The sequence below is a fragment of the Chenopodium album genome, chromosome 20, assembly GCF_948465745.1.
Source record: "Chenopodium album chromosome 20, dcCheAlbu1.1, whole genome shotgun sequence".
Classification (NCBI taxonomy): domain Eukaryota; kingdom Viridiplantae; phylum Streptophyta; class Magnoliopsida; order Caryophyllales; family Amaranthaceae; genus Chenopodium; species Chenopodium album.
In genome coordinates, this window is record NC_137853.1 from 19991298 (window position 1) to 20063386 (window position 72089).

Genomic DNA, 72089 nt, shown 5'->3' on the forward strand with positions numbered 1-72089 from the left:
TCAAAAAGCTTTGTTTAAATGTTTTTGACTTTCATTTGACTCAATTAGCTTTGTTAAATGTGTTTGACTTTCATTTGACTCAATTAGCATTATGGAATGCAATTGACTTTCATTTGATTCAAAAAGCTTTGTTTGAACGTATTTGACTTTCATTTGATTCTAAAAGCTTTGTTGAAAGTGTTTGACTTTCATTTGACTCAATTAGCTTTGTTGAATGCATTTGACTTTCATTTGATTCAAAAAGCGTTGTTTGAATGTGTTTGACTTTCATTTGACTCAATTAGCTTTGTTGAATGTGTTTGACTTTCATTTGACTCAATTATCATTGTGGAATGCAATTGACTTTCATTTGATTCAAAAAGCTTTGTTTGAATGTATTTGACTTTCATTTAATTCTAAAAGCTTTTTTGTAAGTGTTGACTTTCTTTTGACTTAATTAGCTTTGTTGAATGCATTTAACTTTCATTTGATTCAAAAAGCTTTGTTTGAATGTGATTGAATTTCATTTGACTGAATTAGCTTTGGTGAATGTGTTTGACTTTCATTTGACTCAGTTAGCATTATGGAATGCAATTGACTGTCTTTTGATTCAAAAAGCTTTGTTTGAATGTATTTGACTTTCATTTGATTCTAAAAGCTTTGTTGAAAGTGTTTGACTTTCCTTTGACTCAATTAGTTTTGTTGAATGCATTTAACTTTCATTTGATTCAAAAAGTTGTGTTTGAATGTGCTTGACTTTCACTTGACTCAATTAGCTTTGTTGAATGTGTTTGACTTTCATTTAACTCAATTATCATTGTGGAATGCAATTGACTTTCATTTGATTCAAAAAGCTTTGTTTGAATGTATTTGACTTTCATTTGATTCTAAAAGGTTTGTTGAAAGTGTTTGACTTTCATTTGACTCAATTAGCTTTGTTGAATGCATTTGACTTTCATTTGATTCAAAAAGCGTTGTTTGAATGTGTTTGACTTTCATTTGACTTGATGCAAGTCTAAGCATGGAGAACTTCGAAGATTTGCTTATCATGCATCAAGATAGTTTGTCCTTAAACATTGATTCAAGCCAAGCATTGCATGGACATTTTCTTGGATATCAAAGCAAAGCTACAGTTTGCTTAGTAGCGTTTCTTGGAGTCTAGTATACTTTCTTTACTTAGATTTTGCTTACAAGTTTTTACCTTTCACTTGAAAGGGTTTTTCTTGTTTTAAGCACATTAGGATTTATTTTTCTGTTATTTTAAGATTGGTTAGACGTCCTTAGTTATTAGGAAAGATATTAGTTTGTTAGAGTTTGTTTAGAACTAGGTTTTCTAGTAGTTTCGTAGCAGTTTTGAAGAGGTCCAAAGAACTGCAGAAACGGACTTGAAGCTCAAGGAAAACATATGTCGTATAATATGTTTTTGGAAACGCCAGGAAGTCAGCTAACCAATGAAGGTGGTGTCATGAGAATCGGAGTTCATTTGGTCAGTCAACGAAGACAAAAACTAAAACCGCGCAAAGCTGGAGGTAGGTCGGTTTGGTTAGTTTCCTTATCTAAGTCGGTTTAGTATTCCTATTCCACTTAGGTTACTTGGAGCTAAAGGCTAGGGATTTTTCCTAGTCCTATTAGGTTTCTAATACTTAGTTTAAGTCTATAAATAATCATGTAATTCGTGAGTTTTGGGTCATAAAAATTAATATTCAGATTTACTTCTTAAGTTGCATACTTGAGTTTTTGTTGATTGCGATCAATTGCTGTTTTGCTTGTTTTAGTTAAAACATTCGTTTAGGGTTAATTAATTAGGTGGATTCTTACTTAATTACTCTTAGTTTTTGTTTAATTCTTGGTGGATTTCCTGTATAGAATTAAGCTTAAACATATCTCATGTGTTTGTTGGTTTTCGGATCAATAATTCACATCATCTTGGTATCAGAGCGAGGTTCGGGAAAAATTAAACTGGGAACAATTGGCTGGGAATTTTTACGTGATTCTTTTTGCATTGAACTCTAAAAACGTCCTGCTATCACCATATAAAATTTCATAATTTTTAGTTGAGTAACGCGTTCTACACAGCCTCAAACGTTTGGTGTTTGTGCACTGATTTGCGGTTGGGAGTCCGGTTTTTGTGTTGCCTAATTTTCCTTCAAGATTCGATCTTTTAATCAAGATTTTTGCATGAACTGACTTGTTTTGTGTAGGAATCATGAGTGACGAGGAGGTTCCACAGGTTCCAAGGGGATTAACCTTAGAACAGGCTCAAAATCTTAGAAGAGATAGGCGAATTGACGAGTTGGCAGCAAGGATGGATGAGATGTTAAAAAGGCTTGATACTCTTGCTGGAGATTCTTCAAGGAAAGGGAATTCTAACCCTAATTCTGGTTCAAGTGAGGAAGAACAACCAAGGAGGAACCCAAGGAGGCCACGAAATAATTATTCTTCAAGTGATGAATCACCAAGGCCTAGGAGAAGAGACCGACCAAAGGAAGATGATAGGAACCTTAGATTAGATCTTCCCGAATTCAATGGGAGTATGAATGAACCTGAAAAATACTTTGAGTGGATTAGAAGGGCCGAGACACTCTTTGATTACAAGGAGTATGATGAAAGGAAAAGATGCAAATTGGCTGAATTAAAACTGACCGGTTATGCTAGTCTTTGGTATGATAATCTAAAGAAGAAGAGGCATAAGGAGGGGCGTGAAAAGATCTCAACTTGGGAGCAACTCAAGAAGCACATGAAAAAAAGGTTCGTACCTAGTGATTATGTTCAAGATATTTACCTTAAGATGCAAACTTTTAAACAAAATTCTATGACTGTTGAGAATTACATTGTTGAATTTGAAAAGTTATGCATGCTATGTGGTTTAGAAGAGATTGTTGAGCATAAGATTGCTAGATTTATTTCGGGGTTGATTGATAATATTGCTGAAAAAGTTGAATTGCAACAATATTGGTCCTTTGAGGATGTTTGCAAGGTAGCTTTGAAAGTTGAAAAACAGATAAAGGGGAAGAAAGGGACGTACACTAAGTCCTTTGTAAAAGATTTCACTAAACCTTTTGAGAAGAATAGCTTGGAGAAAAGTGGTTCTAGTTCGAACTACAAGGAGACTAAATCAAAATTTGAAGCTCCTAAAAAGTTTGTTGAAGATAGGAAGTGCTTCAAGTGTGGTAGTGTTGGTCACATTGCAACTAATTGTCCATCAAAAAGAGTAATGACTGCTCAAGAGTGGGAACAAGAACAAGCTAAGTGTGAGCAAGGTAGTGACTATGAAGAAAAGAACGAAGAGGAAAACTTTGAAGAAGAGGAGGGGCATATTGACGAAATTGATCCCGAGACTCATGGTCAAAGTTTGGTTCTAAGAAGGGCACTACACTCTAAAACCGTACCTATGGAAAACAATCAAAGGGAGAAAATCTTTCTTACAAGGTGCAAGGTAGAAGATAGGTTGTGTGATATGATCATAGACACCGGGAGTTGCACTAATGTGGTATCTACTACTTTGGTAGACAAATTGAAGTGGCCAACTACTGAACATCCAAGCCCTTATAAGCTTCATTGGCTTAATAATTCGAGTGATGTTAAGGTAACTAAACAAGCTTTAATCTCCTTTTCAATTGGTAAATTTCATGATAAAGTTTTGTGTGATGTTTGTCCTATGGATGCTTGTCATATACTATTAAGCCGTCCTTGGCAATATGATAGATTTGTGAAGTTTGATGGAAGGACTAATGTGTATGTTGTGAGAAAAGGAGAAAAAGAGAGACCGGTTGCTTTAAAACCTTTGATAAGCAACAAGCCTTCTAATGTTACCTCTAATTCGAAGAGTTCTTATTTGATTAGTGAGAGGGAATTAGAAAAAGAGATTTGCAGCAACAATGTGGTATATATACTTGTTTCTAATGAGATTCGAATTGATCAAAATAAGCAAGCAAAGAGGCCGTATGAATTGGAATCTGTTTTAGAAGAATTCAAGGATGTCTTTCCTAAGGAATTACCTCCGGGACTACCTCCTATTCGTGGGATAGAGCATCAAATTGACTTGATTCCGGGAGCACCATTACCTAATAAGGCAGCCTATAGAAGTAATCCGGAAGAAACAAAGGAGATGCAAAGGCAAATTGAAGAGCTTATGACTAGAGGATACGTGAGGGAAAGTATGAGCCCTTGTGCCGTGCCTACTTTACTTGTCCCAAAAAAAGATGGGAGTTGGCGCATGTGTATTGATAGTAGGAGTGTGAATAACATCACTATCAAATACCGATTTCCTATTCCAAGATTAGATGATCTACTTGATGAACTACATGGTTCAAAGTTGTTTTCTAAGATTGATCTTATGAGTGGTTATCATCAAATTCGAATGAGAGAAGGAGATGAGTGGAAAACAGCATTCAAGACTAAGTTAGGGTTGTATGAATGGTTGGTGATGCCGTTTGGACTCACTAATGCACCTAGCACTTTCATGAGGTTGATGCATGAGGTACTTAAACCTTTCCTTGGCAAGTTTGTTGTTGTTTATTTAGATGATATTCTGATATACTCTAAAAATTTGCATGATCATTTAAATCATCTAACAAGTGTGTTTGAAGTGTTAAGAGAGAAGAAACTCTATGCTAAGCATGAAAAATGCTACTTCTTAGTGCCTAGTGTTACTTTTCTTGGTTATGTTGTGTCAAAAGATGGAGTTTCAGTTGATCATTCGAAAGTAGAGGCTATTAAAACTTGGCCTATTCCTACTAATATGAGTGACGTAAGGTCTTTTCATGGTCTAGCTTCGTTCTATAGAAGATTTGTCAAGAATTTCTCAAGTATTGTGGCGCCTATGACCGAATGTTTGAAGAAGGACAAGGGTAAATTCGAATGGACTAAAGAAGCTCAAAGTGCGTTTGAGTTGGTTAAAAAGAAGCTATGTGAAGCACCTATACTGGCGTTACCAGATTTCTCAAGTCCTTTTGAAGTTGAAACCGATGCTAGTGGAGTTGGAATTGGAGCAGTTTTACTCCAAAAGAAGAGGCCTATTGCATATTTCAGTGAGAAATTGGGAGGAGCTCGATTGAACTATTCTACTTATGATAAAGAGTTCTATGCCATTGTTAGAGCTTTAGATCATTGGAGTCATTATCTCCGACCTAATCACTTTGTGTTGCATTCTGATCATGAAGCATTGAAGTACATACATGGACAACAAAAGCTCAATCCTAGACATGCTACGTGGGTTGAATTTTTACAATCATTTAACTTTTCTTCAAGGTACAAAGAAGGTAAATCGAATGTTGTGGCTGATGCATTATCTAGAAGATACACTTTGATTGGAATTCTAAATAGCAAGCTACTTGGTTTTGAATTGATCAAAGAATACTACAAAGGTGATGATGATTTTGCTACATTGATTGAAGAGTGTTCTAAAGGAGCCGTTGGTTCTTATTTGCTGCAAGATGGTTTTCTTTTCAAAGGAAATCGACTTTGTCTTCCTAAGTGTTCTATTAGAGAGCTAGTTGTTAGAGAAGCTCATGGGGGAGGAATTGCTGGTCACTTTGGCATTACAAAGACCTTGAGTATGTTACAAGAACACTTCTATTGGCCTAAGATGCTCACGGATGTGCAACTAGTTATTTCTAGGTGTGCAACTTGTCAAAAAGCGAAGGCTACTTTTCATCAAGGATTGTATACTCCTTTACCTGTTCCAGATTCACCTTGGGAAGATATTTCTATGGATTTTATCATGGGATTGCCGAGAACACAACGGGGGAAAGACTCTATTATGGTTGTTGTGGATAGGTTCTCTAAGATGGCTCATTTTGTTCCTTGTCACAAAGTGGATGATGCTATGAAAGTGGCGGAATTATACTTCAAAGAGATTGTTAGATTGCATGGAATTCCGAAAACTATTGTGAGTGATCGAGATACAAAGTTCATGAGTTTCTTTTGGAAGTCTTTATGGAAGCTTGTGGGAACTAAATTGCTCTTTAGTACATCTTACCATCCACAAACTGATGGACAAACCGAGGTTACTAATCGTACTCTTGGTGCGCTTTTGCGTGGGTTAGTGAGTAAGTCACAAAAGGATTGGGACATCAAGTTAGCTCATGCGGAGTTTGCTTATAATAGATCACCTACATATGCTACCAAACATAGTCCTTTTGAGGTAGTCTATGGAATCAATCCGAAACTTCCAATTGATCTTGTTCCATTGCCTAAAGGTGAGTTAATTCACAAAGATGCCGAGTCTAAGTTGAAAAGTATGCTGAAATTACATGCTCAAGTTCGAACAAGAATAGAGAAAGTAAATGACATGTACAAAGCTAGAGCAAACAAGCATAGAAAGCAACAAGGTTACAATGTTGGAGACTTGGTATGGTTACATTTAAGAAAGGAAAGATTTCCAGGAAAACGCAAGAATAAGTTGATGCCTAGAGGTGAAGGTCGTTTCAAGATTGTTGAGAAGATCAATGACAATGCTTATAAGTTGGAACTTCCGGGAGAGTATGGAGTTAGTGCTACATTCAATGTTGGTGATTTGGCTAAGTACATCCCTGATGAAGAACTTCGAGATTTGAGGACAAATTCTTTTGAAGAAGAGGAGGATGATGCAAGTCTAAGCATGGAGAACTTCGAAGATTTGCTTATCATGCATCAAGATAGTTTGTCCTTAAACATTGATTCAAGCCAAGCATTGCATGGACATTTTCTTGGATATCAAAGCAAAGCTACAGTTTGCTTAGTAGCGTTTCTTGGAGTCTAGTATACTTTCTTTACTTAGATTTTGCTTACAAGTTTTTACCTTTCACTTGAAAGGGTTTTTCTTGTTTTAAGCACATTAGGATTTATTTTTCTGTTATTTTAAGATTGGTTAGACGTCCTTAGTTATTAGGAAAGATATTAGTTTGTTAGAGTTTGTTTAGAACTAGGTTTTCTAGTAGTTTCGTAGCAGTTTTGAAGAGGTCCAAAGAACTGCAGAAACGGACTTGAAGATCAAGGAAAACATATGTCGTATAATATGTTTTTGGAAACGCCAGGAAGTCAGCTAACCAATGAAGGTGGTGTCATGAGAATCGGAGTTCATTTGGTCAGTCAACGAAGACAAAAACTAAAACCGCGCAAAGCTGGAGGTAGGTCGGTTTGGTTAGTTTCCTTATCTAAGTCGGTTTAGTATTCCTATTCCACTTAGGTTACTAGGAGCTAAAGGCTAGGGATTTTTCCTAGTCCTATTAGGTTTCTAATACTTAGTTTAAGTCTATAAATAATCATGTAATTCGTGAGTTTTGGGTCATAAAAATTAATATTCAGATTTACTTCTTAAGTTGCATACTTGAGTTTTTGTTGATTGCGATCAATTGCTGTTTTGCTTGTTTTAGTTAAAACATTCGTTTAGGGTTAATTAATTAGGTGGATTCTTACTTAATTACTCTTAGTTTTTGTTTAATTCTTGGTGGATTTCCTGTATAGAATTAAGCTTAAACATATCTCATGTGTTTGTTGGTTTTCGGATCAATAATTCACATCATGACTCAATTAGCTTTGTTGAATGCATTTAACTTTCATTTGATTCAAAAAGCTGTGTATGAATGTGTTTGACTTTCATTTGACTCAATTAGCTTTGTTGAATGTGTTTGACTTTCATTTGACTCAATTAGCATTGTGGAATGCAATTGACTTTCATTTGATTCAAAAAGCTTTGTTTGAATGTATTTGACTTTCATTTGATTCTAAAAGCTTTGTAGAAAGTGTTTGACTTTCATTTGACTCAATTAGCTTTGTTGAATGCATATGACTTTCATTTGATTCAAAAAGTGATGCAAGTCTAAGCATGTTTTCGGATCAATAATTCACATCACATTCCACAATGCTAATTGAGTCAAATGAAAGTGAAACACATTCAACAAAGCTTTTAGAATCAAATGAAAGTCAAATATATTAAAACAAAGCTTTTTGAATCAAATGAAAGTCAATTGTATTCCACAATGCTAATTGAGCCAAATGAAAGTCAAACACATTCAACAAAGCTAATTGAGTCAAATGAAAGTCAAACACATTCAACAAAGCTATTTTAGTCAAATGAAAGTCAAACACATTCAATCAAAGCATTTTGAATCAAATGAAAGTCAAATGCATTCAACAAAGCTAATTGAGTCAAATGAAAGTAAAAAAACATTCAAACAACGCCTTTTGAATCAAATGAAAGTGAAATGCATTCAACAAAGCTAATTGAGTCAGATGAAAGTCAAACACTTTTAACAGAGCTTTTAGAATTAAATGAAAGTCAAATATATTCAAACAAAGCTTTTTGAATCAAATGAAAGTCAAACACATTCAACAAAGCTAATTGAATTAAATGAAAGTCAAACACATTTAAACAAAGCTTTTTGAATCAAATGAAAGTCAAATGCATTCAACAAAGCTAATTGAGTCAAATGAAAGTCAAACACTTTCAACAAAGCTTTTAGAATCAAATGAAAGTCAAATACATTCAAACAAAGCTTTTTGAATCAAATGAAAGTCAATTGCATTCCACAATGCTAGTTGAGTCAAATGAAAGTCAAACCCATTCAACAAAGCTAATTGAGTCAAATGAAAGTTAAACACATTCAAAGAAAGCTTTTTGAATCAAATGAAAGTCAAATGCATTCAACAAAGCTAATTGAGTATAATGAAAGTTAAACACTTTCAACAAAGCTTTTAAAATCAAATGAAAGTCAAATACATTCAAACAAAGCTTTTTGAATCAAATGAAAGTCAATTGCATTCCACAATGCTAATTGAGTCAAATGAAAGTCAAACACATTCAACAAACCTAATTGAGTCAAATGAAAGTCAAACACATTCAAACAAAGCTTTGTGAATCAAATAAAAGTTAAATGCTTTCAAAAAAGCTAATTGAGTTAAATAAAAGTCAAACCCTTTCAATAAAGTTTTTAGAATAAAATGAAAGTCAAATTCATTCAAACAAAGCTTTTTGGATCAAATGAAAGTCAATTGCATTCCACAATGCTAATTGAGTCAAATGAAAGTCAAACACATTCAACAAACCTAATTGAGTCAAATGAAAGTCAAACACATTCAAACAAAGCTTTTTGAATCAAATGAAAGTCAAATGCATTCAACCAAGCATTTAAAATCAAATGAAAGTCTAAGAATTTCAACAAAGTTTTTAGAATCAAATGAAAGCCAAATAAATTCAAACAAAGTTTTTTTAATCAAATGCAAGTCAATTGCATTCCACAATGCTAATTGAGTCAAATGAAAGTGAAACACATTCAATAAAGCTTTGAGAATCAAATGAAAGTCAAATACATTAAAACAAAGCTTTTTGAATCAAATGAAAGTCAATTGTATTCAACAATGCTAATTGAGTCAAATGAAAGTCAAACACATTCCACAAAGCTAATTAAGTCAAATGAAAGTCAAACACATTCAAACAAAGCTTTTTTTATCAAATGAAAGTCAAATGCATTCAACAAAGCTAATTGAATCAAATGAAAGTCAAATACATTCAACAAAGCTTTTTGAATCAAATGAAAGTCAATTGCATTCCACAATGCTATAGGGTCAAATGAAAGTCAAACACATTCAACAAAGCAAATTGAGTCAAATGAAAGTCAAACACATTTAAACAAAGCTTTTTGAATCAAATGAAAGTCAAATGCATTCAACAAAGCTAATTGAGTCAAATGAAAGTCAAACACTTTCAACAAAGCTTTTAGAATCAAATGAAAGTCAAACACATTCAAACAAAGCTTTTTGAATCAAATAAAAGTCCATTGCATTCCACAATGCTAATTGAGTCAAATGAAAGTCAAACACATTCAACAAAGCTAATTAAGTCAAATGAAAGTCAAATGCATTAAACAAAGCTAATTGAGTATAATGAAAGTTAAACACTTTCAACAAAGCTTTTCAAATCAATTGAAAGTCAAATACATTCAAACAAAGCTTTTTGAATGAAATGAAAGTCAATTGTATTCCACAATGCTAATTGAGTCAAATGAAAGTCAAACACATTCAACAAACCTAATTGAGTCAAATGAAAGTCAAACACATTCAAAAAAAGCTTTTTGAATCAAATGAAAGTCAAATGCATTCAACCAAGCATTTAAAATCAAATGAAAGTCAAAGACTTTCAACAAAGCTTTTAGAATCAAATGAAAGTCAAATAAATTCAAACAAAGTTTTTTTAATCAAATGCAAGTCAATTGCATTCCACAATGCTAATTGATTCAAATGAAAGTGAAACACATTCAACAAAGCTTTTAGAATCAAATGAATGTCAAATACATTAAAACAAAGCTTTTTGAATCAAATGAAAGTCAATTGTATTCCGCAATGCTAATTGAGTCAAATGAAAGTCAAACACATTCAACAAAGCTAATTGAGTCAAATGAAAGTCAAACACATTCAAACAAAGCTTTTTTAATCAAATGAAAGTCAAATGCATTCAACAAAGCTAATTGAGTCAAATGAAAGTCAAACACTTTCAACAAAGCTTTGAGAATCAAACGAAAGTCAAATACATTCAAACAAATCTTTTTGAATCAAATGAAAGTCAATTACATTCCACAATGCTAATTGAGTCAAATGAAAGTCAAACACATTCAACAAAGCTAATTGAGTCAAATAAAAGTCAAACACATTTAAACAAAGCTTTTTGAACTAAATGAAAGTTAAATGCATTTAATAAAGCTAATTGAGTCAAATGAAAGTCAAACACTTTCAAACAAAGGTTTTTGAATCAAATGAATGTCAATTGCATTCCACAATGCTAATTGAGTCAAATGAAAGTCAAACACAGTCAACAAAGCTAATTCAGACAAATGAAAGTCAGACACATTCAACAAAGCTAATTGAGTTAAATGAAAGTCAAACACATTCAACAAAGCTAGTTGAGTCAAATGAAAGTCAAACACATTCAAACAAAGCATTTTGAATCAAATGAAAGTCAAATGCATTCAACAAAGCTAATTGAGTCAAATGAAAGTAAAAAACATTCAAACAAAGCTTTTTGAATCAAATGAAAGTAAAATGCATTCAACAAAGCTAATTGAGTCAAATGAAAGTCAAACACTTTTAAAAAAGCTTTTAGAATTAAATGAAAGTCAAATACATTCAAACAAAGCTTTTTGAATCAAATGAAAGTCAAACACATTCAACAAAGCTAATTAAGTTAAATGAAAGTCAAACACATTTAAACAAAGCTTTTTGAATCAAATGAAAGTCAAATGCATTCAACAAAGCTAATTGAGAATAATGAAAGTTAAAACACTTTCAACAAAGCTTTTAAATTAAATGAAAGTCAAATACATTCAAACAAATCTTTTTAAATAAAATGAAAGTCAATTAAATTCCACAATGCTAATTGAGTCAAATGAAAGTCAAACACATTCAACAAAGCTAATTAAGTCAAATGAAAGTCAAACACATTCAAACAAAGCTAATTGAGTTAAATGAAAGTCAAACACATTTAACAAAGCTAATTGAGTCAAATGAAAGTAAAAAACATTAAAACAAAGCTTTTTGAATCAAATGAAAGTCAAAAGCATTCAACAAAGCTAATTGAGTCAAATAAAAGTCAAACACATTCAACAAAGCTAATTGAGACAAATGAAAGTCAAACACATTCAAACAAAGCTTTTTGAATCAAATGAAAGTCAAACACATTCAACAAAGCTAATTGAGTTAAATGAAAGTCAAACACATTTAAACAAAGCTTTTTGAATCAAATGAAAGTCAAATGCATTCAACAAAGCTAATTGAGTCAAATGAAAGTCAAAGACTTTCAACAAAGCTTTTAAAATCAAATGAAAGTCAAATACATTCAAACAAAGCTTTTTGAATCAAATGAAAGTCAATTGCATTCCACAATGCTAATTGAGTCAAATGAAAGTCAAACACATTCAACAAACCTAATTGAGTCAAATGAAAGTCAAACACATTCAAACAAAGCTTTGTGAATCAAATGAAAGTCAAATGCTTTCAAAAAAGCTAATTGAGTTAAATAAAAGTAAAACACTTTCAATAAAGTTTTAAGAATAAAATGAAAGTCAAATTCATTCAAACAAAGCTTTTTGAATCAAATAAAAGTCCATTGCATTCCACAATGCTAATTGAGTCAAATGAAAGTCAAACACATTCAACAAAGCTAATTAAGACAAATGAAAGTCAAGTGCATTACAAAGCTAATTGAGTATAATGAAAGTTAAACACTTTCAACAAAGCTTTTCAAATCAATTGAAATTCAAATACATTCAAACAAAGCTTTTTGAATGAAATGAAAGTCAATTGTATTCCACAATGCTAATTGAGTCAAATGAAAGTCAAACACATTCAACAAACCTAATTGAGTCAAATGAAAGTCAAACACTTTCAACAAAGCTTTTAAAATCAAATGAAAGTCAAATACATTCAAACAAAGCTTTTTGAATCAAATGAAAGTCAATTGCATTCCACAATGCTAATTGAGTCAAATGAAAGTCAAACACATTCAACAAAACTAATTGAGTCAAATGAAAGTCAAACACATTCAAACAAAGCTTTGTGAATCAAATGAAAGTCAAATGCTTTCAAAAAAGCTAATTGAGTTAAATAAAAGTAAAACACTTTCAATAAAGTTTTAAGAATAAAATGAAAGTCAAATTCATTCAAACAAAGCTTTTTGAATCAAATAAAAGTCCATTGCATTCCACAATGCTAATTGAGTCAAATGAAAGTCAAACACATTCAACAAAGCTAATTAAGACAAATGAAAGTCAAGTGCATTACAAAGCTAATTGAGTATAATGAAAGTTAAACACTTTCAACAAAGCTTTTCAAATCAATTGAAATTCAAATACATTCAAACAAAGCTTTTTGAATGAAATAAAAGTCAATTGTATTCCACAATGCTAATTGAGTCAAATGAAAGTCAAACACATTCAACAAACCTAATTGAGTCAAATGAAAGTCAAACACATTCAAACAAAGCTTTTTGAATCAAATGAAAGTCAAATGCATTCAACCAAGCATTTAAAATCAAATGAAAGTCAAAGACTTTCAACAAAGCTTTTAGAATCAAATGAAAGTCAAATAAATTCAAACAAAGTTTTTTTAATCAAATGCAAGTCAATTGCATTCCACAATGCTAATTGAGTCAAATGAAAGTGAAACACATTCAACAAAGCTTTTAGAATCAAATGAAAGTCAAATACATTAAAACAAAGCTTTTTGAATCAAATGAAAGTCAGTTGTATTCCACAATGCTAATTGAGTCAAATGAAAGTCAAACACATTCAACAAAGCTAATTGAGTCAAATGAAAGTCAAACACATTCAAACAAAGCTTTTTTAATCAAATGAAAGTCAAATGCATTCAACAAAGCTAATTGAGTCAAATGAAAGTCAAACACTTTCAACAAAGCTTTGAGAATCAAACGAAAGTCAAATACATTCAAACAAATCTTTTTGAATCAAATGAAAGTCAATTACATTCCACAATGCTAATTGAGTCAAATGAAAGTCAAACACATTCAACAAAGCTAATTGAGTCAAATGAAAGTCAAACACATTTAAACAAAGCTTTTTGAACTAAATGAAAGTCAAATGCATTTAATAAAGCTAATTGAGTCAAATGAAAGTCAAACACTTTCAAACAAAGCTTTTTGAATCAAATGAATGTCAATTGCATTCCACAATGCTAATTGAGTCAAATGAAAGTCAAACACATTCAACAAAGCTAATTGAGACAAATGAAAGTCAGACACATTCAACAAAACTAATTGAGTTAAATGAAAGTCAAACACATTCAACAAAGCTAATTGAGTCAAATGAAAGTCAAACGCATTCAAACAAAGCATTTTGAATCAAATGAAAGTCAAATGCATTCAACAAAGCTAATTGAGTCAAATAAAAGTAAAAAACATTCAAACAAAGCTTTTTGAATCAAATGAAAGTAAAATGCATTCAACAAAGCTAATTGAGTCAAATGAAAGTCAAACACTTTTAAAAAAGCTTTTAGAATTAAATGAAAGTCAAATACATTCAAACAAAGCTTTTTGAATCAAATGAAAGTCAAACACATTCAACAATGCTAATTGAGTTAAATGAAAGTCAAACACATTTAAACAAAGCTTTTTGAATCAAATGAAAGTCAAATGCATTCAACAAAGCTAATTGAGAATAATGAAAGTTAAAACACTTTCAACAAAGCTTTTAAATTAAATGAAAGTCAAATACATTCAAACAAATCTTTTTAAATAATATGAAAGTCAATTGCATTCCACAATGCTAATTGAGTCAAATGAAAGTCAAACACATTCAACAAAGCTAATTGAGACATGAAAGTCAAACACATTCAACAAAGCTAATTGAGTTAAATGAAAGTCAAACACATTTAACAAAGCTAATTGAGTCAAATGAAAGTAAAAAACATTAAAACAAAGCTTTTTGAATCAAATGAAAGTGAAATGCATTCAACAAAGCTAATTGAGTCAGATGAAAGTCAAACACTTTTAACAAAGCTTTTAGAATTAAATGAAAGTCAAATACATTCAAACAAAGCTTTTTGAATCAAATGAAAGTCAAACACATTCAACAAAGCTAATTGAGTTAAATGAAAGTCAAACACATTTAAACAAAGCTTTTTGAATCAAATGAAAGTCAAAAGCATTCAACAAAGCTAATTGAGTCAAATAAAAGTCAAACACATTCAACAAAGCTAATTGAGACAAATGAAAGTCAAACACATTCAACAAACCTAATTGAGTAAAATGAAAGTCAAACACATTCAAACAAAGCTAATTGAGTTAAATGAAAGTCAAACACATTTAAACAAAGCTTTTTGAATCAAATGAAAGTCAAATGCATTCAACAAAGCTAATTGAGTCAAATGAAAGTCAAAGACTTTCAACAAAGCTTTTAAAATCAAATGAAAGTCAAATACATTCAAACAAAGCTTTTTGAATCAAATGAAAGTCAATTGCATTCCACAATGCTAATTGAGTCAAATGAAAGTCAAACACATTCAACAAACCTAATTGAGTCAAATGAAAGTCAAACACATTCAAACAAAGCTTTGTGAATCAAATGAAAGTCAAATGCTTTCAAAAAAGCTAATTGAGTTAAATAAAAGTAAAACACTTTCAATAAAGTTTTAAGAATAAAATGAAAGTCAAATTCATTCAAACAAAGCTTTTTGAATCAAATAAAAGTCCATTGCATTCCACAATGCTAATTGAGTCAAATGAAAGTCAAACACATTCAACAAAGCTAATTAAGACAAATGAAAGTCAAGTGCATTACAAAGCTAATTGAGTATAATGAAAGTTAAACACTTTCAACAAAGCTTTTCAAATCAATTGAAATTCAAATACATTCAAACAAAGCTTTTTGAATGAAATGAAAGTCAATTGTATTCCACAATGCTAATTGAGTCAAATGAAAGTCAAACACATTCAACAAACCTAATTGAGTCAAATGAAAGTCAAACACTTTCAACAAAGCTTTTAAAATCAAATGAAAGTCAAATACATTCAAACAAAGCTTTTTGAATCAAATGAAAGTCAATTGCATTCCACAATGCTAATTGAGTCAAATGAAAGTCAAACACATTCAACAAACCTAATTGAGTCAAATGAAAGTCAAACACATTTAAACAAAGCTTTGTGAATCAAATGAAAGTCAAATGCTTTCAAAAAAGCTAATTGAGTTAAATAAAAGTAAAACACTTTCAATAAAGTTTTAAGAATAAAATGAAAGTCAAATTCATTCAAACAAAGCTTTTTGAATCAAATAAAAGTCCATTGCATTCCACAATGCTAATTGAGTCAAATGAAAGTCAAACACATTCAACAAAGCTAATTAAGACAAATGAAAGTCAAGTGCATTACAAAGCTAATTGAGTATAATGAAAGTTAAACACTTTCAACAAAGCTTTTCAAATCAATTGAAATTCAAATACATTCAAACAAAGCTTTTTGAATGAAATAAAAGTCAATTGTATTCCACAATGCTAATTGAGTCAAATGAAAGTCAAACACATTCAACAAACCTAATTGAGTCAAATGAAAGTCAAACACATTCAAACAAAGATTTTTGAATCAAATGAAAGTCAAATGCATTCAACCAAGCATTTAAAATCAAATGAAAGTCAAAGACTTTCAACAAAGCTTTTAGAATCAAATGAAAGTCAAATAAATTCAAACAAAGTTTTTTTAATCAAATGCAAGTCAATTGCATTCCACAATGCTAATTGAGTCAAATGAAAGTGAAACACATTCAACAAAGCTTTTAGAATCAAATGAAAGTTAAATACATTAAAACAAAGCTTTTTGAATCAAATGAAAGTCAATTGTATTCCACAATGCTAATTGAGTCAAATGAAAGTCAAACACATTCAACAAAGCTAATTGAGTCAAATGAAAGTCAAACACATTCAAACAAAGCTTTTTTAATCAAATGAAAGTCAAATGCATTCAACAAAGCTAATTGAGTCAAATGAAAGTCAAACACTTTCAACAAAGCTTTGAGAATCAAACGAAAGTCAAATACATTCAAACAAATCTTTTTGAATCAAATGAAAGTCAATTACATTCCACAATGCTAATTGAGTCAAATGAAAGTCAAACACATTCAACAAAGCTAATTGAGTCAAATGAAAGTCAAACACATTTAAACAAAGCTTTTTGAACTAAATGAAAGTCAAATGCATTTAATAAAGCTAATTGAGTCAAATGAAAGTCAAACACTTTCAAACAAAGCTTTTTGAATCAAATGAATGTCAATTGCATTCCACAATGCTAATTGAGTCAAATGAAAGTCAAACACATTCAACAAAGCTAATTGAGACAAATGAAAGTCAGACACATTCAACAAAACTAATTGAGTTAAATGAAAGTCAAACACATTCAACAAAGCTAATTGAGTCAAATGAAAGTCAAACGCATTCAAACAAAGCATTTTGAATCAAATGAAAGTCAAATGCATTCAACAAAGCTAATTGAGTAAAATAAAAGTAAAAAACATTCAAACAAAGCTTTTTGAATCAAATGAAAGTAAAATGCATTCAACAAAGCTAATTAAGTCAAATGAAAGTCAAACACTTTTAAAAAAGCTTTTAGAATTAAATGAAAGTCAAATACATTCAAATAAAGCTTTTTGAATCAAATGAAAGTCAAACACATTCAACAATGCTAATTGAGTTAAATGAAAGTCAAACACATTTAAACAAAGCTTTTTGAATCAAATGAAAGTCAAATGCATTCAACAAAGCTAATTGAGAATAATGAAAGTTAAAACACTTTCAACAAAGCTTTTAAATTAAATGAAAGTCAAATACATTCAAACAAATCTTTTTAAATCAAATGAAAGTCAATTGCATTCCACAATGCTAATTGAGTCAAATGAAAGTCAAACACATTCAACAAAGCTAATTGAGACATGAATGTCAAACACATTCAACAAAGCTAATTGAGTTAAATGAAAGTCAAACACATTTAACAAAGCTAATTGAGTCAAATGAAAGTAAAAAACATTAAAACAAAGCTTTTGAATCAAATGAAAGTGAAATGCATTCAACAAAGCTAATTGAGTCAGATGAAAGTCAAACACTTTTAACAAAGCTTTTAGAATTAAATGAAAGTCAAATACATTCAAACAAAGCTTTTTGAATCAAATGAAAGTCAAACACATTCAACAAAGCTAATTGAGTTAAATGAAAGTCAAACACATTTAAACAAAGCTTTTTGAATCAAATGAAAGTCAAAAGCATTCAACAAAGCTAATTGAGTCAAATGAAAGTCAAACACATTCAACAAAGCTAATTGAGACAAATGAAAGTCAAACACATTCAACAAACCTAATTGAGTAAAATGAAAGTCAAACACATTCAAACAAAGCTTTTTGAATCAAATGAAAGTCAATTGCATTCAACCTAGCATTTAAAATCAAATGAAAGTCAAAGACTTTCAACAAAGCTTTTAGAATCAAATGAAAGTCAAATAAATTCAAACAATGTTTTTTTAATCAAATGCAAGTCAATTGCATTCCACAAAGCTAATTGAGTCAAATGAAAGTCAAACACATTCAACAAAGCTAATTAAGTCAAATGAAAGTCAAACACATTCAAACAAAGCATTTTTTTATCAAATGAAAGTCAAATGCATTCAACAAAGCTAATTGAATCAAATGAAAGTCAAATACATTCAACAAAGCTTTTTGAATCAAATGAAAGTCAATTGCATTCCACAATGCTAATAGGGTCAAATGAAAGTCAAACCCATTCAAACAAAGCTTTTTGAATCAAATGAAAGTCAAATGCATTCAACAAAGCTAATTGAGTCAAGTAAAAGTCAAACACTTTCAACAAAGCTTTTAGAATCAAATGAAAGTCAAATTCATTCAAACAAAGCTTTTTGAATCAAATGAAAGTCAAACACATTCAACAAAAATAATTGAGTCAATGAAAGTCAAACACATTTAAACAAAGCTTTTTGAATCAAGTGAAAGTCAAATGCATTCAACAAAGCTAATTGAGTCAAATGAAAGTCAAACACTTTCAACAAAGCTTTTAGAATCAAATGAAAGTCAAACACATTCAAACAAAGCTTTTTGAATCAAATAAAAGTCAAACACATTCAACAAAGCTAATTGAGTCAAATGAAAGTCAAACACATTCAACAAAGCTAATTAAGTCAAATGAAAGTCAAATGCATTAAACAAAGCTAATTGAGTATAATGAAAGTTAAACACTTTCAACAAAGCTTTTCAAATCAATTGAAAGTCAAATACATTCAAACAAAGCTTTTTGAATGAAATGAAAGTCAATTGTATTCCACAATGCTAATTGAGTCAAATGAAAGTCAAACACATTCAACAAACCTTATTGAGTCAAATGAAAGTCAAACACATTCAAACAAAGCTTTTTGAATCAAATGAAAGTCAAATGCATTCAACCAAGCATTTAAAATCAAATGAAAGTCAAAGACTTTCAACAAAGCTTTTAGAATCAAATGAAAGTCAAATAAATTCAAACAAAGTTTTTTTAATCAAATGCAAGTCAATTGCATTCCACAATGCTAATTGAATCAAATGAATGTCAAATACATTAAAACAAAGCTTTTTGAATCAAATGAAAGTCAATTGTATTCCACAATGCTAATTGAGTCAAATGAAAGTCAAACACATTCAACAAAGCTAATTGAGTCAAATGAAAGTCAAACACATTCAAACAAAGCTTTATTAATCAAATGAAAGTCAAATGCATTCAACAATGCTAATTGAGTCAAATGAAAGTCAAACACTTTCAACAAAGCTTTGAGAATCAAACGAAAGTCAAATACATTCAAACAAATCTTTTTGAATCAAATGAAAGTCAATTACATTCCACAATGCTAATTGAGTCAAATGAAAGTCAAACACATTCAACAAAGCTAATTGAGTCAAATAAAAGTCAAACACATTTAAACAAAGCTTTTTGAACTAAATGAAAGTCAAATGCATTTAATAAAGCTAATTGAGTCAAATGAAAGTCAAACACTTTCAAACAAAGCTTTTTGAATCAAATGAATGTCAATTGCATTCCACAATGGTAATTGAGTCAAATGAAAGTCAAACACATTCAACAAAGCTAATTGAGACAAATGAAAGTCAGACACATTCAACAAAGCTAATTGAGTTAAATGAAAGTCAAACACATTCAACAAAGCTAATTGAGACAAATGAAAGTCAAACACATTCAACAAAGCTAATTGAGTCAAATGAAAGTCAAATGCATTCAACAAAGCTAATTGAGTCCAATGAAAGTAAAAAACATTCAAACAAAGCTTTTTGAATCAAATGAAAGTAAAATGCATTCAACAAAGCTAATTGAGTCAAATGAAAGTCAAACACTTTTAAAAAAGCTTTTAGAATTAAATGAAAGTCAAATACATTCAAACAAAGCTTTTTGAATCAAATGAAAGTCAAACACATTCAACAAAGCTAATTGAGTTAAATGAAAGTCAAACACATTTAAACAAAGCTTTTTGAATCAAGTGAAAGTCAAATGCATTCAACAAAGCTAATTGAGAATAATGAAAGTTAAAACACTTTCAACAAAGCTTTTAAATTAAATAAAAGTCAAATACATTCAAACAAATCTTTTTAAATCAAATGAAAGTCAATTGCATTCCACAATGCTAATTGAGTCAAATGAAAGTCAAACACATTCAACAAAACTAATTGAGACAAATGAAAGTCAAACACATTTAACAAAGCTAATTGAGTCAAATGAAAGTAAAAAACATTAAAACAAAGCTTTTTGAATCAAATGAAAGTGAAATGCATTCAACAAAGCTAATTGAGTCAGATGAAAGTCAAACACTTTTAACAAAGCTTTTAGAATTAAATGAAAGTCAAACACATTCAAACAAAGCTTTTTGAATCAAATGAAAGTCAAACACATTCAACAAAGCTAATTGAGTTAAATGAAAGTCAAACACATTTAAACAAAGCTTTTTGAATCAAATGAAAGTCAAATGCATTCAACAAAGCTAATTGAGAATAATGAAAGTTAAAACACTTTCAACAAAGCTTTTAAATTAAATGAAAGTCAAATACATTCAAACTAATCTTTTTAAATCAAATGAAAGTCAATTGCATTCCACAATGCTAATTGAGTCAAATGAAAGTCAAACACATTCAACAAAGCTAATTGAGACATGAAAGTCAAACACATTCAACAAAGCTAATTGAGTTAAATGAAAGTCAAACACATTTAACAAAGCTAATTGAGTCAAATGAAAATAAAAAACATTAAAACAAAGCTTTTTGAATCAAATGAAAGTGAAATTCATTCAACAAAGCTAATTGAGTCAGATGAAAGTCAAACACTTTTAACAAAGCATTTAGAATTAAATGAAAGTCAAATACATTCAAACAAAGCTTTTTGAATCAAATGAAAGTCAAACACATTCAACAAAGCTAATTGAGTTAAATGAAAGTCAAACACATTTAAACAAAGCTTTTTGAATCAAATGAAAGTCAAAAGCATTCAACAAAGCTAATTGAGTCAAATGAAAGTCAAACACATTCAACAAAGCTAATTGAGACAAATGAAAGTCAAACACATTCAACAAACCTAATTGAGTCAAATGAAAGTCAAACACATTCAAACAAAGCTTTTTGAATCAAATGAAAGTCAAATGCATTCAACCAAGCATTTAAAATCAAATGAAAGTCAAAGACTTTCAACAAAGCTTTTAGAATCAAATGAAAGTCAAATAAATTCAAACAATGTTTTTTTAATCAAATGCAAGTCAATTGCATTCCACAAAGCTAATTGAGTCAAATGAAAGTCAAACACATTCAACAAAGCAGAATTAAGTCAAATGAAAGTCAAACACATTCAAACAAAGCTTTTTTTATCAAATGAAAGTCAAATGCATTCAACAAAGCTAATTGAATCAAATGAAAGTCAAATACATTCAACAAAGCTTTTTGAATCAAATGAAAGTCAATTGCATTCCACAATGCTAATAGGGTAAAATGAAAGTCAAACACATTCAAACTAAGCTTTTTGAATCAAATGAAAGTCAAATGCATTCAACAAAGCTAATTGAGTCAAATAAAAGTCAACCACTTTCAACAAAGCTTTTAGAATCAAATGAAAGTCAAATTCATTCAAACAAAGCTTTTTGAATCAAATGAAAGTTAAACACATTCAACAAAGATATTTGAGTCAAATGAAAGTCAAACACATTTAAACAAAGCTTTTTGAATCAAGTGAAAGTCAAATGCATTCAACAAAGCTAATTGAGTCAAATGAAAGTCAAACACTTTCAACAAAGTTTTTAGAATCAAATGAAAGTCAAACACATTCAAACAAAGCTTTTTGAATCAAATAAAAGTCCATTGCATTCCACAATGCTAATTGAGTCAAATGAAAGTCAAACACATTCAACAAAGCTAATTAAGACAAATGAAAGTCAAGTGCATTAAACAAAGCTAATTGAGTATAATGAAAGTTAAACACTTTCAACAAAGCTTTTCAAATCAATTGAAAGTCAAATACATTCAAACAAAGCTTTTTGAATGAAATGAAAGTCAATTGTATTCCACAATGCTAATTGAGTCAAATGAAAGTCAAACACATTCAACAAACCTAATTGAGTCAAATGAAAGTCAAACACATTCAAACAAAGCTTTTTGAATCAAATGAAAGTCAAATGCATTCAACCAAGCATTTAAAATCAAATGAAAGTCAAAGACTTTCAACAAAGCTTTTAGAATCAAATGAAACTCAAATAAATTCAAACAAAGTTTTTTTAATCAAATGCAAGTCAATTGCATTCCACAATGCTAATTGAGTCAAATGAAAGTGAAACACATTCAACAAAGCTTTTAGAATCAAATGAAAGTCAAATACATTAAAACAAAGCTTTTTGAATCAAATGAAAGTCAATTGTATTCCACAATGCTAATTGAGTCAAATGAAAGTCAAACACATTCAACAAAGCTAATTGAGTCAAATGAAAGTCAAACATATTCAAACAAAATTTTTTTAATCAAATGAAAGTCAAATGCATTCAACAAAGCTAATTGAGTCAAATGAAAGTCAAACACTTTCAACAAAGCTTTGAGAATCAAACGAAAGTCAAATACATTCAAACAAATCTTTTTGAATCAAATGAAAGTCAATTACATTCCACAATGCTAAATAAGTCAAATGAAAATCAAACACATTCAACAAAGCTAATTGAGTCAAATGAAAGTCAAACACATTTAAACAAAGCTTTTTGAACTAAATGAAAGTCAAATGCATTTAATAAAGCTAATTGAGTCAAATGAAAGTCAAACACTTTCAAACAAAGCTTTTTGAATCAAATGAATGTCAATTGCATTCCACAATGCTAATTGAGTCAAATGAAAGTCAAACACATTCAACAAAGCTAATTAAGACAAATAAAAGTAAAACACATTCAACAAAGCTAATTGAGTTAAATGAAAGTCAAACACATTCAACAAAGCTAATTGAGTCAATGAAAGTCAAATGCATTTAACAAAGCTAATTGAGTCAAATGAAAGTAAAAAAACATTCAAACAAAGCTTTTTGAATCAAATGAAAGTGAAATGCATTCAACAAAGCTAATTGAGACAGATGAAAGTCAAACACTTTTAACAAAGCTTTTAGAATTAAATGAAAGTCAAATACATTCAAACAAAGCTATTTGAATCAAATGAAAGTCAAACACATTCAACAAAGCTAATTGAGTTAAATGAAAGTCAAACACATTTAAACAAAGCTTTTTGAATCAAATGAAAGTCAAATGCATTCAACAAAGCTAATTGAGTCAAATGAAAGTCAAACACTTTCAACAAAGCTTCTAGAATCAAATTAAAGTCAAATACATTCAAACAAAGCTTTTTAAATCAAATGAAAGTTAATTGCATTCCACAATGCTAATTGAGTCAAATGAAAGTCAAACCCATTCAACAAAGCTAATTGAGTCAAATGAAAGTTAAACACATTCAAAGAAAGCTTTTAGAATCAAATGAAAGTGAAACACATATAAACAAAGCTTTTTGAATCAAATGAAAGTCAAATGCATTTAACAAAGCTAATTGAATCAAATGAAAGTCAAACACATATAAACAAAGCTTTTTGAATCAAATGAAAGTCAAATGCATTTAACAAAGCTAATTGAGTTAAATGAAAGTCAAACACATATAAACAAAGCATTTTGAATCAAATGAAATTCAAATGCATTCACCAAAGCTAATTGAGTCAAATAAAAGTCAAACACTTTCAACAACACTAATTGAGACTAATGAAAGTCAAACACATTCAAACAAAGCTTTTTGAATCAAATCAAAGTCAATTATATTCCACAATGCTAATTGAGTCAAATGAAAGTCAAACACATTCAACAAACCTAATTGAGTCAAATGAAAGTAAAAAACATTCAAACAAAGCTTTTTGAATCAAATGAAAGTCAAATGCATTCAACATAGCTAATTGAGTCAAATGAAAGTCAAAAACATTCAAACAAAGCTTTTTGAATCAAATGAAAGTCAAATTCATTCAAACAAAGCTTTTTGAATCAAATGTAAGTTAAACACATTCAACAAAGCTAATTGAGTCAAATGAAAGTCAAACACATTTAAACAAAGCGTTTTGAATCAAATGAAAGTCAAATGCATTCAACAAAGCTAATCGAGTCAATTGAAAGTCAAACACTTTCAACAAAGCTTTTAGAATCAAATGAAGGTCAAATACATTCAACAAAGCTTTTTGAATCAAATGAAAGTCAATTGCATTCCACAATGCTAATTGGGTCAAATGAAAGTTAAACACATTCAACAAAGCTAATTGAGTCAAATGAAAGTCAAACACATATAAACAAAGTTTTTTGAATCAAATGAAAGTAAAACACTTTCAAACAAAGTTTTTTGAATAAAATGAAAGTCAATTGCATTCCACAATGCTAATTGAGTCAAATGAAAGTCAAACACATTCAACAAAGCTAATTGAGTCAAATGAAAGTCAATCACATTCAAACAAAGAATTTTGAATCAAATGAAATTCAAATGCATTCACCAAAGCTAATTGAGTCAAGTAAAAGTCAAACACTTTCAACAACACTAATTGAGACTAATGAAAGTCAAACACATTCAAACAAAGCTTTTTGAATCAAATGAAAGTCAAATGCATTCAACAAAGCTAATTGAGTATAATGAAAGTTAAACACTTTCAACAAAGCTTTTAAAATCAATTGACAGTCAAATACATTCAAACAAAGGTTTTTGAATCAAATCAAAGTCAATTGCATTCCACAATGCTAATTGAGTCAAATGAAAGTCAAACACATTCAACAAACCTAATTGAGTCAAATGAAAGTCAAACACATTCAAACAAAGCTTTTTGAATCATATGAAAGTCAAAGGCATTCAACCAAGCATTTAAAATCAAATGAAAGTCAAAGACTTTCAACAAAGCTTTTAGAATCAAATGAAAGTCAAAAAAATTCAAACAAAGTTTTTTTAATCAAATGCAAGTCAATTGCATTCCACAATGCTAATTGAGTCTAATGTAAGTCAAACACATTCAACAAAGCTTTTAGAATCAAATGAAAGTCAAATACATTAAAACTAAGCTTTTTGAATCAAATGAAAGTCAATTGTAGTCCACAATGCTAATTGAGTCAAATGAAAGTCAAACACATTCAACAAAGATAATTGAGTCAAATGAAAGTCGAAGACATTCAAACAAAGCTTTTTTAATCAAATGAAAGTCAAATGCATTCAACAAAGCTAATTGAGTCAAATGAAAGTCAAACACTTTCTACAAAGCTTTGAGAATCAAACGAAAGTCAAATACATTCAAACAAATATTTTTTAATCAAATGAAAGTCAATTGCATTCCACAATGCTAATTGAGTCAAATGAAAGTCAAACACATTCAACAAACCTAATTGAGTCAAATGAAAGTTAAACACATTCAAACAAAGCTTTGTGAATCAAATGAAAGTCAAATGCATACAACAAAGCTAATTGAGTTAAAAAAAGTCAAACACTTTAAACAAATCTTCTAGAATCAAATGAAAGTCAAATTCATTCAAACAAAGCTTTTTGAATCAAATGAAAGTCAATTGCATTCCACAATGCTAATTGAGTCAAATTAAAGTCAAACACATTCAACAAAGCTAATTGAGTCAAATGAAAGTCAAACACATTCAAACAAAGCTTTTTGAATCAAATGAAACTCAAATGCATTCAACAAAGCTAATTGAGTCAAATAAAAGTCAAACACTTTCAACAAAGCTTTTAGAATCAAATGAAAGTTAAATTCATTCAAACAAAGCTTTTTAAATCAAATGAAAGTCAAACACATTCAACAAAGCTAATTGAGTCAAATGAAAGTCAAACACATTTAAACAAAGCTTTTTGATTCAAATGAACGTCAAATGCATTCAACAAAGCTAATTGAGTCAAATGAAAGTCAAACACTTTCAACAAAGCTTTTAGATTCAAATGAAAATCAAATACTTCAAACAAACCTTTTTGAATCAAATGAAAGTCAATTGCATTCCACAATACTAATTGAGTCAAATGAAAATCAAACACATTCAACAAAGCTAATTAAGTCAAATGAAAGTCAACCACTTTCAAGAAAGCTAATTGAGTCAAATAAAACTCAAACACTTTCGACAAAGCTAATTGAGTCAAATGAAAATCAAACACATTCAAACAAAGCATTTTAAATCAAATGAAAGTCAAATGCATTCAACAAAGCTAATTGAGTCAAATGAAAGTCAAACACTTTCAACAAAACTAATTGAGACAAATGAAAGTCAAACACATTCTGACAAAGCTTTTTGAATCAAATGAAAGTCAAATGCATTCAACAAAGCTAATTGAGTATAATGAAAGTTAAACACTTTCAACAAAGCGTTTAAAATCAATTGAAAGTCAAATACATTCGAACAAAGCTTTTTGAATCAAATGAAAGTCAATTGTATTCCACAATGCTAATTGAGTCAAATGAAAGTCAAACACATTCAACAAACCTAATAGAGTCAAATGAAAGTCAAACATATTCAAACAAAGCTTTTTAAATCAAATGAAGGTCAAATGCATTCAACAAAGCTAATTTTGTATAATGAAAATTAAACACTTTTAACAAAGCTTTTAAAATAAATGGAAGTCAAACACATTCAAACAAAGCTTTTTGAATCAAATGAAAGTCAATTGCATTCAACAAAGCTAATTGAGTCAAATAAAAGTCAAACACTTTCAACAAAGCTTTTAGAATCAAATGAAAGTTAAATTCATTCAAACAAAGCTTTTTGAATCAAATGAAAGTCAAACACATTCAACAAAGCTAATTGAGTCAAATGAAAGTCAAACACATTTAAACAAAGCTTTTTGAATCAAATGAACGTCAAATGCATTCAACAAAGCGAATTGAGTCAAATGAAAGTCAAACACTTTCAACAAAGCTTTTTGAATCAAATGAAAGTCAAATACATTCAAACAAACCTTTTTGAATCAAATGAAAGTCAAATGCATTCCACAATGCTAATTGAGTCAAATGAAAGTCAAACACATTCAACAAAGCTAATTGAGTCAAATGAAAGTCAACCACTTTCAGCAAAGCTAATTGAGTCAAATAAAAGTCAAACACTTTCAACAAAGCTTTTAGAATCAAATGAAAGTCAAATTCATTCAAACAAAGCTTTTTGAATCAAATGAAAGTCAAACACATTCAACAAAGCTAATTGAGTCAAATGAAAGTCAAACACATTAAAACAAAGCTTTTTGAATCAAATGAAAGTCAAATGCATTCAACAAAGTTAATTGAGTCAAATGAAAGTCAAACACTTTCAACAAGACTTTTAGAATCAAATGAAAGTCAAATACATTCAAACAAAGCTTTTTGAATCAAATGAAACCATTACACGATGCTAATTGGGTCAAATGAAAGTCAAACACATTTAAACAAAGCTTTTTGAATCAAATGAAAGTTAAATGCATTTAACAAAGCTAATTGAATTAAATGAAAGTCAAACACTTTCAAACAAAGCTTTTTGAATCAAATGAAAGTCAATTGCATTCCACAATTCTAATTGAGTCAAATGAAAGTCAAACACATTCAACAAAGCTAATTGAGTCAAATGAAAGGCAAACACATTCAAACAAAGCATTTTGAATCAAATGAAATTCAAATGCATTCAACAAAGCTAATTGAGTCAAATGAAAGTCAAACACTTTCAACAAAACTAATTGAGTCAAATGAAAGTCAAACACAATGAAACAAAGCTTTTTGAATTAAATGAAAGTCAAATGCATTCAACAAAGCTAATTGAGTATAATGAAACTTAAACACTTTCAACAAAGCTTTTAAAATCAAATGAAAGTCAAATATATTCAAACAAAGCTTTTTGAATCAAATGAAAGTCAATTGCATTCCACAATGCTAACTGAGTCAAATGAAAGTCAAACACATTTAACAAACCTAATTTAGTCAAATGAAAGTCGAACACATTCAAACAAAGCTTTTTGAATCAAATGAAAGTCAAACACATTCACCAAAGTTAATTGAATCAAATGAAAGTCAAACACATTCAAACAAAGCTTTTTGAATCAAATGAAAGTCAAATGCATTCAACAAAGCTAATTGAGTAAAATAAAAGTCAAACACTTTCAACAAAGCTTTTAGAATCAAACGAAAGTCAAATTTAATCAAACAAAGCTTTTTGAATCAAACGAAAGTCAAACACATTCAACAAAGCTTTTAAAATCAAATGAAAGTCAAACACTTTCAAACAAAGCTTTTTGAATCAAATGAAAACCAAACACATTCAACAAAGCTTTTAAAATAAAATGAAAGTCAAACACTTTCAAACAAAGCTTTTTGAATCAAATGAAAGTCAAACACATTCAACAAAGCTAATTGAGTCAAATGAAAGTTAAACACATTCAAGCAAAGATTTATGAATCAAATGAAAGTCGAATGCATTTAACAAAGCTAATTGTGTCAAATGAAAGTCAATCACTTTCACCAAATCTTTTAGAATCAAATGAATAAATTCAAACAAAGCTTTTTGAATCAAATGAAAGTCAATTGCATTCCACAATGCTAATTGAGTCAAATGAAAGTCAAACACATTCAACAAACCTAATTTAGTCAAATGAAAGTCAAACACATTCAAACAAAGCTTTTTGAATCAAATGAAAGTCAAATGCATTCAACAAAGCTAATTGAGTCAAATAAAAGTCAAACACTTTCAACAAAGCTTTTAGAATCAAACGAAAGTTAAATTCATTCAAACAAAGCTTTTAGAATCAAACGAAAGTCAAACACATACAAACAAAGCTTTATGAATCAAATGAAAGTCAAATGCATTCAACAAAGCTAATTGAGTCAAATGAAAGTCAAAGACATTAAAACAAAGCTTTTTGAATCAAATGAAAGTCAAATGCATTCAACAAAGCTAATTGAGTCAAATGAAAGTCAAACACTTTCAACATAGCTTTTTGAATCAAATGAAAGTCATTTACATTCAAACAAAGCTTTTTGAATCAAATGAAAGTCAATTGCATTCCACAATGCTAATTGGGTCAAATGAAAGTCAAACACATTTAAACAAAGCTTTTTGAATTAAATGAAAGTTAAATGCATTTAATAAAGCTATTCGAATCAATTGAAAGTCAAACACTTTCAAACAAAGCTTTTTGAATCAAATGAAAGTCAATTGTATTCCACAATTTTAATTGAGTCAAATGAAAGTCAAACACATTCAACAAAGCTAATTGAGTCACATGAAAGTCAAACACATTCAAACAAAGCATTTTGAATAAAATGAAATTCAAATGCATTCAACAAAGCTAATTGAGTCAAATGAAAGTCAAACACTTTCAACAAAACTAATTGAGTCAAATGAAAGTCAAACACAATGAAACAAAGCTTTTTGAATTAAATGAAAGTCAAATGCATTCAACAAAGCTAATTGAGTATAATGAAAGTTAAACAATTTCAACAAAGCTTTTAAAATCAAATGAAAGTCAAATACATTCAAACAAAGCATTTTAAATCAAATGAAGGTCAATTGCATTCAACAATGCTAACTGAGTCAAATGAAAGTCAAACACATTCAACAAACCTAATTTAGTCAAATGAAAGTCAAACACATTCAAACAAAGCTTTTTGAATCAAATGAAAGTGAAATGCATTCAACAAAGCTAATTAAGTCAAATGAAAGTCAAACACTTTCAACAAAGCTTTTAGAATCAAATGAAAGTCAAAAACATTCAAACAAAGCATTTTGAATCAAATGAAAGTCAAATGCATTCAACAAAGCTAATTGAGTCAAATGAAAGTCAAACACTTTCAACAAAGTTTTTAGATTCAAATGAAAGTCAAATACATTCAAACAAACCTTTTTGAATCAAATGAAAGTCAATTGCATTCCACAATGCTAATTGGGTCAAATGAAAGTCAAACACATTCAACAAAGCTAATTGAGTCAAATGAAAGTCAACCACTTTCAACAAAGCTAATTGAGTCAAATAAAGGTCAAACACTTTCAACAAAGCTTTTAGAATCAAATGAAACTCAAATTCATTCAAACAAAGCTTTTTGAATCAAATGAAAGTCAAACACATTCAACAAAGCTAATTGAGTCAAATGAAAGTTAAACACATTTAAACAAAGCTTTTTGAATAAAATGAAAGTCAAATGCATTCAACAAAGCTAATCGAGTCAAATGAAAGTCAAACACTTTCAACAAAGCTTATAGAATCAAATGAAAGTCAAATACATTCAACAAAGCTTTTTGAATTAATGAAAGTCAATTGCATTCCACAATGCTAATTGGGTCAAATGAAAGTCAAACTCATTCAACAAACCTAATTGAGTCAAATGAAAGTCAAACACATTTAAACAAAGCTTTGTTAATCAAATGAAAGTCAAATGCATACAACAAAGCTAATTGAGTTAAAAAAAGTCAAACACTTTCAACAAAGCTTTTAGAATAAAATGAAAGTCAAATTCATTCAAACAAAGCTTTTTGAATCAAATGAAAGTCAATTGCATTCCACAATGCTAATTGAGTCAAATTTAAGTCAAACACATTCAACAAAGCTAATTGAGTCAAATGAAAGTCAAACACATTCAAACAAAGCTTTTTGAATCAAATGAAAGTCAAATGCATTCAACAAAGCTAATTGAGTCAAATAAAAGTCAAACACTTTCAACAAAGCTTTTAGAATCAAACGAAAGTTAAATTCATTCAAACAAAGCTTTTTGAATCAAATGAAAGTCAAACAAATTCAACAAAGCTAATTGAGTCAAATGAAAGTCAAACACATTTAAACAAAGCTTTTTGATTCAAATGAACGTCAAATGCATTCAACAAAGCTAATCGAGTCAAATGAAAGTCAAACACTTTCAACAAAGAATTTAGATTCAAATGAAAATCAAATACATCAAACAAACCTTTTTGAATCAAATGAAAGTCAATTGCATTCCACAATGCTAATTGAGTCAAATGAAAATCAAACACATTCAACAAAGCTAATTGAGTCAAATGAAAGTCAACCACTTTCAACAAAGCTAATTGAGTCAAATAAAAGTCAAACACATTCAACAAAGCTAATTGAGTCAAATGAAAGTCAAACACATTCAAACAAAGCATTTTAAATCAAATGAAAGTCAAATGCATTCAACAAAGCTAATTGAGTCAAATGAAAGTCAAACACTTTCAACAAAACTAATTGAGACAAATGAGAGTCAAACACATTCAGACAAAGCTTTTTGAATCAAATGAAAGTCAAATGCATTCAACAAAGCTAATTGAGTATAATGAAAGTTAAACACTTTCAACAAATCGTTTAAAATCAATTGAAAGTCAAATACATTCAAACAAAGCTTTTTGAATCAAATGAAAGTCAATTGCATTCCACAATGCTAATTGAGTCAAATGAAAGTCAAACACATTCAACAAACCTAATTGAGTCAAATGAAAGTCAAACATATTCAAACAAAGCTTTTTGAATCAAATGAAAGTCAAATGCATTCAACAAAGCTAATTTTGTATAATGAAAATTAAACACTTTTAACAAAGCTTTTAAAACAAATGGAAGTCAAACACATTCAAACAAAGCTTTTTGAATCAAATAAAAGTCAATTGCATTCAACAAAGCTAATTGAGTCAAATAAAAGTCAAACATTCAACAAAGCTTTTAGAATCAAATGAAAGTTAAATTCATTCAAACAAAGCTTTTTGAATCAAATGAAAGTCAAACACATTCAACAAAGCTAATTGAGTCAAATGAAAGTCAAACACATTTAAACAAAGCTTGAATCAAATGAACGTCAAATGCATTCAACAAAGCGAATTGAGTCAAATGAAAGTCAAACACTTTCAACAAAGCTTTTTGAATCAAATGAAAGTCAAATACATTCAAACAAACCTTTTTGAATCAAATGAAAGTCAATTGCATTCCACAATGCTAATTGAGTCAAATGAAAGTCAAACACATTCAACAAAGCTAATTGAGTCAAATGAAAGTCAACCACTTTCAACAAAGCTAATTGAGTCAAATAAAAGTCAAACACTTTCAACAAAGCTTTTAGAATCAAATGAAAGTCAAATTCATTCAAACAAAGCTTTTTGAATCAAATGAAAGTCAAACACATTCAACAAAGCTAATTGAGTCAAATGAAAGTCAAACACATTAAAACAAAGCTTTTTGAATCAAATGAAAGTCAAATGCATTCAACAAAGCTAATTGAGTCAAATGAAAGTCAAACACTTTCAACAAGACTTTTAGAATCAAATGAAAGTCAAATACATTCAAACAAAGCTTTTTGAATCAAATGAAAGCATTCCACGATGCTAATTGGGTAAAATGAAAGTCAAACACATTTAAACAAAGCTTTTTGAATCAAATGAAAGTTAAATGCATTTAACAAAGCTAATTGAATCAAATGAAAGTCAAACACTTTCAAACAAAGCTTTTTGAATCAAATGAAAGTCAATTGCATTCCACAATTCTAATTGAGTCAAATGAAAGTCAAACACATTCAACAAAGCTAATTGAGTCAAATGAAAGTCAAACACATTCAAACAAAGTATTTTGAATCAAATGAAAGTCAAATGCATTCAACAAAGCTAATTGAGTCAAATGAAAGTCAAAAACATTCAAACAAAGCTTTTTAAATCAAATGAAAGTGAAATGCATTCAGCAAAGCTAATTGAGTCAAATGAAAGTCAAACACATTTAAACAAAGCTTTTTGAATCAAATGAACGTCAAATGCATTCAACCAAGCTAATTGAATCAAATGAAAGTCAAACACTTTCAACAAAGTTTTTAGATTCAAATGAAAGTCAAATACATTCAAACAAACCTTTTTGAATCAAATGAAAGTCAATTGCATTCCATAATGCTAATTGGGTCAAATGAAAGTAAAACATATTCAACAAAGCTAATTGAGTCAAATGAAAGTCAACCACTTTTAACAAAGCTAATTGAGTCAAATAAAAGTCAAACACTTTCAACAAAGCTTTTAGAATCAAATGAAAGTCAAATTCATTCAAACAAAGCTTTTTGAATCAAATGAAAGTCAAACACATTCAACAAAGCTAATTGAGTCAAATGAAAGTCAAACACATTTAAACAAAGCTTTTTTAATAAAATGAAAGTCAAATGCATTCAACAAAGCTAATCGAGTCAAATGAAAGTCAAACACTTTCAACAAAGCTTATAGAATCAAATGAAAGTCAAATACATTCAACAAAGCTTTTTGAATCAAATGAAAGTGAATTGCATTCCACAATGCTAATTGGGTCAAAAGAAAGTCAAACACATTCAACAAAGCCAATTGAGTCAAATGAAAGTCAAACACATATAAACAAAGCTTTTAGAATCAAATGAAAGTCAAATGCATTCAACAAAGATAATTGAGTCAAATGAAAGTCAAACACTTTCAACAAAGCTTTTAGAATCAAATGAAAGTGAAATATATTCAAACAAATCTTTTTGAATCAAATGAAAGTCAATTGCATTCCACAATGCTAATGGAGTCAAAAGAAAGTCAAACTCATTCAACAAAGCTAATTGAGTCAAATGAAAGTCAAAGACATTCAAACAAAGCTTTTTGAATCAAATGAAAGTCAAATGCATTCCACAAAGCTAATTGAGTATAATAAAAGTTAAACACTTTCAACAAAGCCTTTAATATCAAATGAAAGTCAAATACATTCAAACAAAGCTTTTTGAATCAAATAAAAGTCAATTGCATTCCACAATGCTAATTGAGTCAAATGAAAGTCAAACACATTCAACAAACCTAACTGAGTCAAATGAAAGTCAAACACATTCAAACAAAGCTTTGTGAATCAAATGAAAGTCAAATGCATACAACAAAGCTAATTGATTTAAAAAAAGTCAAACACTTTCAACAAAGCTTTTAGAATCAAATGAAAGTCAAATTCATTCAAACAAAGCTTTTTGAATCAAATGAAAGTCAATTTCATTTTACAATGCTAATTGAGTCAAATTAAAGTCAAACACATTCAACAAAGCTAATTGAGTCAAATGAAAGTCAAACACATTCAAACAAAGCTTTTTGAATCAAATGAAAGTCAAATGCATTCAACAAAGCTAATTGAGTTAAATAAAAGTCAAACACTTTCAACAAAGCTTTTAGAATCAAATGAAAGTTAAATTCATTCAAACAAAGCTTTTTGAATCAAATGAAAGTCAAACACATTCATCAAAGCTAATTGAGTCAAATGAAAGTCAAACATATTTAAACAAAGCTTTTTGATTCAAATGAACGTCAAAGCATTCAACAAAGCTAATTGAGTCAAATGAAAGTCAAAAACTTTCAACAAAGCTTTTAGATTCAAATGAAAATCAAATACTTCAAACAAACCTTTTTGAATCAAATGAAAGTCAATTGCATTCCACAATGCTAATTGAGTCAAATGAAAATCAAACACATTCAACAAAGCTAATTGAGTCAAATGAAAGTCAACCACTTTCAACAAAGCTAATTGAGTCAAATAAAAGTCAAACACTTTCGACAAAGCTAATTGAGTCAAATGAAAGTCAAACACATTCAAACAAAGCATTTTAAATCAAATGAAAGTCAAATGCATTCAACAAAGCTAATTGAGTCAAATGAAAGTCAAACACTTTCAACAAAACGAATTGAGACAAATGAAAGTCAAACACATTCAGACAAAGCTTTTTGAATCAAATGAAAGTCAAATGCATTCAACAAAGCTAATTGAGTATAATGAAAGTTAAACACTTTCAACAAAAGCGTTTAAAATCAATTGAAAGTCAAATACATTCAAACAAAGCTTTTTGAATCAAATGAAAGTCAATTGCATTCCACAATGCTAATTGAGTCAAATGAAAGTCAAACACATTCAACAAACCTAATTGAGTCAAATGAAAGTCAAACATATTCAAACAAAGCTTTTTGAATCAAATGAAAGTCAAATGCATTCAACAAAGCTAATTTTGTATAATGAAAATTAAACACTTTTAACAAAGCTTTAAAAACAAATGGAAGTCAAACACATTCAAACAAAGCTTTTTGAATCAAATGATAGTCAATTGCATTCAACAAAGCTAGTTGATTCAAATAAAAGTCAAACACTTTCAACAAAGCTTTTAGAATCAAATGAAAGTTAAATTCATTCAAACAAAGCTTTTTGAATCAAATGAAAGTCAAACACATTCAACATAGCTAATTGAGTCAAATGAAAGTCAAACACATTTAAACAAAGCTTTTTGAATCAAATGAACGTCAAATGCATTCGACAAAGCGAATTGAGTCAAATGAAAGTCAACCACTTTCAGCAAAGCTAATTAAGTCAAATAAAAGTCAAACACTTTCAACAAAGCTTTTAGAATCAAATGAAAGTCAAATTCATTCAAACAAAGCTTTTTGAATCAAATGAAAATCAAACACATTCACCAAAGGTAATTGAGTCAATTGAAAGTCAAACACATTCAAACAAAGGTTTTTGAATCAAATGAAAGTTAAAAGCATTCAACCAAGCTAATTTAGTCAAATGAAAGTCAAACACTTTCAACAAATCTTTTAGAATCAAATGAAAAGCAAATACATTGAAACAAAGCTAATTGAGTCAAATGAAAGTCAATTGCATTCCACAAAGCTAATTGAGTTAAATGACAGTCAAACACATTCAACATAGCTAATTGAGTCAAATGAAAGTCAAACACATTCAAACAAGTCTTTTTGAATCAAATGAAAGTCAAATGCATTCAACAAAGCTAATTAAGTCAAGTGAAAGTCAAACACTTTCAAAAAAGCTTTTAGAATCAAATGAAAGTCAAATACATTCAAACAAAGCTTTTTGAATTAAATGAAAGTCAATTGCATTCCACAATGCTAATTTAGTCAAATGAAAGTCAAACACATTCAACAAACCTAATTTAGTCAAATGAAAGTCAAACACATTCAAACAAAGCTTTTTAAATCAAATGAAAGTCAAATGCTTTCAACAAAGCTAATTGAGTCAAATAAAAGTCAAACACTTTCAACTAAGCTTTTAGAATCAAATGAAAGTCAAATTCAATCAAACAAAGATTTTTGAATCAAATGAAAGTCAAACACATTCAACAAAGCTTTTAAAATCAAATGAAAGTCAAACACTTTCAAACAAAGCTTTTTAAATCAAATGAAAGCCAAACACATTCAATAAAGCTTTTAAAATAAAATGAAAGTCAAACACTTTCAAACAAAGCTTTTTGAATCAAATGAAAGTCAATTGCATTCAACAAAGCTAATTGAGTCAAATAAAAGTCAAACACTTTCAACAAAGCTTTTAGAATCAAATGAAAGTTAAATTCATTCAAACAAAGCTTTTTGAATCAAATGAAAGTCAAACACATTCAACATAGCTAATTGAGTCAAGTGAAAGTCAAACACATTTAAACAAAGCTTTTTGAATCAAATGAACGTCAAATGCATTCGACAAAGCGAATTGAGTCAAATGAAAGTCAACCACTTTCAGCAAAGCTAATTAAGTCAAATAAAAGTCAAACACTTTCAACAAAGCTTTTAGAATCAAATGAAAGTCAAATTCATTCAAACAAAGCTTTTTGAATCAAATGAAAATCAAACACATTCACCAAAGGTAATTGAGTCAATTGAAAGTCAAACACATTCAAACAAAGGTTTTTGAATCAAATGAAAGTTAAAAGCATTCAACCAAGCTAATTTAGTCAAATGAAAGTCAAACACTTTCAACAAATCTTTTAGAATCAAATGAAAAGCAAATACATTGAAACAAAGCTAATTGAGTCAAATGAAAGTCAATTGCATTCCACAAAGCTAATTGAGTTAAATGACAGTCAAACACATTCAACATAGCTAATTGAGTCAAATGAAAGTCAAACACATTCAAACAAGTCTTTTTGAATCAAATGAAAGTCAAATGCATTCAACAAAGCTAATTAAGTCAAATGAAAGTCAAACACTTTCAAAAAAGCTTTTAGAATCAAATGAAAGTCAAATACATTCAAACAAAGCTTTTTGAATTAAATGAAAGTCAATTGCATTCCACAATGCTAATTTAGTCAAATGAAAGTCAAACACATTCAACAAACCTAATTTAGTCAAATGAAAGTCAAACACATTCAAACAAAGCTTTTTAAATCAAATGAAAGTCAAATGCTTTCGACAAAGCTAATTGAGTCAAATAAAAGTCAAACACTTTCAACTAAGCTTTTAGAATCAAATGAAAGTCAAATTCAATCAAACAAAGCTTTTTGAATCAAATGAAAGTCAAACACATTCAACAAAGCTTTTAAAATCAAATGAAAGTCAAACACTTTCAAACAAAGCTTTTTAAATCAAATGAAAGCCAAACACATTCAATAAAGCTTTTAAAATAAAATGAAAGTCAAACACTTTCAAACAAAGCTTTTTGAATCAAATGAAAGTCAATTGCATTCCACAATGCTAGTTGAGTCAAATGAAAGTCAAACACATTCAACAAAGCTAATTGAGTCAAATGAAAGTCAAACACATTCAAACAAAGCATTTTGAATCAAATGAAAGTCAAATACATTCAAACAAAACTTTTTGAATCAAATGAAAATCAATTGCATTCCACAGTGCTTATTGAGTCAAATGAAAGTCAAACACAATCAACAAAGCTAATTGAGTCAAAAGAAAGTTAAACACATTCAAACAAAGATTTTTGAATAAAATGAAAGTCGAATGCATTCAACAAAGCTAATTGAGTCAAATGAAAGTCAAACACTTTCAACAAAGCTTTTAGAATCAAATGAAAGTAAAATACATTCAAACAAAGCTTTTTGAATCAAATGAAAGTCAATTACATTCCACAATGCTAATTGAGTTAAATGAAAGTCAAACACATTCAACAAACCTAATTTAGTCAATTGAAAGTCAAACACATTCAAACAAAACTTTTTGAATCAAATGAAAGTCAAATGCATTCAACAAAGCTAATTGAGTCAAATAAAAGTCAAACACTTTCAACAAATCTTTTAGAATCAAATGAAAGTCAAATACATTCAAACAAAGCTTTTTGAATCAAATGAAAGTCAATTGCATTCCACAATGCTAATTGAGTCAAATCAAAGTCAAACACATTCAACAAAGGTAATTGAGTCAATTGAAAGTCAAACACATTCAAACAAAGGTTTTTGAATCAAATGAAAGTTAAAAGCATTCAACCAAGCTAATTTAGTCAAATGAAAGTCAAACACTTTCAACAAATCTTTTAGAATCAAATGAAAAGCAAATACATTAAAAACAAAGCTAATTGAGTCAAATGAAAGTCAATTGCATTCCACAAAGCTAATTGAGTCAAATGAAAGTCAAACACATTCAACAAAGCTAATTGAGTCAAATGATAGTTAAACACATTCAAACAATGCTTTTTGAATCAGATGAAACTCAAATGCATTCAACATGGCTAATTGAGTCAAATGAAAGTCAAACACTTTCAACAAAGCTTTTAGAATAAAATGAAAGTCAAATACATTCAAACAAAGCTTTTAGAATCAAATGAAAGTCAAATGCATTCAACAAAGCTAATTGAGTCAAATGAAAGTCAAACACTTTCACCAAAGCTTTTAGAATCAAATGAAAGTCAAATACATTCAAACAAAGCTTTTTGAATTAAATGAAAGTCAATTGCATTCCATAGTTCTAATTGAGTCAAATGAAAGTCAAACACATTCAACAAAGCTAATTGAGTCATATGAATGTCAAACACATTCAAACAAAGCTTTTTAAATCAAATGAAAGTCAAATGCATTTAACAAAGCTAATTGAGTCAAATGAAAGTCAAACACTGTTAACAAAGCTTTTAGAATCAAATGAAACTCAAATACATTCAAACAAAGCTTTTTGAATTAAATGAAAGTCAAATGCATTCCACAATGCTAATTGAGTCAAATGAAAGTCAAACACATTCACCAAAGCTAATTGAGTCAAATGAAAGTCAAACACATTCAAACAAAGCTTTTTAAATCAAATGAAAGTCAAATGCATTCAACAAAGCTAATTGAGTCAAATGAAAGTCAAACATATTCAAACAAAGCTTTTTGAATGAAATGAAAGTCAAATGCATTAAACAAAGCTAATTGAGTCATATGAAAGTCAAACACTTTTGACAAAGCTTTTAGAATCAAATGAAAGGCAAATAAATTTAAACGAAGCTTTTTGAATCAAATGAAAGTCAAATGCATTCCACAATTCTAATTGAGTCAAATGAAAGTCAAACACATTTAACAAAGCTAATTGAGTCATATGAAAGTCAAACACATTCAAACAAAGCTTTTTGAATCAAATGACAGTCAAATGCATTAAACAAAGCTAATTGAGTCAAATGAAAGTCAAACACTTTTAACAAAGCTTTTAGAATCAAATGAAAATCAAATACATTCAAACAAAGCTTTTTGAATAAAATGAAAGTCAATTGCATTCCACAATGCTAATTGAGTCAAATGAAAGTCAAACACATTCAAAAAAGCTAATTGAGTCAAATGAAAGTCAAACACATTCAAACAAAGCTTTTTGAATCAAATGAAAGTCAAATGCATTAAACAAAGCTAATTAAGTCAAATGAAAGTCAAACACTTTAAACAAAGCTTTTAGAATCAAATGAAAGTCAAATACATTCAAACAAAGCTTTTTGAATCAAATGAAAATCAATTGCATTCTACAATGCTAATTGAGTTAAATGAAGGTCAAACACATTCAACAAAGCTAATTGAGTCAAATGAAAGTCAAACACATTCAAACAAAGCTTTTTCAATCAAATGAAAGTCAAATGCATTCAACAAAGCTAATTGAGTCAAATGAAAGTCAAACACATTCAAACAAAGCTTTTTGAATGAAATGAAAGTCAAATGCATTCAACAAAGCTAAGTGAGTCAAATGAAAGTTAAACACTTTCAACAAAGCTTTTACAATTAAATGAAAGGCAAATAAATTCAAACAAAGCTTTTTGAATCAAATGAAAGTCAAATGCATTCCACAATTCTAATTGAGTCAAATGAAAGTCAAACACATTCAACAAAGCTAATCGAGTGAAATGATAGTCTAACATATTCATACAAAGCTTTTTGAATCAAGTGAAAGTCAAATGCATTCAACAAAGCTAATTGAGTCAAATGAAAGTCAAACACATTCAACAACGCTTTTAGAATCAAATGAAAGTCAAATACATTCAAACAAAACTTTTTAAATTAAATGAAAGTCAATTGCATTCCATAATTCTAATTGAGTCTAATGAAAGTCAAACACATTCAACAAAGCTAATTGAGTCATATGAAAGTCAAACACATTCAAACAAAGCTTTTGAATCAAATGACAGTCAAATGCATTCAACAAATCTAATTGAGTCAAATGAAAGTCAAACACTTTTAACAAAGCTTTTAGAATCAAAAGAAAATCAAATACATTCAAACAAAGCTTTTTGAATAAAATGAAAATCAATTGCATTCCACAATGCTAATTGAGTCAAATGAAAGACAAACACATTCAAAAAAGCCAATTGAGTCAAATGCAAGTCAAACACATTCAAACAAAGCTTTTTGAATCAAATGAAAGTCAAATGCATTAAACAAAGCTAATTGAGTCAAATGAAAGTCAAACACTTTAAACAAATCTTTTAGAATCAAATGAAAGTCAAATACATTCAAACAAAGCTTTTTGAATCAAATGAAAATCAATTGCATTTTACATTGCTAATTGAGTCCAATGAAGGTCAAACACATTTAACAAAGCTAATTGAGTCAAATGAAAGTCAAACACATTCAAACGAAGCTTTTTCAATCAAATGAAAGTCAAATGCATTCAACAAAGCTAATTGAGTCAAATGAAAGTCAAACACATTCAAACAAAGCTTTTTGAATGAAATGAAAGTCAAATGCATTCAACAAAGCTAAGTGAGTCAAATGAAAGTTAAACACATTCAACAAAGCTTTTAGAATTAAATGAAAGGCAAATAAATTCAAACAAAGCTTTTTGAATCAAATGAAAGTCAAATGCATTCCACAATTCTAATTGAGTCAAATGAAAGTCAAACACATTCAACAAAGCTAATCGAGTCAAATGATAGTCTAACATATTCAAACAAAGCTTTTTGAATCAAATGAAAGTCAAATGCATTCAACAAAGATTATTGAGTCAAATGAAAGTCAAACACATTCAACAACGCTTTTAGAATCAAATGAAAGTCAAATACATTTAAACAAAACTTTTTGAATTAAATGAAAGTCAATTGCATTCCATAATTCTAATTGAGTCAAATGAAAGTCAAAGACATTCAACAAAGCTAATTGAGTCATATGAAAGTCAAACACTTTTAACAAAGCTTTTAGAATCAAATGAAAATCAAATACATTCAAACAAAGCTTTTTGAATAAAATGAAAGTCAATTGCATTCCACAATGCTAATTGAGTCAAATGAAAGTCAAACACATTCAAAAAAGCTAATTGAGTCAAATGAAAGTCAAACACATTCAAATAAAGCTTTTTGAATCAAATGAAAGTCAAATGCATTAAACAAAGCTAATTGAGTCAAATGAAAGTCAAACACTTTAAACAAAGCTTTTAGAATCAAATGAAAGTCAAATACATTCAAACAAAGCTTTTTGAATCAAATGAAAATCAATTGCTTTCTACATTGCTAATTGAGTCAAATGAAGGTCAAACACATTCAACAAAGCTAATTGAGTCAAATGAAAGTCAAACACATTCAAACGAAGCTTTTTCAATCAAATGAAAGTCAAATGCATTCAACAAAGCTAATTGAGTCAAATGAAAGTCAAACACATTCAAACAAAGCTTTTTGAATGAAATGAAAGTCAAATGCATTCAACAAAGCTAAGTGAGTCAAATGAAAGTTAAACACTTTCAACAAAGCTTTTAGAATTAAATGAAAGGCAAATAAATTCAAACAAAGCTTTTTGAATCAAATGAAAGTCAAATGCATTCCACAATTCTAATTGAGTCAAATGAAAGTCAAACACATTCAACAAAGCTAATCGAGTCAAATGATAGTCTAACATATTCAAACAAAGCTTTTTGAATCAAATGAAAGTCAAATGCATTCAACAAAGCTAATTGAGTCAAATGAAAGTCAAACACATTCAACAACGCTTTTAGAATCAAATGAAAGTCAAATACATTCAAACAAAACTTTTTAAATTAAATGAAAGTCAATTGCATTCCATAATTCTAATTGAGTCTAATGAAAGTCAAACACATTCAACAAAGCTAATTGAGTCATATGAAAGTCAAACACATTCAAACAAAGCTTTTTAAATCAAATGACAGTCAAATGCATTCAACAAAGCTAATTGAGTCAAATGAAAGTCAAACACTTTTAACAAAGCTTTTAGAATCAAATGAAAATCAAATACATTCAAACAAAGCTTTTTGATAAAATGAAAGTCAATTGCATTCCACAATTCTAATTGAGTCAAATGAAAGTCAAACACATTCAACAAAGCTAATCGAGTCAAATGAAAGTCAAACACATTCAAACAAAGCTTTTTGAATCAAATGAAAGTCAAATGCATTCAACAAAGCTAATTGAGTCAAATGAAAGTCAAACACTTTTAACAAAGCTTTTAGAATCAAATGAAAATCAAATACATTCAAACAAAGCTTTTTGAATAAAATGAAAGTCAATTGCATTCCACAATGCTAATTGAGTCAAATGAAAGTCAAACACATTCAAAAAAGCTAATTGTGTTAAATGAAAGTCAAACACATTCAAACAAAGCTTTTTGAATCAAATGAAAGTCAAATGCATTAAACAAAGCTAATTGAGTCAAATGAAAGTCAAACACTTTAAACAAAGCTTTTAGAATCAAATGAAAGTCAAATACATTCAAACAAAGCTTTTTGAATCAAATGAAAATCAATTGCATTCTACATTGCTAATTGAGTCAAATGAAGGTCAAACACATTCAACAAAGCTAATTGAGTCAAATGAAAGTCAAACACATTCAAACGAAGCTTTTTCAATCAAATGAAAGTCAAATGCATTCAACAAAGCTAATTGAGTCAAATGAAAGTCAAACACATTCAAACAAAGCTTTTTGAATGAAATGAAAGTCAAATGCATTCAACAACGCTAAGTGAGTCAAATGAAAGTTAAACACTTTCAACAAAGCTTTTAGAATTAAATGAAAGGCAAATAAATTCAAACAAAGCTTTTTGAATCAAATGAAAGTCAAATGCATTCCACAATTCTCATTGAGTCAAATGAAAGTCAAACACATTCAACAAAGCTAATCGAGTCAAATGATAGTCTAACATATTCAAACAAAGCTTTTTGAATCAAATGAAAGTCAAATGCATTCAACAAAGCTAATTGAGTCAAATGAAAGTCAAACACATTCAACAACGCTTTTAGAATCAAATGAAAGTCAAATGCATTCAACAAAGCTAATTGAGTCAAATGAAAGTCAAACAATTTCAATAAAGCTTTTAGATTCAAATGAAAGTCACTACTACAAAAAAGGTCTTAGAGAACTGTTATAATAGGCTTTATAGATCACCTTAGAGGCGTTCTTCTGCTAAGCGATCTATAAAGTATAGAGAACGGGTCTGTAAGGCGTTTTATATACTAACAAATAGAGAACAGTTGTTAGTCACAACCGTTCTCTTTTCCCTTCTTTAAAATGTGAACAAAGGAAGGAAAAACGGTTTAGGCTACTTAACCGTTCTATATTGCATTACAATAGAGAACTGTCAAGTAAGATAACAGTTCTCTAATGTATTTTTAATAATAAAAAAAAAAAATTTCAGCCATATATTATATTTTCTTGCTACAGTATTATTCCCGTATTTTCTTGTATACCTATATTATTTATTGTATTCCTGTATTATTTTTTGACAAAAATTTCCTATATCTTGTACATATATATCCTGTAAGAAAATTTCACAGTTCTTGTATAAAATAAATTCATGATCCTTTATAATATAAATTTCAAAATAACAAAATTAACAAAAATCATAATATTAAATTTTGCCCGAATCACAGTGGTTGAATATCTACTAATCTACATCATCAATGCCTTCAAAAATAAAAATTCTATCATCAATCAATAAATATTGAAATTGTCAAAGTAAAATACGGAATACCAAATCAAAACAAACTTTAAAATCCACTTTGTATTTAATTAGTTACATCTTAAGTACTTTTGATATAATTCAAATGCAAAAACGAAGAACATGATATACTTGAAAATGAATCCATGATCTTTAAGAATTTCTTCTCCTTTATATCCGATTAATCTGTTGAAAAAAACAAAAAAAAAAAAAAAAATTATAAAACACAAAATAAAGTTAAAAGTAGATATTTATACAAGAGACATTGACAGTAAAAATAAAACATGCTTAACAATAATGTATTGAATCATACGTTTGCCGGCAATAAAACAAAACAACTAAACACAAAACTGTAGATCTTCACCATCATTTCAAAACTAATCATCACAAACACCAAAAATCATAAATTTAATTAATAAAATCTCACATTAATCATCGATCGATGAACTGTCAACTAACAAAATGAAAACCAAAAAATAAAAACAGATATGGGAAAAAAAGAACATCAAATAAGACATGAACGGTTAACTATAGAAATCCATCGATCCTAAAATCACAACCATGGCAATCACAAATTCAATTGAAGATTGATGCTCATATGAATTCGACAATCAAATCTAATTACAAAGAAATCAATGCTCATATGAAATTAAAGAGAGGAGAGAGAAGTTGACTTGCTTGACGAAAATTAGCAGCCATAGTTGTCAGGGTAGAGACTAGAGACAATTCGATGAGTTGTCTTATTTGCTTGTTGTCTTGCCATTGTTGAAGCTCCAAATTAAGGTTGTTTTGACTGAGAACGAGATGGGTGTTTTGCAAGTAGAGAAGGTGATGGAGAGGAGGTAGTGTTTATTGGAGTTAATTGGAGTTAGGGTTAGAGCAATGGAGAAGCTCTAAACCAGATCTGAGTAGGGGAGAGGGAGAGAGAAAGAGAAAGAGAAAGAGGAAATTTTTGAAGAGAGAGAAGAAGCCATAAACGACTGTTAAGAGGAAATATGATGGGCATTCAAACCAGCCCACAGAGAATAGGGTTTTACTTCTTTTTTTATTTTTTTTATTTTTAATATATGTTAAAATTAAGATAGAGAACGGTTAATTAGAAAAGACGTTCTATATAGTAAAGTCACAAATTAAAAAAAAATAATATAAAAAATCAAATAGAACGGTTAACTTAGATAGGCGTTGTATAAAATCCTAGAGATCGCCTATCTAAATTAACCGTTCTCTATCTTGCGTTTCTTATTCTAGTTTTTGGTGTAGTGAGTCAAATACATTCAAACAAAGCTTTATGAATCAAATGAAAGTCAATTGCATTCCACAATGCTAATTGAGTCAAATGAAAGTCAAATACATTCCAACAAAGCTTTTTGAATCTTATCAAAATCAAATGCATTCAACAAAGCTACTTGAGTCAAATGAAAGTCAAACACATTCAACAAAGCTAATTGAGTCATATGAAAGTCAAACACTTTTAACAAAGCTTTTAGAATCAAATGAAAATCAAATACATTCAAACAAAGCTTTTTGAATAAAATGAAAGTCAATTGCATTCCACAATGCTAATTGAGTCAAATGAAAGTCAAACACATTCAAAAAAGCTAATTGAGTAAAATGAAAGTCAAACACTTTTAACAAAGCTTTTAGTCAAATGAAAGTTAAACACTTTCACCAAAGCTTTTAGAATCAAATGAAAGTCAAATACATTCAAACAAAGCTTTTTGAATCAAACGAAAGTCAATTGCATTCCACAGTGCTAATTGAGTCAAATGAAAGTCAAACGCTTTCAACAAAGCTTTTAGATACAAATGAAAGTCAAATATATTAAAACTAAGCTTTTTGAATCAAATGAAAGTCAATTGCATTCCACAATGCTAATTGAGTCTAATCAAAGTCAAACACATTCAACAAAGCTTTTTGAATCAAATGAAAGTCAAATGCATTCAACAAAGCTAATTGAGTCAAATGAAAGTCAAACAATTTCAATAAAGCTTTTAGATTCAAATGAAAGTCAAATACATTCAAACAAAGCTTTATGAATCAAATGAAAGTCAATTGCATTCCACAATGCTAATTGAGTCAAATGAAAGTCAAATACATTCCAACAAAGCTTTTTGAATCTTATCAAAATCAAATGCATTCAACAAAGCTACTTGAGTCAAATGAAAGTCAATCATTTTCAACAAAGCTTTTAGAATCAAATGAAAGTCAAATACATTCAAACAAAGCTTTTTGAATTAAATGAAAGTCAAACACATTCAACAAACCTAATTGAGTAAAATGAAAGTCAAATACATTCAAACAAAGCTTTTTTAATCAAATGAAAGTCAATTGCATTCCACAATGCTGAATGTGTCAAATGAAAGTCAAACACATTCAACACAGCTAATTGAGTTAAATGAAAGTCAAACACATTCAAACAAAGCTTTTTTAATCAAATGAAAGTCAAATGCATTCAACAAAGCTAATTGAGTCAAATGAAAGTCAAACACTTTCAACAAAGGTTTTTAGAATCAAACGAAAGTCAAATACATTTAAAAAAGCTTTTTCAATCAAATGAAAGTCAATTGCATTCCACAATGCTAATTGAGTCAAATGAAAGTCAAACGCATTCAACAAAGCAAATTGAGTCAACTGATAAGCAAACACATACAACAAAGCTTATGGAGTCAAATGAAAGTCAAACACATTTAATCAAAGCTTTTTGAATCAACTGAAAGTCAAATGCATTCAACAAAGCTTATTGAGTCAAATGAAAGTCAAACACTTTCATCAAAGCTTTTAGAATCAAATGAAAGTCAAATACATTCAAATAAAGCTTTTTGAATCAAATGAAAGTCAATTGCATTCCACAATGCTAATTAAGTCAAATGAAAGTCAAACACATTCAAACAAAGCTTTTTGAATCAAATTAAAGTCAAATGTATTCAACAAAGCTATTTTAGTCAAATGAAAGTCAATTGCATTCCACAATGCTAATTGAGTCAAATGAAAGTCAAACACATTCAAACAAAGCTTTTTGAATCAAATGAAAGAGAAATGCATTCAACAAAGCTATTTAAGTCAAATGAAAATCAATTGCATTCCACAATGCTAATTAAGTCAAATGAAAGTCAAACATATTCAACAAAGCTTTTAGATACAAATGAAAGTCAAATACATTCAAACAAAGCTTTTTGAATCAAATGAAAGTCAATTGCATTCCACATTGCTAATTGAGTCAAATGAAAGTCAAACACATTCAACAAAGCTAATTGAGTCAATTGAAAGGCAAACACATTCAAACAAAGCTTTTTCAATCAAATGAAAGTCAAATGCATTCAACAAAGCTAATTGAGTCAAATGAAAGTCAAACACATTCAAACAAAGGTTTTTGAATGAAATGAAAGTCAAATGCATTCAACAAAGCTAATTGAGTCAAATGAAAGTTAAACACTTTCAACAAAGCTTTTAGAATCCAATGAAAGTCAAACACATTCAAACAAACCTTTTTGAATCAAATCAAAGTCAATTGCATTTCACAATGCTAATTGAGTCAAATGAAAGTCAATCATTTTCAACAAAGCTTTTAGAATCAAATGAAAGTCAAATACATTCAAACAAAGCTTTTTGAATAAAATGAAAGTCAATGCATTCCACAATGCTAATTGAGTCAAATGAAAGTCAAACGCTTACAATAAAGCTTTTAGATACAAATGAAAGCAAATATATTCAAATAAAGCTTTTTGAATCAAATGAAAGTTAATTGCATTCCACAATGCTAATTGAGTCAAGTGAAAGTCAAACACATTCAACAAAGCTAATTGAGTCAAGTGAAAGTCAAACACATTCAAACAAAGCTAATTGAGTCAAATGAAAGTCAAACACTTTCAAAAAAGCTTTTAGAATCAAATGAAAGTCAAATACATTCAAACAAAGTTTTTTGAATTAAATGAAAGTCAATTGCATTCAACAAAGCTAATTGAGTCAAATGAAAGTCAAACACATTCAATAAACCTAATTGAGTTAAATGAAAGTCAAACACATTCAAACAAAGCTTTTTGAATCAAATGAAAGTCAAATGCATTCAACAAAGCTAATTGAGTCAAATGAAAGTCAAACACTTTCAACAAAGGTTTTTAGAATCAAATGAAAGTGAAATACATTTAAAAAAGCTTTTTGAATCAAATGAAAGTCAATTGCATTCCTCAATGCTAATTGAGTCAAATGAAAGTCAAACGCATTCAACAAAGCAAATTGAGTCAACTGATAGACAAACACATTCAACAAAGCTTATTGAGACAAATGAAAGTCAAACACATTTAAACAAAGCTTTTTGAATCAACTGAAAATCAAATGCATTCAACAAAGCTTATCGAGTCAAATGAAAGTCAAACACTTTCATCAAAGCTTTTAGAATCAAATGAAAGTCAAATACATTTAAATAAAGCTTTTTGAATCAAATGAAAGTCAATCATTCAAATAAAGCTTTTTGAATCAAATGACAGTCAATCATTCAAACAAAGCTTTTTGAATAAAATGAAAGTCAATGCATTCTACAATGCTAATTGAGTCAAATGAAAGTCAAACACATTCAAACAAAGCTTTTTGAATCAAATGAAAGACAAATGCATTCAACAAAGCTATTTTAGTCAAATGAAAATCAATTGCATTCCACAATGCTAATTAAGTCAAATGAAAGTCAAACACATTCAACAAAGCTTTTAGATACAAATTAAAGTCAAATACATTCAAACAAAGCTTTTTGATTCAAATGAAAGTCAATTGCATTCCACAATGCTAATTGAGTCAAATGAAAGTCAAAAACATTCAAAGAAGCTAATTGAGTCAAGTGAAAGGCAACACATTCAAATAAAGCTTTTTGAATCAAATGAAAGTCAAATGCATTCAACAAAGTTAATTGAGTCAGTTGAAAGACAAACACATTCAAACAAAGCTTTTTGAATCAAATGAAAGTCAAATGCATTCAACAAAGCTAATTGAATCAAATGAAAGTCAAACACTTTCAACAAAGCTTTTAGAATCAAATGAAAGTCAACTACATTCAAACAAAGCTTTTTGAATCAAATGAAAGTCAATTGCATTCCACAATGCTAATTGAGTCATATGAAAGTCAAACACATTCAACAAAGCTAATTGAGCCAAATGAAAGTCAAATGCATTCAAACTAAGCTTTTTAAATCAAATGTGTTGTATATTTGGAGTATCAACCCGAAATACACAAGGGATAAACCAAGGATAAGTAAGACTAAAACCAAAAAGGCTTCTTAGATACAGACACACCACTAAGAAACGAGTTTGGGTTCCTAAGATCACAAGCCAACTAGTAGTCTAAGCTAGTTAACTAAGCAAAGGAAACGAAATTCCAAATCCAAGAATTTCAAGTTTGTTTCTAATCCAAGAAACGAGTGTAAAAACACAATTTTTTGTTCAAAATATTCTCTATATTTTTCATTCACATTTGCTTGTTATTTATAGTAAACAAGCATCATAAGTACAAGCTAACTTAAGTGACTTTTTAGCTCACTTGTTACATGCTTAAACTAAGCATCAAAATCTGATTTTTAATGTCTAGATACATCAATTAAAGAAGCTAAACTTAACTAGGTACATAAGCTTAGAAAGTGGCGGTTTGTAACCTCCAAAAGATGCTCCAAAAATCAGAAAATAAGAGAGCTTAACTCCCCCTTAATGCACGTCCAACAAAGCAGCAAATGAAGGCTTAAACTCCCCTTGATTTACGCCCAACAAAGCAGCAAGTGAAGGCTTTAAACTCCCCTTGATTTACGCCCAACAAAGCAGAAAATTAGAAGCAAAACAGCCCCATAATTCACGCCTAATTCAAACAGCAAAAGAAGAGTAATTTCCCCTTGATTCTAGCCTTGAAAGTAGCTTGAATGTATGTGGACTAAAGTGTATTTGGACGCCCTTTAGCTGCTCCAAAAGCTGACCGAATTGAACAGCCAAATGAAGGCCGAAATTAAGGCTTAAGATGCTCCAAGTTTGACTGAAATTAACGGCCACTTAAAGGCTGAAATTAAGGCTTGTAATGGCTTGTAATTCCTCTTTGAAAACTGATTGTAACTCCCATTTTGAAGCCTTGAGATTCCTCCAAAAGAATTTCGGATTCTATGTTGTTTTCCAAGCTTAAATGGCTGTCTTCTTTTGTGTATCTTGTACTTGTACTTTATGTGAATGTAACAATATTTTTCGAACTAAAATTAGCTAAAAAGAAGTAAGAAAAATATAACTAATTTGCAAACTTAAAAGAACTAAAGTTTACAATTTATTCAAAGCATAAAAAGAACTAGAATGAACTAGTTAATAAGAACAACAAGAAACTCAAAGGATTGAATATCTTGTTGCACATAGATAGAACGCATAGCATCAATGCATGATGCTACATCTTGGACCAAAGAAACGTCCATAACCAAGTTGTTAGGCTTGGCTACAACATTCCCCCCTTCTTGAAAAGAGTTTGCCCTCAAACTCGGCAATTCTTCAAGCTCATCATAGTAAAGTGATAAATCAGCCACATTAAAGATGCTAGAAACACCATACTCTCCGTGCAATGCAACTTTGTAAGCATTATCAACCAATATTGGAATAGGAAACCGATACTTGATATGCTTTGGGGGTAATCCATGAAGGATATCGTTGGGGAAAACATGAGCATAGGTTTTGAGAAGAGAGGCAAGGAGTGGGTGATTTTTTTCTGAGAGGCAAAGAGTGGTGAGGGAAGTGGGAAGCGTGGATGTGGAGTGATCATTTTTGGGGATTAAAGAGGTAAGGACAATTTTCTTTCCATCCTTAGAAAAGGAGTAGGTGTTTTTGTAACCATCATGCATCACACGTCTATCAAATAACCAAGGCCTACCAAGTAAAACATGACATGCATCCATAGGTACAACATCACACCATAATTCTTCCTCATAAGTTTTACCAATGCTAAATGATAACAAGACTTGTTGTGTGACATAAATCCCTTTACTATGACTTAACCATTGAATTTTATATGGTGTAGGATGAGGGATAGTTTTCATTTTCAACTTGTCTATCATAACTTGCGAAGCTACATTGGTACAACTACCTCCATCAATAATCAAAGTGCATACCTTTCCTCCAATGGTGCAACGAGTGCGAAAGATTGCCTCACGTTGCAAGCTCCCTTCTTGGTCCAACATATTGCTTAGTGTACGTCGAACCACCAAACATTCCCCTTCATCCGGACCTAGACACGCATACTCATCATTCTCCTCAAGGTTGTTGTCCTCTTCATCTTCTAATTCGTTCTCCTCTTCATGCTCCACCAAAGTAACAATTTTCTTATTTGGACAATCACTAGCCATATGTCCAAGGCCTTGACACCTAAAGCATCTTCTTGGGCCTGGTTTTGGATTGGAGTTTTGGGTGGTTTGAGAGGGTGGTTTAGAAGTAGGTTGGGTGGTTGCGGATTTGAAAGGTTGGAAATTTGTTTGCCTTTTTTGGGGAGATGAGGATTGAGAAGCAAAACGTGAAGAATCACTTTTGCCTCTTACCTTTTGTTGTTGCTCAATCTTATGTGCTAAGATAATGAGCTCTTCAAGGGTGGTGTAAGGGTGTAGCTCGGCCACATTGGCTATTTTTGGGTCAAGTCCTCCCAAAAAACGCACCAATGTTTGAGGTTCATCTTCCTCTACTCCACATTTCATGACAAATCCTTCAAATTCCCTAGCATATTCTTCTACCGATTTTGTACCTTGCTTGAGGTTATGGAATTTTGAAAAGTTTTCTTGCACATAGTATGTGGGAAGAAACTTTTGCTTCAACAATTTCTTCATCTTAACCCATGATCTCACTTTTTCTTTGTCTTGCCTTTCCCTCTTGGCGCACACACTAGCCCACCAAGTTGAGGCATATTTTCGTAGCTTCAAGGCCACAATTTTCACCTTTTTCTCCTCTGGTGTTTGCTTATAGTCAAACACTCTCTCCACCGTTCTCAACCATTCTACAAACTCATCAGCATCGAGTTTGCCATCATATTCAGGAATGTCTGCTTTTATGTCATTGTTAGAACGTGACCTTTCTCTTTCACTAAAAGGTCTCTCATTGTTATTGAAAGTAGACTCACTCATGTCATCTTCACTATGGGTGGGTGAACCTTCTCTATTATGGCGCAACTTAATAGTAAGATCTTTCAATTGATCTTGCATATACTTCATTCGTTGCTCCATATCTTCTTTCTCTTGCTCAACCTTATTGACATATTCTTGCCAATTAGGTGGTGGAACGTTTGTCATGGTTGTGTTTGGGTTTGTGTTTGGGATATGTGTTTTGGGACGAGTATTTTTTTTTTTTTTTTTTTTTTTTTTTTTTTTTTTTGCTAGTCCCCCTCCTTCTAGCGCCAAATGTTGTATATTTGGAGTATCAACCCGAAATACACAAGGGATAAACCAAGGATAAGTAAGACTAAAACCAAAAAGGCTTCTTAGATACAGACACACCACTAAGAAACGAGTTTGGGTTCCTAAGATCACAAGCCAACTAGTAGTCTAAGCTAGTTAACTAAGCAAAGGAAACGAAATTCCAAATCCAAGAATTTCAAGTTTGTTTCTAATCCAAGAAACGAGTGTAAAAACACAATTTTTTGTTCAAAATATTCTCTATATTTTTCATTCACATTTGCTTGTTATTTATAGTAAACAAGCATCATAAGTACAAGCTAACTTAAGTGACTTTTTAGCTCACTTGTTACATGCTTAAACTAAGCATCAAAATCTGATTTTTAATGTCTAGATACATCAATTAAAGAAGCTAAACTTAACTAGGTACATAAGCTTAGAAAGTGGCGGTTTGTAACCTCCAAAAGATGCTCCAAAAATCAGAAAATAAGAGAGCTTAACTCCCCCTTAATGCACGTCCAACAAAGCAGCAAATGAAGGCTTAAACTCCCCTTGATTTACGCCCAACAAAGCAGCAAGTGAAGGCTTTAAACTCCCCTTGATTTACGCCCAACAAAGCAGAAAATTAGAAGCAAAACAGCCCCATAATTCACGCCTAATTCAAACAGCAAAAGAAGAGTAATTTCCCCTTGATTCTAGCCTTGAAAGTAGCTTGAATGTATGTGGACTAAAGTGTATTTGGACGCCCTTTAGCTGCTCCAAAAGCTGACCGAATTGAACAGCCAAATGAAGGCCGAAATTAAGGCTTAAGATGCTCCAAGTTTGACTGAAATTAACGGCCACTTAAAGGCTGAAATTAAGGCTTGTAATGGCTTGTAATTCCTCTTTGAAAACTGATTGTAACTCCCATTTTGAAGCCTTGAGATTCCTCCAAAAGAATTTCGGATTCTATGTTGTTTTCCAAGCTTAAATGGCTGTCTTCTTTTGTGTATCTTGTACTTGTACTTTATGTGAATGTAACAATATTTTTCGAACTAAAATTAGCTAAAAAGAAGTAAGAAAAATATAACTAATTTGCAAACTTAAAAGAACTAAAGTTTACAATTTATTCAAAGCATAAAAAGAACTAGAATGAACTAGTTAATAAGAACAACAAGAAACTCAAAGGATTGAATATCTTGTTGCACATAGATAGAACGCATAGCATCAATGCATGATGCTACATCTTGGACCAAAGAAACGTCCGTAACCAAGTTGTTAGGCTTGGCTACAACAAAATGAAAGTCAATTGTATTCCACAATGCTAATTGAGTCTAATCAAAATCAAACACATTCAACAAAGCTTTTTGAATCAAATGAAAGTCAAATGCATTCAACAAAGCTAATTAAGTGAAATGAAAGTCAAACGCTTTCAACAAAGCTTTTAGATACAAATGAAAGTCAAATCCATTCAAACAATGCTAATTGAGTCAATGAAAGTCAAACACATTCAACAAAGCTAATAGAGTCAAATGAAAGTGAAATAAATTCAAACAAAGCTTTTAGAATCAAATGAAAGTCAATTTTATTCCACAATTCTAATTGATTCAAATGAAAGTCAAACACAAACAACAAAGCTAATTGAGTCAAATGAAAGTCAAACACATTCAAACAAATCTTTTTGAATCAAATGAAAGTCAAATGCATTCAAAAAAGCTAATTGAGTCAAATGAAAGTCAAACACATTCAAACAAAGCTTTTTGAATCAAATGAAAGTCAAATACATTCAAACAAAGCTTTTTGAATCAAATTAAAGTCAATTGCATTCCACAATTCTAATTGATTCAAATGAAAGTCAAACACATCCAACAAAGCTAATTGAGTCAAATGAAAGTCAAACACATTCAAACAAAGCTTTTTGAATCAAATGAAAGTCAATTGCATTTCACAATTCTAATTGATTCAAATGAAAGTCAAACACATTCAACAAAGCTAATTGAGTCAAATGATAGTCAAACACATTCTAATAAAGCTTTTTGAATCAAATGAAAGTCAAATACATTCAACAAAGCTAATTAAGTCAAATGAAAGTCAAACACTTTCAACAATGCTTTTAGAATCAAATGAAAGTCAAATACATTCAAACAAAGTTTTTTGAATCAAATGAAAGTCAATTGCATTCCACAATGATAATTGAGTCAAATGAAAGTCAAACACATTCAACAAAGCTAATTGAGTCTAATGAAAGTCAAACACATTCAAACAAAGCTTTTTGAATTAAATTAAAGTCAAATGCATTCAACAAAGCTAATTAAGTTAAATGAAAGTCAAACGCTTTCAACAAAGCTTTTAGATACAAATGAAAGTCAAATACATTCAAACAAAGCTTTTTGAATCAAATGAAAGTCAATTACATTCCTCAATGCTAATTGAGTCAAATGAAAGTCAAACACATTCAACAAAGCTGATTGAGTCAAATGAAAGTCAAACACTTTCAACAAAGCTTTTAGAATTATATGAAAGTCAAATACATTTAACAAAGCTAATTAAGTCAAATGAAAGTCAAACACTTTCAACAATGCTTTTAGAATCAAATGAAAGTCAATTGCATTCCACAATGCTAATTGAGTCAAATGAAAGTCAAACACATTCAACAAAGCTAATTGAGTCTAATGAAAGTCAAACACATTCAAACAAAGCTTTTTGAATTAAATGAAAGTTAAATGCATTCAACAAAGCTAACTAAGTCAAATGAAAGTCAAACGCTTTCAACAAAGCTTTTAAATACAATTGAAAGTCAAATACATTCAAACAAAGCTTTTTGAATCAAATGAAAGTCAATTGCATTCCTCAATGCTAATTGAGTCAAATGAAAGTCAAACACATTCAACAAAGCTAATTGAGTCAAGGGAAAGTCAAACACTTTAAAACAAAGCTTTTTGAATCAAATGAAAGTCAAATGCGTTTAACAAAGCTAATTGAGTCAAATGAAAGTCTAACACATTCAAACAAAGCGTTTTCAATCAAATGAAAGTCAAATGCATTCAACAAAGCTAATTGAGTCAAATGAAAGTCAACCACTTTCAACAAAGCTTTTAGAATCAAATGAAATTCAAATACATTCAAACAAAGCTTTATGAATCAAATGAAAGTCAATTGCATTCCACAATTCTAATTGATTCAAATGAAAGTCAAATACATCTAACAAAGCTAATTGAGTCAAATGAAAGTCAAACACATTCAAACAAAGCTTTTTGAATCAAATGAAAGTCAAATGCATTCAACAAAGCTAATTGATTCAAATGAAAGTCAAACACTTTCAACAAAGCTTTTAGAATCAAATGAAAGTCAAATACATTTAAGCAAAGCTTTTTGAATCAGATGAAAGTCAATTGCATTCCACAATTCTAATTGATTCAAATGAACGTCAAACACATTCAACAAAGCTAATTGAGTCAAATGATAGTCAAACACATTCAACAAAGCTAATTGAGTCAAGGGAAAGTCAAACACTTTAAAATAAAGCTTTTTAAATCAAATGAAAGTCAAATGCATTCAACAAAGCTAATTGAGTCAAATGAAAGTCAAACACTTTCAACAAAGCTTTTAGAATTATATGAAAGTCAAATACATTCAAACAAAGCTTTTTGAATCAAATGAAAGTCAATTGCATTCCACAATGATAATTGAGTCAAATGACAGTCAAACACATTCAACAAAGCTAATTGAGTCAAATAAAAGTCAAACACATTCAAACAAAACTTTTTGAATCAAATGAAAGCCTAGTGCATTAAACAAAGCTAATTGAGTCAAATGAAAATCAAACACTTTCAACAATGATTTTAGAATCCAATGAAAGTCAAATACATTCAAACAAAGCTTTTTAAATCAAATGAAAGTCAATTACATTCCACAATGCTAATTGAGTCAAATGAAAGTCAAACACATTCAACAAAGCTAATTGAGTCAAATGAAAGTCAAACACTTTCAACAAAGCTTTTAGAATCAAATAAAAGTCAAATACATTCAAACAAAGTTTTTTGAATCAAATGAAAGTCAATTGCATTCCACAATGCTAATTAAGTCAAATGAAAGTCAAACACATTCAGCAAAGCTAATTGAGTCAAATGAAAATCAAAAACTTTCATCAAAGCTTTTAGAATCAAATGAAAGTCAAATACATTCAAACAAAGTTTTTTGAATCAAATGAAAGTCAATTGCATTCCACAATGCTAATTAAGTCAAATGAAAGTCAAACACATTCAACAAAGCTAATTGAGTCAAATGAAAGTCAACCACTTTCAACAAAGCTTTTAGAATCAAATGAAATTCAAATACATTCAAACAAAGCTTTATGAATCAAATGAAAGTCAATTGCATTCCACATTTCTAATTGATTTAAATGAAAGTCAAACACATCTAACACAGCTAATTGAGTCAAATGAAAGTCAAACACATTCAAACAAAGCTTTTTGAATCAAATGAAAGTCAAATACATTTAACAAAGCTAATTAAGTCAAATTAAAGTCAATCACTTTCAACAATGCTTTTAGAATCAAATGAAAGTCAATTGCATTCCATAATGCTAATTGAGTCTAATGAAAGTCAAATGCATTCAACAAAGCTAATTAAGTCAAATAAAAGTCAAACGCTTTCAACAAAGCTTTTAGATACAATTGAAAGTCAAATACATTCAAACAAAGCTTTTAGAATCAAATAAAAGTCAATTGCATTCCTCAATGCTAATTGAGTCAAATGAAAGTCAAACACATTCAACAAAGATAATTGAGTCAAGGGAAAGTCAAACACTTTAAAACAAAGCTTTTTTAATCAAATGAAAGTCAAATGCATTCAACAAAGCTAATTGAGTCAAATGAAAGTCAAACACTTTCAACAAAGCTTTTAGAATTATATGAAAGTCAAATACATTCAAACAAAGCTTTTTGAATCAAATGAAAGTCAATTTCATTCCACAATGATGATTGAGTCAAATGACAGTCAAACACATTCAACAAAGCTAATTGAGTCAAATAAAAGTCAAACACATTCAAACAAAGCTTTTTGAATCAAATGAAAGTCTAGTTCATTAAACAAAGCTAATTGAGTCAAATGAAAGTCAAACACTTTCAACAAAGCTTTTAGAATCAAATGAAAGTCAAATACATTCAAACAAAGCTTTTTGAATCAAATGAAAGTCAATTGCATTCCACAATGCTAATTGAGTCAAATGAAAGTCAAACACATTCAACAAAGCTAATTGAGTCAAATGAAAGTCAAACACTTTCAACAAAGCTTTTAGAATCAAATAAAAGTCAAATACATTCAAACAAAGTTTTTTGAATCAAATGAAAGTCAATTGCATTCCACAATGCTAATTAAGTCAAACGAAAGTCAAACACATTCAACAAAGCTAATTGAGTCAAATGAAAATCAAAAACTTTCATCAAAGCTTTTAGAATCAAATGAAAGTCAAATACATTCAAATAAAGCTTTTTGAATCAAATGAAAGTCAATTGCATTCCACAAAGCTAATTGAGTCAAATGAAAGTCAAACACATTCAACAACGCTTTTAGAATCAAATGAAAGTCAAATACGTTCAAACAAAGCTTTTTGAATCTAATGAAAGTAAAATGCATTCCACAATGCTAATTGAGTCAAATGATAGTTAAACTCATTCAACAAAGCTAATTGAGTCAAATGAAAGTCAAACACATTCAAACAATGCTTTTTGAATCAAATGAAAGTCAAATGCATTCAACAAAGCTAATTGAGTCAAATGAAAGTGAAACACTTTTACCAAAGCTTTTAGAATCAAATGAAAGTCAAATACATTCAAACAAAGCTTTTTGAATTAAATGAAATTCAATTGCATTCCATAATTCTAATTGAGTCAAATGAAAGTCAAACACATTCAACAAAGCTAATTGAGTCATATGAAAGTCAAACACATTCAAACAAAGCTTTTTGAATCAAATGAAAGTCAAATGCATTCAACAAAGCTAATTGAGTCAAATGAAAGTCAAACACTTTTAACAAATCTTTTAGAATCAAATGAAAGTCAAATAAATTCAAACAAAGCTTTTTGAATCAAATGAAAGTCAATTGCATTCCAAAATGCTAATTGAGTCAAATGAAGGTCAAATACATTCAACAAAGCTAATTCAGTCAAATGAAAGTCAAACACATTCAAACGAAGCTTTTTCAATCAAATGAAAGTCAAATGCATTCAACAAAGCTAATTGAGTCAAATGAAAGTCAAACACATTCAAACAAAGCTTTTAGAATGAAATGAAAGTCAAATGCATTCAACAAAGCTAATTGAGTCAAATGAAAGTTAAACACTTTCAACAAAGCTTTTAGAATTAAATGAAAGTCAAACACATTCAAACGAACCTTTTTCAATCAAATGAAAGTCAAATGCATTCAACAAAGCTAATTGAGTCAAATGAAAGTCAAACACATTCAAACAAAGCTTTTTGAATGAAATGAAAGTCAAATGCATTCAACAAAGCTAATTGAGTCAAATGAAAGTCTAACACTTTCAACAAAGCTTTTAGAATAAAATGAAAGTTAAATACAGTCAAACAAAGCTTTTTGAATCCAATGAAAGTCAAACACATTCAACATAGCTAATTGAGTCAAATAAAAGTTAAACACATTCAAACAATGCTTTTTGAATCAAATGAAAGTCAAATGCATTTATCCAAGCATTTAAAATCAAATGAAAGTCAAAGATTTTCAACAAAGCTTTTAGAATCAAATGAAAGTCAAATACATTCAAACAAAGCTTTTTGAATCAAATGAAAGTCAATTGCATTCCACAATGCTAATTGAGTCAAATGAAAGTCAAACACATTCAACAAAGCTAATTGAGTCAAATGAAAGTCAAACACTTTCAACAAAGCTTTTAGAATCAAATAAAAGTCAAATACATTCAAACAAAGTTTTTTGAATCAAATGAAAGTCAATTGCATTCCACAATGCTAATTAAGTCAAACGAAAGTCAAACACATTCAACAAAGCTAATTGAGTCAAATGAAAATCAAAAACTTTCATCAAAGCTTTTAGAATCAAATGAAAGTCAAATACATTCAAATAAAGCTTTTTGAATCAAATGAAAGTCAATTGCATTCCACAAAGCTAATTGAGTCAAATGAAAGTCAAACACATTCAACAACGCTTTTAGAATCAAATGAAAGTCAAATACGTTCAAACAAAGCTTTTTGAATCTAATGAAAGTAAAATGCATTCCACAATGCTAATTGAGTCAAATGATAGTTAAACTCATTCAACAAAGCTAATTGAGTCAAATGAAAGTCAAACACATTCAAACAATGCTTTTTGAATCAAATGAAAGTCAAATGCATTCAACAAAGCTAATTGAGTCAAATGAAAGTGAAACACTTTTACCAAAGCTTTTAGAATCAAATGAAAGTCAAATACATTCAAACAAAGCTTTTTGAATTAAATGAAATTCAATTGCATTCCATAATTCTAATTGAGTCAAATGAAAGTCAAACACATTCAACAAAGCTAATTGAGTCATATGAAAGTCAAACACATTCAAACAAAGCTTTTTGAATCAAATGAAAGTCAAATGCATTCAACAAAGCTAATTGAGTCAAATGAAAGTCAAACACTTTTAACAAATCTTTTAGAATCAAATGAAAGTCAAATAAATTCAAACAAAGCTTTTTGAATCAAATGAAAGTCAATTGCATTCCAAAATGCTAATTGAGTCAAATGAAGGTCAAATACATTCAACAAAGCTAATTCAGTCAAATGAAAGTCAAACACATTCAAACGAAGCTTTTTCAATCAAATGAAAGTCAAATGCATTCAACAAAGCTAATTGAGTCAAATGAAAGTCAAACACATTCAAACAAAGCTTTTAGAATGAAATGAAAGTCAAATGCATTCAACAAAGCTAATTGAGTCAAATGAAAGTTAAACACTTTCAACAAAGCTTTTAGAATTAAATGAAAGTCAAACACATTCAAACGAACCTTTTTCAATCAAATGAAAGTCAAATGCATTCAACAAAGCTAATTGAGTCAAATGAAAGTCAAACACATTCAAACAAAGCTTTTTGAATGAAATGAAAGTCAAATGCATTCAACAAAGCTAATTGAGTCAAATGAAAGTCTAACACTTTCAACAAAGCTTTTAGAATAAAATGAAAGTTAAATACAGTCAAACAAAGCTTTTTGAATCCAATGAAAGTCAAACACATTCAACATAGCTAATTGAGTCAAATAAAAGTTAAACACATTCAAACAATGCTTTTTGAATCAAATGAAAGTCAAATGCATTTATCCAAGCATTTAAAATCAAATGAAAGTCAAAGACTTTCAACAAAGCTTTTAGAATCAAATGAAAGTCAAATACATTCAAACAAAGTTTTTTAAATCAAATGCAAGTCAATTGCATTCCACAATGCTAATTGAGTTAAATGGAAGTCAAACACATTCAACAAAGCTAATAGAGTCAAATGAAAGTCAAACACATTCAAACAAAGCTTTTTTAATCAAATGAAAGTCAAATGCATTAAACAAAGCTAATTGAGTCAAATGAAAATCAAACACTTTCAACAAAGCTTTGAGAATCAAATGAAAGTCAAATACATTCAAACAAATCTTTTTGAATCAAATGAAAGTCAATTGCATTCCTCAATGCTAATTGAGAGTCAAATGAAAGTCAAACACATTTAACAAAGCTAATTGAGTCAAATGAAAATCAAACACATTTAAACAAAGCTTTTTAAATCAAATGAAAGTCAAACACTTTCAAACAAAGCTTTTTGAATCAAATGAAAGTCAATTGCATTCTACAGTGCTAATTGAGTCAAATGAAAGTCAAACACATTCAACAAAGCTAATTGAGACAAATGAAAGTCAAACACATTCAAACAAAGCTTTTTTAATCAAATGAAAGTCAAATGCATTCAACAAAGCTAATTGAGTCAAATGAAAGTCAACCACTTTCAACAAAGCTTTGAGAATCAAATGAAAGTCAAATACATTCAAACAAAGCTTTTTGAATCAAATGAAACTCAATTGCATTCCACAATGCTAATTGGGTCAAATGAAAGTCAAACACATTCGACAAAGCTAATTGAGTCAAATGAAAGTCAAACACATTTAAAAAAAGCTTTTTGAATCAAATGAAAGTCAAATGCATTTGACAAAGCTAATTGAATCAAATGAAAATCAAACACTTTCAAACAAAGCTTTTTGAATCAAATGAAAGTCAAATGCATTCATCAAAGCTAACTGAGTCAAATGAAAGTCAAACACTTTCAACAAAGGTTTTAGAATCAAATGAAAGTCAAATACATTCATCCAAAGCTTTTTGAATCAAATGAAAGTCAATTGCATTCCACAATGCTAATTGAGTCAAATGAAAGTCAAACACATTCAACAAAGCTAATTGAGTCAAATGAAAGTCAAACATATTCAACAAAGCTTTGCATTCCACAAAGCTAATTGAGTCAAATGACAGTCAAACACATTCAACGTAGATAATTGAGTCAAATGAAATTCAAACACATTCAAACAAGGCTTTTTGAATCAAATGTAAGTCAAATGCATTCAACAAAGCTAATTCAGTCAAATGAAAGTCAAACACTTTCAACAAAGCTTTTAGAATCAAATGAAAGTCAAATACATTCAAACAAAGCTTTTTGAATCAAATGAAAGTCAATTGCATTCCACAATGCTAATTGAGTCAAGTGAAAGTCAAACACATTCAACAAAGCTAATTGAGTCAAATGAAAGTCAAACACATTCAAACAAGGCTTTTTGAATCAAATGAAAGTCAAATGCATTCAACAAAGCTAATTGAGTCAAATGAAAGTCAAACACTTTCAACAAAGCTTTTAGAATCAAATGAAAGTCAAATACGTTCAAACAAAGCTTTTTGAATCAAATGAAAGTTAATTGCATTCCATAATGCTAATTGAGTCAAATGAAAGTCAAACACATTCAACAAAGCTAATTGAGTCAAATGAAAGTCAAAAACATTTAAACAAAGCTTTTTGAATCAAATGAAAGTCATATGCATTCAACAAAGCTAATTGAGTCAAATGAAAGTCAAACACTTTCAACAAAGCTTTTAGAATCAAATGAAAGTCAAATACATTCAAACAAAGCTTTTTGAATCAAATGAAAGTCAATTGCATTCCACAATGCTAATTGAGTCAAATGAAAGTCAAACACATTCAACAAAGCTAATTGAGTCAAATGAAAGTCAAACACATTTATACACAGCTTTTTGAATCAAATGAAAGTTAAATGCATTCAACAAAGCTAATTGAGTCAAATGAAAGTCAAACACTTTCAACAAACCTTTTAGAATCAAATGAAAGTCAAATACATTCAAACAAAGCTTTTTGAATCAAATGAAAGTGAATTGCATTCCACAATGCTAATTGAGTCAAATGGAAGTCTAACACATTCAACAAAGCTAATTGAGTCAAATGAAAGTAAAAAACATTCAAGCAAAGGTTTTTGAATCAAATAAAAGTCAAACACTTTCAACAAAGCTTTTAGAATCAAAGAAAGTCAAATACATTCAAACAAAGCTTTTTGAATCAAATGAAAGTCAATTGTATTCCACAATGCTAATTGAGTCAAATGAAAGTCAAACACATTCAACAAAGCTAATTGAGTCAAATGAAAGTCAAACACATTCAAACAAAGCTTTTTGAATCAAATGAAAGTCAATTGCATTCCACAATGATAATTGAGTCAAATGAAAGTCAAACACATTCAACAAAGCTAATTGAGTCAAATGAAAGTCAAACACATTCATACACAGCTTTTTGAATCAAATGAAAGTTAAATGCATTCAACAAAGCTAATTGAGTCAAATGAAAGTCAAACACTTTCAACAAACCTTTTAGAATCAAATGAAAGTCAAATACATTCAAACAAAGCTTTTTGAATCAAATGAAAGTCAATTGCATTCCACAATGCTAATTGAGTCAAATGGAAGTCTAACACATTCAACAAAGCTAATTGAGTCAAATGAAAGTCAAAAACATTCAATTAAAGCTTTTTGAATCAAATGAAAGTCAAACACTTTCAACAAAGCTTTTAGAATCAAATGAAAGTCAAATACATTCAAACAAAGCTTTTTGAATCAAATGAAAGTCAATTGCATTCCATGATGCTAATTGAGTCAAGTGAAAGTCAAACACATTCAACAAAGCTAATTGAGTCAAATGAAAGTCAAACACATTCAAACAAAGCTTTTTGAATCAAATGAAAGTCAATTGCATTCCACAATGATAATTGAGTCAAATGAAAGTCAAACACATTCAACAAAGCTAATTGAGTCAAATGAAAGTCAAACACATTCAAACAACGCTTATTGAATCAAATGAAAGTCAAATGCATTCAACAAAGCTAATTGAGTCAAATGAAAGTCAAACACTTTCAACAAAGCTTTTAGAATCAAATGAAAGTCAAATACGTTCAAACAAAGCTTTTTGAATCAAATGAAAGTCAATTGCATTCCATAATGCTAATTGAGTCAAATGAAAGTCAAACACATTCAACAAAGCTAATTGAGTCAAATGAAAGTCAAACACTTTCAACAAACCTTTTAGAATCAAATGAAAGTCAAAATACATTCAAACAAAACTTTTTGAATCAAATGAAAGTCAATTGCATTCCACAATGCTAATTGAGTCAAATTAAAGTCAAACACATTCAACAAAGCTAATTGAGTCAAATGAAAGTCAAGCACATTCAAACACAGCTTTTTGAATCAAATGAAAGTTAAATGTATTCAACAAAGCTAATTGAGTCAAATGAAAGTCAAACATTTTCAACAAAGCTTTTAGAATCAAATGAAAGTCAAATACATTCAAACAAAGCTTTTTGAATCAAAAGACAGTCAATTGCATTTCATAATGCTAACTGAGTCAAATAAAGTCAAACATATTCACCAAAGCTAATTGAGTCAAATGAAAGTCAATCACATTCAAACAAAGCTTTTTGAATCAAATGAAAGTGCAACACATTCACCAAAGTTAATTGAGCCAAAAGAAAGTCAAACACATTCAAACAAAGCTTTTTGAATCAAATGAAAGTCAAATGCATTCAACAAAGCTAATTGAGTCAAATGTAAGTCAAAAACTTTCAACAAAGCTTTTAGAGTCAAATGAAAGTCAAATACATTCAAATAAAGCTTGTTGAATCAAATGAAAGTCAATTGCATTCCACAATGCTAACTGAGTCAAATAAAGTCAAACACATTCACCAAAGCTAATTGAGGCAAATGAAAGTCAATCACATGAAAACAAAGCTTGTTGAATCAAATGAAAGTTAAATGCATTCAACAAAGCTAATTAAGTCAAATGAAAGTCAAACAATTTCAACAAAGCTTATAGAATCAAATGAAAGTCAAATACATTCAAACAAAGCTTTTTGAATCAAATGAAAGTCAATTGCATTCCACAATGATAATTGAGTCAAATGAAAGTCAAACACATTCAACAAAGATAATTGAGTCAAATGAAAGTCAAACACATTCATACACAGCTTTTTGAATCAAATGAAAGTTAAATGCATTCAACAAAGCTAATTGAGTCAAATGAAAGTCAAACACTTTCAACAAAGCTTTTAGAATCAAATGAAAGTCAAATACATTCAAACAAAGCTTTTTGAATCAAATGAAAGTCAATTGCATTCCACAATGATAATTAAGTTAAATGAAAGTCAAACACATTCAACAAAGCTAATTGAATAATATGAAAGTCAAACACAATCATACATAGCTTTTTGAATCAAATGAAAGTTAAATGCATTCAACAAAGCTAATTGAGTCAAATGAAAGTCAAACACTTTCAACAAACCTTTTAGAATCAAATGAAAGTCAAAGACATTCAAACAAAGCTTTTTGAATCAAGTGAAAGTCAATTGCATTCCACAATGCTTATTGAGTCAAATGGAAGTCTAACACATTCAACAAAGCTAATTGAGTAAAATGAAAGTCAAAAACATTCAAGCAAAGCTTTTTGAATCAAATGAAAGTCAAACACTTTCAACAAAGCTTTTAGAATCAAAGAAAGTCAAATACATTCAAACAAAGCTTTTTGAATCAAATGAAAGTCAATTGCATTCCACAATGCTAATTGAGTCAAATGAAAGTCAAACACATTTACCAAAGCTAATTGAGTCAAATGAAAGTCAAACACATTTAAACAAAGCTTTTTGAAGCAAATGAAAGTCATATGCATTCAACAAAGCTAATTGAGTCAAATGAATGTCTAACACTTTCCACAATGCTAATTTAGTCAAATGAAAGTCAATCACATTCAACAAAGCTAATTGAGTCAAATGAAAGTCAATTGCATTCCACAATCCTTTTAGAATCAAATGAAAGTCAAAATACATTCAAACAAAACTTGTTGAATCAAATGAAAGTCAAATGCATTCAACAAAGCTAATTGAGTCAAATGAAATTCAAACACTTTCAACAAAGCTTTTAGAATCAAATGAAAGTCAAATACATTCAAACAAAGCTTTTTGAATAAAATCAAAGTCAATTGCATTCCATAATGCTAATTGAGTCAAATGAAAGTCAAACACATTCAACAAAGCTAATTGAGTCAAATGAAAGTCAAACACATTCAAACAAGGCTTTTTGAATCAAATGTAAGTCAAATGCATTCAACAAAGCTAATTCAGTCAAATGAAAGTCAAACACTTTCAACAAAGCTTTTAGAATCAAATGAAAGTCAAATACATTCAAACAAAGCTTTTTGAATCAAATGAAAGTCAATTGCATTCCACAATGCTAATTGAGTCAAGTGAAAGTCAAACACATTCAACAAAGCTAATTGAGTCAAATGAAAGTCAAACACATTCAAACAAGGCTTTTTGAATCAAATGAAAGTCAAATGCATTCAACAAAGCTAATTGAGTCAAATGAAGGTCAAACACTTTCAACAAAGCTTTTAGAATCAAATGAAAGTCAAATACGTTCAAACAAAGCTTTTTGAATCAAATGAAAGTTAATTGCATTCCATAATGCTAATTGAGTCAAATGAAAGTCAAACACATTCAACAAAGCTAATTGAGTCAAATGAAAGTCAAAAACATTTAAACAAAGCTTTTTGAATCAAATGAAAGTCATATGCATTCAACAAAGCTAATTGAGTCAAATGAAAGTCAAACACTTTCAACAAAGCTTTTAGAATCAAATGAAAGTCAAATACATTCAAACAAAGCTTTTTGAATCAAATGAAAGTCAATTGCATTCCACAATGCTAATTGAGTCAAATGAAAGTCAAACACATTCAACAAAGCTAATTGAGTCAAATGAAAGTCAAACACATTCATACACAGCTTTTTGAATCAAATGAAAGTTAAATGCATTAAACAAAGCTAATTGAGTCAAATGAAAGTCAAACACTTTCAACAAACCTTTTAGAATCAAATGAAAGTCAAATACATTCAAACAAAGCTTTTTGAATCAAATGAAAGTCAATTGCATTCCACAATGCTAATTGAGTCAAATGGAAGTCTAACACATTCAACAAAGCTAATTGAGTCAAATGAAAGTCAAAAACATTCAAGCAAAGGTTTTTGAATCAAATAAAAGTCAAACACTTTCAACAAAGCTTTTAGAATCAAAGAAAGTCAAATACATTCAAACAAAGATTTTTGAATCAAATGAAAGTCAATTGTATTCCACAATGCTAATTGAGTCAAATGAAAGTCAAACACATTCAACAAAGCTAATTGAGTCAAATGAAAGTCAAACACATTCAAACAAAGCTTTTTGAATCAAATGAAAGTCAATTGCATTCCACAATGATAATTGAGTCAAATGAAAGTCAAACACATTCAACAAAGCTAATTGAGTCAAATGAAAGTCAAACACATTCATACACAGCTTTTTGAATCAAATGAAAGTTAAATGCATTCAACAAAGCTAATTGAGTCAAATGAAAGTCAAACACTTTCAACAAACCTTTTAGAATCAAATGAAAGTCAAATACATTCAAACAAAGCTTTTTGAATCAAATGAAAGTCAATTGCATTCCACAATGCTAATTGAGTCAAATGGAAGTCTAACAAATTCAACAAAGCTAATTGAGTCAAATGAAAGTCAAAAACATTCAAGCAAAGCTTTTTGAATCAAATGAAAGTCAAACACTTTCAACAAAGCTTTTAGAATCAAATGAAAGTCAAATACATTCAAACAAAGCTTTTTGAATCAAATGAAAGTCAATTGCATTCCACAATGCTAATTGAGTCAAATGAAAGTCAAACACATTCAACAAAGCTAATTGAGTCAAATGAAAGTCAAACACATTCAAACAAAGCTTTTTGAATCAAATGAAAGTCAATTGCATTCCACAATGATAATTGAGTCAATTGAAAGTCAAACACATTCAACAAAGCTAATTGAGTCAAATGAAAGTCAAAAACATTTAAACAAAGCTTTTTGAATCAAATGAAAGTCATATGCATTCAACAAAGCTAATTGAGTAAATTGAAAGTCAAACACTTTCAACAAAGCTTTTAGAATCAATTGAAAGTCAAATACATTCAAACAAAGCTTTTTGAATCAAATGAAAGTCAATTGCATTCCACAATGCTAATTGAGTCAAATGAAAGTCAAACACATTTACCAAAGCTAATTGAGTCAAATGAATGTCAAACACATTTAAACAAAGCTTTTTGAATCAAATGAAAGTCATATGCATTCCATAATGCTAATTGAGTCAAATGAAAGTCAAACACATTCAACAAAGCTAATTGAGTCAAATGAAAGTCAAAAACATTTAAACAAAGCTTTTTGAATCAAATGAAAGTTAAATGCATTCAACAAAGCTAATTGAGTCAAATGAAAGTCAAACACTTTCAACAAAGCTTTTAGAATCAAATGAAAGTCAAATACATTCAAACAAAGCTTTTTGAATCAAATGAAAGTCAATTGCATTCCACAATGATAATTGAGTCAAATGAAAGTCAAACACATTCACCAAAGCTAATTGAGTCAAATGAAAGTCAATCACATTCAAACAAAGCTTTTTAAATCAAATGAAAGTTAAATGCATTCAACAAAGCTAATTAAGTCAAATGAAAGTAAACACTTTCAAAAAAGCTTTAAGAATTAAATGAAAGTCAAATACATTCAAACAAAGCTTTTTAAATCAAATGAAAGTCAATTGCATTCCACAATGATAATTGAGTCAAATGAAAGTCAAACACATTCAACAAAGCTAATTGAGTCAAATGAAAGTCAAACACATTCAAACAAGGCTTTTTGAATCAAATGAAAGTCAAATGCATTCAACAAAGCTAATTGAGTCAAATGAAAGTCAAACACTTTCAACAAAGCTTTTAGAATCAAATGAAAGTCAAATACGTTCAAACAAAGCTTTTTGAATCAAATGAAAGTCAATTGCATTCCATAATGCTAATTGAGTCAAATGAAAGTCAAACACATTCAACAAAGCTAATTGAGTCAAATGAAAGTCAAAAACATTTAAACAAAGCTTTTTGAATCAAATAAAAGTAATATGCATTCAACAAAGCTAATTGAGTCAAATGAAAGTCAAACACTTTCAACAAAGCTTTTAGAATCAAATGAAAGTCAAATACATTCAAACAAAGCTTTTTGAATCAAATGAAAGTCAATTGCATTCCACAATGCTAATTGAGTCAAATGAAAGTCAAACGCATTCAACAAAGCTAATTGAGTCAAATGAAAGTCAAACACATTCATACACAGCTTTTTGAATCAAATGAAAGTTAAATGCATTCAACAAAGCTAATTGAGTCAAATGAAAGTCAAACACTTTCAACAAACCTTTTAGAATCAAATGAAAGTCAAATACATTCAAACAAAGCTTTTTGAATCAAATGAAAGTCAATTGCATTCCACAATGCTAATTGAGTCAAATGGAAGTCTAACACATTCAACAAAGCTAATTGAGTCAAATGAAAGTCAAAAACATTCAAGCAAAACTTTTTGAATCAAATGAAAGTCAAACACTTTCAACAAAGCTTTTAGAATCAAAGAAAGTCAAATACATTCAAACAAAGCTTTTTGAATCAAATGAAAGTCAATTGCATTCCACAATGCTAATTGAGTCAAATGAAAGTCAAACACATTTACCAAAGCTAATTGAGTCAAATGAAAGTCAAACACATTTAAACAAAGCTTTTTGAAGCAAACGAAAGTCATATGCATTCAACAAAGCTAATTGAGTCAAATGAAAGTCTAACACATTCCACAATGCTAATTGAGTCAAATGAAAGTCAAACACATTCAACAAAGCTAATTGAGTCAAATGAAAGTCAAACTCATTCAAACAAAGCTTTTTGAATCAAAAGACAGTCAATTGCATTCCATAATGCTAATTGAGTCAAATGAAAGTCAAACACATTCAACAAAGCTAATTGAGTCCAATGAAAGTCAAACACATTCAAACAAAACTTTTTGAATCAAATGAAAGTCAAATACATTCAACAAAGCTAATTGAGTCAAATGAAAGTCAAACATTTTCAACAAAGCTTTTAGAATCAAATGAAAGTCAAATACATTCAAACAAAGATTTTTGAATCAAATGAAAGTCAATTACATTCCACAATGCTAATTGAGTCAAATGAAAGTCAAACACATTCAACAAAGCTTTTTGAATCAAAGAAAGTCAAACACTTTCAACAAAGCTTTTAGAATCAAAGAAAGTCAAATACATTCAAACAAAGCTTTTTGAATCAAATAAAAGTCAATTGCATTCCACAATGCTAATAGAGTCAAATGAAAGTCAAACACATTTACCAAAGCTAATTGAGTCAAATGAAAGTCAAACACATTAAAACAAAGCTTTTTGATTCAAATGAAAGTCATATGCATTCAACAAAGCTAATTAAGTCAAATGAAAGTCAAACACTTTCAACAAAGCTTTTAGAATCAAATGAAAGTCAAATACATTCAAACAAAGCTTTTTGAATCAAATGAAAGTCAAATGCATTCAACAAAGCTAATTGAGTCAAATGAAAGTCAAACACTTTCAACAAAGCTTTAAGAATCAAATGAAAGTCAAATACATTCAAACAATGCTTTTTGAATCTAATGAAAGTCAATTGCATTCCACAATGCTAATTGAGTCAAATGAAAGTCAAACACTTTCAACAAAGCTTTTAGAATCAAATGAAAGTCAAATACATTCAAACAATGCTTTTTGAATCTAATGAAAGTCAATTGCATTCCACAATTCTAATTGAGTCAAATGAAAGTCAAACACATTCACCAAAGCTAATTGAGTCAAATGAAAGTCAATCACATTCAAACAAAGCTTTTTGAATCAAATGAAAGTCAAATGCATTCAACAAAGCTAATTAAGTCAAATGAAAGTCAAACACTTTCAACAAAGCTTTTAGAATCAAATGAAAGTCAAATACATTCAAACAAAGCTTGTTGAATCAAATGAAAGTCAAATGCATTCAACAAAGCTAATTGAGTCAAATGAAAGTCAAACACTTTCAACAAAGCTTTTAGAATCAAATGAAAGTCAAATACATTCAAACGAAGATTTTTGAATCAAATGAAAGTCAATTGAATTCCACAATGCTAATTGAGTCAAATGAAAGTCAAACACATTCAACAAAGCTAATTGAGTCAAATGAAAGTCAAACACTTTCAACAAACCTTTTAGAATCAAATGAAAGTCAAAATACATTCAAACAAAACTTTTTGAATCAAATGAAAGTCAATTGCATTCCACAATTGCATTCCACAATGCTAATTGAGTCAAATGGAAGTCTAACAAATTCAACAAAGCTAATTGAGTCAAATGAAAGTCAAAAACATTCAAGCAAAGCTTTTTGAATCAAATGAAAGTCAAACACTTTCAACAAAGCTTTTAGAATCAAATGAAAGTCAAATACATTCAAACAAAGCTTTTTGAATCAAATGAAAGTCAATTGCATTCCACAATGCTAATTGAGTCAAATGAAAGTCAAACACATTCAACAAAGCTAATTGAGTCAAATGAAAGTCAAACACATTCAAACAAAGCTTTTTGAATCAAATGAAAGTCAATTGCATTCCACAATGATAATTGAGTCAAATGAAAGTCAAACACATTCAACAAAGCTAATTGAGTCAAATTAAAGTCAAACACATTCAACAAAGCTAATTGAGTCAAATGAAAGTCAAACACATTCAAACACAGCTTTTTGAATCAAATGAAATTTAAATGCATTCAACAAAGCTAATTGAGTCAAATGAAAGTCAAACATTTTCAACAAAGCTTTTAGAATCAAATGAAAGTCAAATACATTCAAACAAAGCTTTTTGAATCAAAAGACAGTCAATTGCATTCCATAATGCTAACTGAGTCAAATAAAGTCAAACATATTCACCAAAGCTAATTGAGTCAAATGAAAGTCAATCACATTCAAACAAAGCTTTTTGAATCAAATGAAAGTGCAACACATTCACCAAAGTTAATTGAGCCAAAAGAAAGTCAAACACATTCAAACAAAGCTTTTTGAATCAAATGAAAGTCAAATGCATTCAACAAAGCTAATTGAGTCAAATGTAAGTCAAAAACTTTCAACAAAGCTTTTAGAGTCAAATGAAAGTCAAATACATTCAAATAAAGCTTGTTGAATCAAATGAA